At 43.5% G+C, this 72,089-nt stretch overlaps 1 protein-coding gene and 1 pseudogene across 2 annotated transcripts; both read left to right on the top strand.

Annotated features, from left to right (window-relative positions):
* The first annotated feature begins 31,185 nt into the window (after positions 1 to 31,185).
* Positions 31,186 to 31,417, top strand: LOC144500039 (dolichyl-diphosphooligosaccharide--protein glycosyltransferase subunit TMEM258 pseudogene; annotated as a pseudogene).
* An 8,185-nt stretch (positions 31,418 to 39,602) lies between these two features.
* On the top strand, positions 39,603 to 64,278 carry LOC144499648 (serine protease 23-like). Of its 2 annotated transcripts, XM_078221878.1 has the most exons (3): positions 39,603 to 39,704; positions 39,804 to 39,902; positions 62,316 to 64,278. In XM_078221878.1, the coding sequence occupies exon 3, from the start codon at positions 62,332 to 62,334 to the stop codon at positions 63,448 to 63,450; it is 1,119 nt and encodes a 372-aa protein (XP_078078004.1). In that variant the 5' UTR covers positions 39,603 to 39,704; positions 39,804 to 39,902; positions 62,316 to 62,331; the 3' UTR covers positions 63,451 to 64,278. The 2 variants fall into 2 exon arrangements, with proteins under 2 accessions (XP_078078004.1, XP_078078003.1); XM_078221877.1 differs by lacking the exons at positions 39,603 to 39,704; positions 39,804 to 39,902 and adding an exon at positions 45,248 to 45,351 and having other exon boundaries at positions 62,316 to 64,271.
* The last annotated feature ends 7,811 nt before the right edge of the window (positions 64,279 to 72,089 follow it).

Below are 72,089 nucleotides of genomic sequence, written 5' to 3'. Positions count from 1 at the left end.
TTTCAGTCGGTCGCCTCATGTACGATCGGCAGTATTGTGATATCTCCAGTTTTTTTACAGTTTCTCCTGAGGGGTACCCACCCTGGGTTTAGGTCTTGGAGATACGATGCATCTCTACTTAAGGACCATAAGTTCCTTGCATATTTTAAAGCCGAATTTGAAGCCTTCTATTCAGTCAACTCTTTGTCCGAGGTTAGCCCTCCATCCTTTGGGAAAACTGTAAGGCTTACGCCAGAGGCCTTGTTATCTCATTTTTGTCTATTAAAAGGCACAAGCTATTGGAGCAGAAGTGTCAGTTGGAAAGTCGCTTAGCTGACCGCACAAAGTTGAAAGAGATGGGAGTAGTTAGGATGGCACTGGACTCTTTGTCAATGTGCAGAGAAAACTTTAAGGTCCACTAGGCAAAGATTTATCTGGAATTAAGAATCTACTGATGACCATGAAACCATTGTCGATTATTGGAAAAATCCATCCGATGCACTCATGTCCTTTTGGGGAGGAAATCTGCTGTCCTTACCCCAGTTTGGCCAACATGTGACTCCAGGGCCGCAGCAATGTGGTTGACTCTCAAATGCCCTTGGGCAACTAAGGATGAGCAGTAAATGCTAGCCAGACAGCAACGCCCATATCCCATGAATGAATTTTAAAAATATGAATTCGGGAACAAGCCAAGTAAACACCTCACCTCCCTCACTAAAATGAGGTCAGATCAGAGAGTGATCCCTTTGGTATTAGACTCTGTTAGTGTCACAAGCAGACTTACATTAACACTGCAATGAAGTTAATGTGAAAATCTCCTAGTCGCCACACTCCGGCACCTGTTCGCGTACAGTGAGGGAAAATTTAGCATAGCCGATGACCTAACCAGCATGTCTTTCAGACTGTGGGAGGAAACCAGAGTACCCGAAGGAAACCCACACAGACACAGGGAGAGTGTACATATGCCGCACAGTGACCCAAGCCAGGAATCGAACCTGCATTCTTGGCGCTGTGCGGTAGCAGTGCTGACCACTGTGCCACCATGCCACCAAAGGTCAGGGCTGAAGGATTAACAGCATGTTAAGAATTTTTACATCACTCTGTATACATCAGACCAAGCTGAGGATGCTCCAGCGCTAATGAAGCTTTGATCCCCAAATCTGACTCAGCAATCAACACTTCTTTCAGGTCAGGCCCCATGCTGAAAGTGGAGCCTCATAAAATTTACCCTGTGGTGCAGGTTTGAATAAGTTACTTAAGCATGCATTAATAATCTCAATAAGCCTAATGCATGTCTGAAGCTCTGTAACACCCACAAGCTATTTCCTCAGCAATGTGATCAATCTAAATGAGAACTGTGCCGGTATCTCACACATCCTGTTACTATTCTGCAAACCCTTTAAGGGCAATTGTATTCAATTGTTAAGTCTTTAGTAGGGCAATATTTCTTGATGCAGGCAAATGTCAAGGTTTGATATTCCTGGGATTGATCATACCTTATTGTTAATGCTTCAGTTACAAGGTTTGCTTACTGGAAGTGGAGCTTGTTACCATGTTAACTACTCCTGCTGCTGGTTAGATGATAATCATTTTAATATTTCTATCTTAGGGAAAATGACTAGAAGAGATTGCTTTGTAGAATTGGCATTAGTGAAGGATTAATCATTTCTGAATTACTGCTTATAATTAATGATTATGAACCACTGTGTTGAAAATTAATTTAACATGGTGGCACAGCACTTAGCACCAGGGTTTAATTCCAACCTCGGGTGACTGTGTGGATGTTTGCACATTCTCCCCGTGTCTGCATCGATTTTCTCCGGATGCTATGGTTTCATCCCATGCTCAAAGATGTGTAGATTAGGTGGATTGGCAATGCTAAATTGCCCCTTAGTGTCAGGGGGATTAGGAAGGTAAATATGTGGGGTTATGGCAATAGGACAAGGGTAGGATTGTTGTCAGTGCAGGCCGAATGGGCTGAATGACCTGTTTCTGCGTTGTAGTGACTCTATGATTCTCTATTAATTTAAGAATTGCTGGCATGCTTGTTCTCTTTACAATCCTTGCCATAAATGGCATTCCTTCTTTCTCTCACTCCCTGCAGGAACACTTCCAGTGGTTTGTGATTAAACTAGTTTTAATCTGTTTGACAGCATGCATAGCACAATGCTATTGTACCATTAATATCTGACCACTCTCTGCACAATTGCAGAAATTGAAATGACTACTTTAATACGATGGACAAGTGCTGACCCTCATTATTGACCTTGTCACTCAATTGGTTGCATTATAGCAGATGGTTTACCACAGCTTCATCTAGCAGCAACGTCAGAAGCTAAAAAATGTGCTTTATAATGTTCCTTAAGAGCAGTCCTGAAAAGCTCCCTCTAAATGTCAGATCCTTCCTTATGAAATATAAACTCAATTGTAAACTCGAGACTCTGAAGTTGTTGACTGATGATTAAGAGCAGCCATTAAATCAAATGTGTTTCACAATGTTTGATTGTTACCGGTTGCTTTTAAATGCGGGATTATACACCAAATGCTTTGGACTCCTTTGATGTTTCTGGGATATTTTACATTTAAACTGGTTGGAAAATCTCCAAGTATATTCCTAATGTCCACAAAAATATTTGTTATTCAATGCATAAATACCACAATGATTACCTAACGGTGCGATGTACAGACCATGTTTAGCTGAATTTGAACAGTCATGAAAGTATAAATGTTTTCCATTTGACTGGAGTACCATGTAGTGTTGTATTTCTGGGTCAAGTACAGGTCACACATACCAGTTACAGCAGAAAGTAAATTGAGAGCCAATTGATGTCACTAAGTTTGGTTTTGGATTCCAGTATGGCCTGTCACTGGATTCACATGAAGCTTCAATGACATGATATGTGATGCTACCTTAGAAATTAGACCAGGAATGCAGCATGTGGAAGATAAAGTAGATTGGAGAAATATGCTCGAGAGTGCGGCCTTTAAATTGGCAAACCTGGGCATTGCAGCAGCAGGCAGATGGAACAGCACATCCTCAGGAATGCATATGGCCCATTGAATTGCCTGTCAGGTAGCTACGCTAGATCAGTCATGTGTGATTTTGTCCCAGTTTGCATTAATGTCTTCTACTGGAGAAACAGGCAGAAATGGCCAAAAGGAACTAAGGCATTGCCGAAACACAAAAGAAGAATTTAAATTAGATGTACCTTCCAAACTTCCTTGAGGGAAATCAGCTAAAGAGAATGAGAGAGAGAAACCACTGGGCCTCCATGAGAGGAATTTGAAAAATAAATGTGCCACGTGCCAACTAAGTCGCTATTAAAGTTGCAGATCCAGGCTGCAAGGAATAGCTCTGATGGCATCATGGGACAGATTTGTGACCAATTAAAAACTTTAAAGGCTGGGCTGTATATAGCAGTCTCTCGAGGCATTCAGAATCTCATAGTTGCCATTAGACCAGTTGTCCCGCTGATCAGTGGGGACAGTAAGACATGCGAAATGGAATTAGACTGCTATCTGTAAAGGAAAAATGTGCAAATTACAGGGAGAAGGTGGAGGAATGGCACTAAGTGAATTATTCATTCAGAGAGTCAGTGCACTCAAATGGCCTGAACGACTCCCTTTTCCGTGGTAACAATTCTGTGATTTTGTGAGGGACCCAATGGGGGGGGGGGGGGGGGGGGGCGCAGCACAGTGGTTAACACTGCTGCCTCACAGGGCCAGCGACCTAGACTCAATTCCCAGCTTGGGTCACTGTCTATGCAGAGTCTGCAAGTTCTCCCCATGTCTGCATGGGTTTCCTCCAGGTGCTTTGGTTTCCTCCCACAGTCCAAAAGACATGCTGCTAAATTCTCCCTCAGTGTATCTGAACAGAGGCCGGAGTGTGGCGACTCGGGGATTTTCACAGTAATTTCCTTGCAGTGTTAATGTAAACCTACTTGTGACACTAATAAAATAAATACATAAATGGCAGTGACTATAATAAATTTGCCTGAAATTGCCAACTCTCAGGACAACAATGCATGCTAAACCTTTGGCCTTTTCCATCGGAGCACCAACCCAATGTAGGGAATGCCTCCAGGCTGTTTGGGTATAAGTTCCAGAAAAGTAGTTTCCATTCAGGAAGAAGCTGCGTTGTGAGGAGAGCCATTTCGATCCCATGTGCTTTTTGTAGCACAGAAGCAGCCAATCATCTTTTGCAACACTGGCCCTCAGGTTACAGTTAGAAAAAGCATGTAATTGGAAGAAAAGCACAGTAAAAGTAGCCAGGAGAAGTTTCGATTTGATTTGATTTAATATTGTCACATGTATGGGATACAGTGAAAAGCATTGTTTCTTGTGTGCTCTACAGACAAAGCATACCGTTCACAGAGTACATAGAGGAGAAAGAAAGGGGAGGGTGCAGAATGTAGTGTTACAGTCTTAGCTAGGGTGCAGAGAAAGATCAACTTAATATATGGTAGCTCCATTCAAAAGTCTGATAGCAGCAGGGAAGAAACTGTTCTTGAGTCATTTGGTATGTATTCTCAGGCTTGTGTATCTTTTTCCTGATGAAAGAAGGTGAAAGAGAGAATGTCTGGGGTGCATGGGGTCCTTGATTATGCTGGCTGCTTTTCTGAGGCAGTGGGAGATGTAGACGGAGTCAATGGATGGGAGGCTGGTTTGCGTGATGAATTGGGCTACGTTCGCGCCCCTTTGTAGTTTCTTGCGGTCTTGGGCAGAGCATGAGCCATACCAAGCTGTGATGCATCCGGAAAGGATGCTTTCTATGGTGCATCTGTAAAAATTGGTGAGGATTGTAGTGGACATGCCAAATTTCCTTAGACCCTCCTGAGAAAGTAGAGGCTTTGGTGGTCTTTCTTAACGATAGCATCAGTGTGGAGGGATCAGGACAGGTTGTTGGTGATCTGGACACCTAGAAACCTGAAGCTCTCAATCATTTCAACTTCATCACCATTGATATAGACAGGGGCATGTCCTCTATTATGTTTCCTGAAGTCGATGACTATCTCCTTCATTTTACTGACATTGAGGGAGAGATTATTGTCGTTGCACCATTTCACCAGATTCTCTACCTCTTTCCTGTACTGTATGTATTGTGTAAGGAAAGTATGTATGGAGCAAGGAAAGAGGAGATTTGTTTTTGTTCATTTTTGAAATTTCTTTACATTGAAGAGGACAGTTGAGAATAATTTAAGCAGTTTTGTGAAAATTAAAAGAGGGGTCAGGCAGGGGTGTGTTTTCTTTCCAGATTTATTCTGATTGTATAGTGAAAATAGTCTTCAGGAGATTGAAGACCTTCCTGGATCATTAGTTGGAGTTACTACCTTAATAATATAAGATAAACTGATAACCTCTGCAGAGAAATGGCAAGAGATATTGGATAGAGTAGTGAGTGAAAGTGAGAGAAAAGGGCTAAGTATGAATTGTAAGAGAATAAAATGTCTAGTCGTATCCAAAAGGAAAATCACACCAGATTGTGAGATCACAGTGAAAAATGAAAAGGTCACACTGGTAGACAAAGTTTGTTACTTAGGAAATATGTTAATAATGGACGGAAAGTGCGACCAAGAAACACGGCAAAAGATTGGAATGGCCAACGATGCATGTCAAAAAATAAAAAAGATTATGACCAACTCAAAATTAGAAGATGAAAACAAAGCTGAGAATCCTGGTGAGAATCTTTCACACCAATTTTGACATATGTTTGTGAGTGTTGGATGATCAGTGAGAAATGCAGAAAAGAATTGAGGCTGCAGAGCTGTGGTTTCTGAGGTGACTAATGAAGATATCTTAGACAATTCACACGACCAATCAAGAGTTGCTCATAAAATCTGAGGAGAGAAGAACTCTGCTGCCCAAGATCAGAAAGAGATAGCTGGAATTTCTTGGACATTTAAAAGAAATCATGACATAGAAAGTCTGTTACTGATGGCAGAGATTGATGTTAAAAAAGATTGAGGTAGACAAAGAACCATATTTTTAAAGTGCCTTGTAAACTGATGAATGTACCACCAATGAAGATGACCCATGCCTCTAGAGCAAGATTAAGATGGAAATCCATTGTTGCCAACACCTTCTAAGGACATGGTACCTGAAAAAAAAAGACACTTAAGTCATATTTTGTTATTTATGGAGATTAATCATAAGACAAGGAAAGATTGCACTTATATTCATAGAATCATAGAATCCCTACAGTGCAGAAGGAGGCCATTCGGCCCATTGATTCTATAGCGACCACAATCCCACCCAGGCCCTATTCCCGTAACCCCACATATTTATCCTGCTAATCCCCTGACACTAGGGTCAATTTAGCATGGCCAATCAACCTAACCCGTACATCTGTGGGAAGAAACCGGAGCACCCAGAGGAAACCCACACAGACATGGGGAGAATCTGCAAACTCCACACAGACAGTGACCCAAGGCCGGAATTGAACTTGGGTCCCTGGTGCTGTGAGGCAGCAATGCCAACCACTGTGCCTCCATGCCACCCCGAGGCTGACCTGTTCAACCAAATGATTACTATTGCTATGCATGGTTAGGCAGGAGACCTGATGTGATGTTCCAGGATAGGTAAGGAATTGAAGGATTTTTCGCTTATTTCAAGATGGGGGAGAAGTGCTGTGGCATATGTGGCCAAGTTATATGGTTAAACAAATGAGAATGGCACTTAATGAATCGCTCATTTAGAGAGCCAGTGCAAACATCATCAGCCCCTCTGCCCACCAACGAACATTGGACTCTACCCCATCCCCCACTGATCATCGACCCCATCCAGCTTCCCCCCACCAAGCCCCCACAGCACCACACTGCCCCCACCTGCCCCCCACAAATGGCCATCGCCAGCATTCCCTTCTCCCCAGTCTGCTCTGGCCCACCACATATAAATGAATCCCACCCTCCCCCATAAGGTTCCCACTGGGGTCCACACCTTGGCACAGGTTGGCACTGCCAGGTTGGAAAATCTCATTCACCTATCACCTCTATTCTCTCTGACCTACGGTGATTCCCAGTCTGGCACACCTCAAATTTTAAAGTATTCATCCTTGATTTCAAATGCCCCCATGGCCTTGCCCCTCTCTATCTCTGTAACTCCCTACAAGTTTTTAAAATCTCTGCATCCCTTCAATTCTGGCCCTTTGCACATTCCAGATTTAATTGCTCCATCATTGGCAGCAATGCTTTCAGCTCCCTTGGTCTTAACACTGGAATTTCCTCCTTAGATCTCTTTCCTTCTCTATCCCTTGTCCTTTAAGATGTTCCTTGAATCCTACTTCTCTGCCCAAGAGTTTGGCCATCCTTCCTGATGTCTACTCTGTGGCTTGGCATCAAATCTGTGACATGCCTTTGGGACTTGAGCCAATGTTAAAAGTGGAATATAAATGCAGCTTGTTATTTGAATTTTGGTCATTACACAATAATCAAAGATTCGTTGAGGAAAAAGAAAATAATTATTTTCTGCACACAAACTCTCTAAACATCAAAGAACTGAACATCTGCAGTATTATGACATACACCCATGTTAATTAGATGGGAGTGCACTGCACTGGCTGGAAATTAGGCCAGCATCAGATGTACTGGTTTCTAGCCCAATGTGGGTGTCCCTACATTAGGGCTGCCCAGTTCTTGGGAAGACCTGGCACAACGTTGCTGGAGTGAAATTCAATGAAACTAAAGTATGATCATTTCCATCAAAATGCTTTCCAGTTGATACCCCCGTCACTTGCCCAGTTTCATTCCCTAAAGCTAAATCCAGAGCCCCCCCACTCTGGCTGGGCTTGCAATTTACTGGCTTAAACAGTTCTCCTCAATGCATTTGAAGAAGTCTGTTCCTTCGGTGCCTTTCACACTAATTCTGTCCAAGTTGCTATGAGGGCAGTTGAAATGCCCCACTATCAATGCCCATTGTTTTTACACTTATTAGAAATTTGCCTACATATTTGCTCTTCTATCTCCCTCTGATTGCTTGGGGGCCCATAGTGCAGACCTACATTTGTGATTGCCCATTTGGTCTTCAGTTCAACCCATATGATCTTATTTGATGATCTACCATATCAGCCCTTTTCGCAGATATAGGGTGGAATTCTCCAGCCTCGTTAGACAGCCCATGGTCATCCTGAATTTGGGATTTTGGTCAGCCAAAATTTGGGATTTCTGACGGGCGTCAATGCAATTGGGACTCACCCGACCTGCCCTGCCAGCCCTGACTGGGTTTCCGCCCCATTGTATGCAGCAACCCAATTATTATGCAAACCCGCTAATTGTAATCCAATTTGCGGGCTTGATGGCCCATTCACCAGCCCCCTGCCATTCATCTGCCTCTCCAACGAGAAATGCACCGGGTGCGCTTTAATGCTGGAAATGACCAATATAGACCTGGAGTGCTGTACCCCCGTCAACCCCTCAGCAAAGAGCGGCATCCTCACCCCATCACTCAAATAACAGGTCACTCCCCCACTCACAACATCATACAGTCATGAGGGTGACCCGACCTGACCCCTCACAGTCTACCTCTCCCCTCAGACCCCCACTCAGGCACCCCTTCAGGCCACGTGCCTTGGCAATGCCAAAGGTTCACTGCCCCTGGGAACCCTGGTACTGGCACACTGGCCTGGTGCCTTGGGCACCAAGGGGAGTCATGGAAGTAGGCCTTGTGCCCATTTGGACCTCTACCACTGCCAGGCTGCAGAGGGAGGGTTTCCTAAGAGTCCTGGGGTTGGGTAGGCTCGGGTTGGGGACAAGGGTTGACCTTTCCAATCTCCCCTGGGACGGGCTGCCCTTTCTAGCCCTGGCAGACCTAAAGATGACCCCTGGCATGCTGATTTTAGGCATCACTGTGATCAACACCTTTGTTCCTGCCTGGCAGCTGTGAAAATTCTGAAGTGCCCAGGTCACTTTAACCTCCATGCCCCCGGTCACCTGGCAGGGTATTCAATCATTGCAGCACCCCATTCTGCAGCAGAGATTTCCCTTTCTCCCTGTCAGAAGCCACAGGTGAGAGCAAACCCCTTTGAGGTCCTCTGACAGAGAAGAGGTGTCAATTTCACTCAGCCCTAATAGGTTCACACAGTTTTTATTTGAGGTCTCTGAGCCTTCCTAGAAAGCTGAAACCTTTGAAACACTTTGATTGTTTTCAATTTCACAGTGCAAAACTTTGAAATAAACTTTCATTACCAATTTAACAGATTTCTACTCAGCCTCCAGTCAGCTGTATTTATTTACCTTTCCTTTAACACCTGAATGCATCTCAAGTACTCATTTCTAACTGCAATGTTTATAAAGTCTCATGGCTTGATTGGTAGCTGTGGTTTTTCAAGGGAATAGGTTGTCTGCAAAAGAGGAAGCCATCTCTCAGTAATAGCTATAGTGTATTCCCACATGTTAATCTATGCTTTTAATTCATCTGCCTCATTATATTAAGATCTACCATACTGCCATTGTGCAGAAATATGCTCTGCGTTGTGGACTTAAATGCAGGATCCTTGCAAACTGGGATGTGAAGGGCAGCTCAAACCTCTTTCTTGGCAAAACCCGAACAAACCTCCATAGAATGTATTCTGAAATTTAAAGCCTGTGGGGAAAATGGATGGTCTAAATATAACCTGTGTGACATAGCACTAAAGATTACCCCTGGCATGTTGAGGGTAAGCCACTAGCTTTCAGAGCGCTCGCTGCTCCTTCATCAGGTGAATGGGAGTTCTGTTCACAAACAAGGCATATAAAGACACAAACTCAATTTACAAAATAATGGTTGGAATGCGAGTCTTTACAGGTACTCAAGTCTTAAAGGTACAATGTGAGTGGAGAGAGGGTTAAGCACAGGTTAAAGAGATGTGTATTGTCTCCAGACAGGACAGTTAGTGAGATTTTGCAAGCCCAGGCACGTCGTGGGGGTTACAGATAGTGTGACATGAACCCAAGATCCCGGTTGAGGCCATCCTCAAGTGTGCGGAACTTGGCTATCAGTCTCTGCTCAGCGACTCTGCGTTGTCGTGTGTCATGAAGGCCGCCTTGGAGAACGCTTACCCGAAGATCAGAGGCCAAATGCCCGTGACCGCTGAAGTATTCCCCAACAGGAAGAGAACACTCTTGCCTGGTGATTGTCGAGCGGTGTTCATTCATCCGTTGTTGTAGCGTCTGCATGGTCTCCCCAATGCACCATGCCTCGGGACATCCTTTCCTGCAGCGTATCAGGTAGACAATGTTGGCCAAGTTGCAAGAGTATGTACCGTGTACCTGGTGGAAGGTGTCTATACCTTTGAGACTTGATTACCTGTAAAGACTCGCATTCCAACCATTATTTTGTAAATTGAGTTTGTGTCTTGATATGCCCTGTTTGTGAACAGAACTCCCATTCACCTGACGAAGGAGCAGCAAGCGCTCCGAAAGCTAGTGGCTTTTGCTACCAAATAAACCTGTTGGACTTTAACCTGGTGTTGTGAGACTTCTTACTGTGTTTACCCCAGTCTAACGCCGGCATCTCCACATGTTGAGGGTGCCAGGTGGCAGTGAACAATTAGCAGTGCCAAGGCACGTGGCCTGAATGACAGCCTGAGTGGGGATCTGAGGGGAGAGGGGAACTCAGGGGGGTCAAGTTGGGGCACCCTCGTGTCTGCCTGATGTTGTGAGGGTGGGAATAGGGGGTGGGGGGGGGGGGTTGACCTATTATTTGAGTGATGATTAACATCAATTGTCAGGAAAATAGTAATGACATGAAAATATGGAAATTCCATAAATTGGGAAAGTTTTCTCCAGGAGATATATATTTTACAAACTATTGGAAAACATAATCTGCATTAGGCAGGAACTGCTTGGCTATGCTAATGGAGTAAGAAGTCTAACAACACCAGGTTAAAGACCAACAGGTTTATTTGGTAGCAACATAGATAGGATGCAAAGCTGGGTTGAAAAATGGCAAATGGAGTTTAACCCTGATAAATGTGAGGTGATTCATTTTGGTAGGACTAATTTAAATGTGGATTACCGGGTCAAAGGTAGGGTTCTGAAGACTGTGGAGGAACAGAGAGATCTTGGGGTCCATATCCACAGATCTCTAAAGGTTGCCACTCAAGTGGATAGAGCTGTGAAGAAGGCCTATAGTGTGTTAGCTTTTATTAACAGGGGGTTGGAGTTTAAGAGCCGTGGGGTTATGCTGCAACTGTACAGGAACTTGGTGAGACCACATTTGGAATATTGTGTGCAGTTCTGGTCACCTCACTATAAGAAGGATGTGGAAGCGCTGGAAAGAGTGCAGAGGAGATTTACCAGGATGCTGCCTGGTTTGGAGGGTAGGTCTTATGAGGAAAGGTTGAGGGAGCTAGGGCTGTTCTCTCTGGAGCGGAGGAGGCTGAGGGGAGACTTAATGAAGGTTTATAAAATGATGAAGGGGATAGATAGAGTGAACGTTCAAAGACTATTTCCTCGGGTGGATGGAGCTATTACAAGGGGGTATAACTATAGGGTTTGTGGTGGGAGATATAGGAAGGATATCAGAGGTAGGTTCTTTACGCAGAGAGTGGTTGGGGTGTGGAATGGACTGCCTGCAGTGATAGTGGAGTCAGACACTTTAGGAACATTTAAGCGGTTATTGGATAGGCACATGGAGCACACCAGGATGATAGGGAGTGGGATAGCTTGATCTTGGTTTCAGATAAAGCTCGGCACAACATCGTGGGCCGAAGGGCCTGTTCTGTGCTGTACTGTTCTATGTTCTATGTTCTAAAAGCCAAGGTGTGGCTTTTGCTACCAAATAAACCTGTTGGACTTTAACCTGGTGTTGTTGGACTTCTTATTGTGTTTACCCCAGTCCAACGCCGGCATCTCCACATTATGCTAATGGAACCAGTATTTTTGATATGTTGATGAGCCTAGCAACATTGTAAACAGATGTTTACCTAAGGCAAGCTGGTAACAATGGAGAACAGAACATAAAGAGTTTGAATGAGGGGTTAGGGTTGAAAGGAGGTGACAAGGTGTGAACTTTTCATTTTCATTCAAAAGGTAAAATCACAAATTCAAGGTAATTAAATTTGACTTCTGAAGAGGTTAGTTCAAATCAACAAAGATCAAAAGAGAAAAACAGTATATCAGGAGATGATTAAACATATGCAGGAGTAGCTGCTTCAGATCTCAGCCTACAGCAAGAATAGTTGCTTAACTCCCAGCAAGCAGTGCCTCTGAAAAAAGCCTGTGAAGCAGTTGTTTGTTTTACCTCAGGAGCAAACCTCAAAGAGATGTAACTGCCTGGTGTGGTAACTGTAACTAGATTTTTTATAATTTAAAAGTTCTATAAGAATTAGCTCCAAAGAAAGTGAAATAAAAATGTTTGGAACTGGGTAAAGTTAATGATACAATGTATTGCCATTGACTTGTTTAAGGGTGCTGCAAGTTTATTGTATTGTTGTTTATTTTATTGCTCAATAAACGTTTATTTCATTTAAAATAATCACAAATGCCTGGGACATCATTCTCTGGATTGTCAACATTTCCTCACATTATACCAAATTGCACAGCAGCTGTTTCAAGTTTACCTTCTGGGATTTGGAATAATCCGACGTTTACCATCAGACGCGTTCTTAATACAAAGAACAAAGAACAGTACAGCACAGGAAACAGGCCCTTCGGCCCTCCAAGCCTGTGCCGCTCCTTGGTCCAACTAGACCAATCGTTTGTATCCCTCCATTCCCAGGCTGCTCATGTGGACAATGGATTGTCCCTCATCTTATGAGCCCCAAGACTTTTGGTCTCCACTAAATAACTCCATATCTGCTCTTAATCAAGCAAGCCTGGGCAAAGGTTATGGATAAGGTCAGCACTCTGGGGTTATTCAGAGAACCTGGGTAGAATGCTATAAGCACCTGAATGACCTTCTCTGTTTTGCCAAGGTGATATATCATACCACAGCCCCTTAAGCGTTTACAAATTGATGCAATTGTTGGGGGAGAGACTAAAGGTGGTGCCAATGAGGTGAGGCTGCAGAAGCTTCTGTGAAAGGAATAGATACAGGTCCATCAGGCATAGCTCTGTCATTGGTGGCCCTTGCAATGTTCCTTCAGAGCAGCCCAATGTCAGACACATTCTGTGCTCCCAAAATATGAAGGTAGGGTACCATTTATTATTGCCAGGGAATTAACATCCCTCTTCCTGTTATCGTGCAGCACCTAACAATCCTCTTCCTTGTTCCAACAGGAAAAGAGTTGCCAGAATGTGAAAGGAAGGACCCAGATAGATGGTGGATCCTGCATACCATCATCTTGTTCAGGAGCTCAAGGAGCCAGTGGCAAGATTAGAAGTGGGGGAAAAGCACCTGAAGTCTCCACCAACTCCTCATCCATCTCACGTTAGCAGGAAGGTACAAATGAGCCTTACGAGCAAGGAGGAGTGGCAGTGTTCTGCTTCAGGGGGCTCCTCTCAGAATGTTCCGAGTGTGGACAGAAGTTTCTTATCCCCTCTGTCAGTGACACCAGAGCCTCAGGTCGACGTAAGGGCAGAGGAGGTTCCTGCACTTGGGTAGAGTTATCTCAGCATGCTGAGCCCTCCAGGCCTCAGGCAGCCAGAGGACAGATATCAAGGTCAACTCAAGCTCTGCGGCTCACAGTGTGGTTAACGTACACATGCTAGAAGCTACATATATTCAAACATAGTCCTCTCCTTTGCAGACAGAGGATCATGTCCACACATTACATCTTTTTCAACTAAACAAGAGCCTCGGGAACAGCCATTCCCTAGTTCATTCTCCATGGCAATGCTTGGCAATGCCTGGTTTGAATTTGAACAAAAGCTTGGCAGTTAACTGTTTCCTGGTGCATTCTCCATAACAATGCTTATACCAATCAGAGTCCACTTGCCACCCAAGCAACACTCTCTTCTCATGCAGTACAAATTGTTCTTCCCTTTACAATTAGTATTCTTGTGAACTGTTCTGATGGGTGTAAGATGAAAATCTTCAACAACATGTCTTTTTTTCCCGAAATACTCAAGTTCTGTGATGCCAAATGAATAAAGGCAACTTGATGAACTTGAATCTTAAGTTAAACAATATGAAAACTCTGTACCTGAGCTGACCTCTTATTTCATTTCTAGAAGAGATGTTAACCTAGCAACACAGAATTTCACTTCTTACTTGACCTGGAAATGTGCCAGTACCAACAATGAGCCAATTTTCTCCTGTCCATTGGAGTAAGAAAGCACCAAACACTGATTTATCTTGTTGCATATCTTGTGTGTCTTGGCTCCATCCTCCTTGCCAGTCAGACAAGCTTTTTTCCCTGCCTTGCCTAGTCTCACACAATTGATACTCTGTGTAGAATTTAGGTCAATTTCCCATATTTACATTATTTAGGCATTTCATGCACTTGCAAGGAATCGGGATAAAGGGAACAATTTTTCTTGTGCCCCTCTGCTGTCATAAGTTCTGATGAGTGGGGCTTCTGTTTGTCTTTGCTCTGGCTGAATTCTTGTTTTTGTGGTAACTTGAATGTATCATCCCCAAAAAGTATTCCTATGTGTCACCAACCTCACTTGGGAGAGAGAGGAAATTTGGTGTTGCAGGCTTTGGGAATAACCTATGGAACAATTTGCTGGTAGCTGATTCAAAAAATCATCTACTTGTACATCACATGTGGATAAACAGAGGAGTCATTCTGACAGAGCAAGAACCCGCAAACAATAAATGAGATAAATGACCAATCAATTTCTTTTTATGGTAATATTGGCTGAAGGTAATGATGGCTCAGACTCCTCTTTGCTTTTCTTTGAATATTGCAAAGGGATCCTTTACATCAACATGAACTATCAGAATAAGCAGCCAAAGCCTCAGTTTAACATTCCATCTGAAATACAGCATACTGCTCCAGAAACAGACAGAGTTGGATAAAACAAAACATTGGAAAATGGGCAAAGATCAGTCCCGAATGATTTCCATCCATTCTCTAGAGCACTGAATGTAGAATGAACATTGGGGGAAGTGTCAGAAACTGGCTGGAGCTCCATTAAGACATTGAGAATATCCTGCACACAATTTCCCGACATTCGGATGTGCAGGACCAAGCTAAATAACATCTGGGAAAGTAAGTATGCCTGGTTACTAAGATCCGAAAAGCCTAGGTGGAGTTATTTCAGAGCATGGATACAAAACGTTGAGTGGTTAAGCTTCTCTAGATAATTTTTGATCTTTGTTCTTTTGTATGACTGCCACTTAGGTTCCTGTGAAGATGTGACAATTATTCTCAGACCCCGAAATCACCAGCCCAACTTTGGAATAAAATTGCCCTTTTATAAACCACACTGTGTACTTGTTAAACTATTTAAAATACTGTTTTGAATGCCAATTTTTCTCTATGGGTGGGAATCACCAGCCAGGCTTGCCCCAGAACTGGAGAATCCTGCTCGAGGTCAACAACCTTTACATGGTCCACTCCCCGCCCGCCATGGGAATCGTGGAATAAGTGGGTGTAAAAGAGCATTGCATTATAGCCAAATGTTTCTTGTTTAATGTTTTTTTTTGAAGGCTAATTCTGTGTTCTTCCACATAAACCGTAAAAATTATGGTCTTTTGAGCCAGGGTTCCATTCTGGGATCTTCCTGTCCAGTAGTAACATCAACTAGGATTGTAACAATGGACACTAATACTGTGAAGCTGCAGTCCACCCACCTCCCTGCTCCCTCTGTCACCCATGAACTTCTTTCCATCTCCCTTGGCCTTGCCACATCACCCAGCTCCTTTCCCCACTCCTCCCAGAGCATCCAGCCATGACCCTTGATCCAGAGCCAATGACCCTCCGTGTTCCATTTCTAACCCTTGATCTCCCACCTCCGCCCTCAACTTCCTGCCATCATCTTGGAGCCTCTATCATCCTTCACCTGCCTTCTCTTTACCTCAGGGACCATTGAGCTGCCCATGCCCCCCTGCAACTAGAGCTGCCCTGCTTTGAACCCAAGATCTGTTCCTGGATTGCTGGCCTACCAAATGTGGTGCAGCTGCCTCCTTTGGACATATGGGATGAGACCACTGCAATGATGGACCTAACGCTTTAGGCTGGAGCATGGCTTCCTTTGGCCTACTCCCCTCCCTGCATGATGGGAAAATGAAGGAATGTTGGAACCCCCACAAAACCAGAATGAGAGAAATGCTGAGTTCCAGGGGAGTGGGGAGGTGTGATTGTAGGGCTGCAGGTGGTTATAGAAATGGGGAGGGACATGACCATTAGGATGCTGAACACAAGGGTGAGAATTTTAATTGACGTATTAGGGAACCATAACCCAATGGAATAACCATAACCATAACCCAATGCAATTCAGTGAGGATAATGACAAGGCTAATTGTTGGGCATAGAAACTGAAATTGCTGAAAATACTCGGTGGGTCCAGCAACATCTGTAGAAAGAGAAATTGATGAGCAGACCTGGTATTGGATAGGATATGGACAGTGAAACTTTGAATTAATTAAAGTTTACAGATGATGGAGAACATTGGAATTGTCAAATCTGAAGGCGACAAAGGTAAGAATGAGGGTTTCAACATTTGGAATGGAAATGTGCAACTGAGATGCACTGCAACAACAAGCCAAGGTTCCTTCAACAGCACCTTTCAAACCTGCAATCTCTGCCATCTAGAAGGACAAGGGGTGTAGGCACATGGGAACACCTCCACCTGCAAAGTTTCCCTCCAAGGCGCACACCATCCTAACTTGGAACTATTTGTCATTCCTTCACTGTTACTGGATCAAAATCCTGGAACATCCATCTGAGCAGTACCATGGCCATATCTACACTACATGGACTAACGGTTCAAGTGGCTCACCACCACCTTCAAAAGGGCAACTAGGGATGGGCAACAAATGCTGGTCTATCCAGCGATGCTCTAAGAACATGTAAAAGAAAATTGACCATTCGTGTGCAAGAATCCCAGAGAACTCCACAGAACCCCACAGGGTCATTATCTCCTTTGTATTTTCAGCAGTTTTGTCTTAACAGAGACAAAAATGTGAGTTCAGTTCATGTGGTACTTCCTGTGACGACAGAGATCTTTCACTGCTTAGATCTGGAAACAAATGTACATCTGTGAACAACATCACAAAAACATATTGTTTTATAGTGCATCTTGACTGTTGACAACATTAAGGCATAAATATTAGGCTGAAACAGGAGATCAGATCAAACCATAGATCAAAGTATTGACCTGAATTGCAATGCTCTTACCTCAATGTGGGTCCTGGTATTTTACATACAGAACTCGAACTTGTGGAATAGCACATTGCAGTTTAGGACTATTTATGATCTTTAAGTCCAGCAATGCTGCACTGAAAATAGAGTCTCACTCACGACTAATCAGAAAGGGTGCTGCAATTTCCTCTTCCAGAATGGCAGTGGCTTATATTCTATTCCAAACAACCCAACACAAATTTACCTTACGCAGTTTGGAATAGTGTAAACAAGGCTAAGGATTACTCATTACATTTGAGTGTTTTTTTTCACACTTAACTCCTTCCTTAACTAGCTCAATCATGTTTGTTAAATATGACAATGGGATCAAGACTGTCCCTGCCCCATCCTCATTCGTAAGATGGTTAGTATCCCTGCCTATCAAATAGGGGACCAGGGTTCAATTCCCCTATGGGACATTGAGAAATTGTTCAGAGTTGTGCTGACTGGCAAGGTCTGCTGTTTTAGGGGAGTGCACTGATATTAATTCATAAGACCATAAGACATAGGACCAGAATTAGGCCACTCGGCCCATCAAGTCTGCTCCGCCATTCAACCATGGCTGATATTTTTCTCATCTCCATTCTCCTGCCTTTTCCCCATAACCCCTGATCCCCTTATTAATCAAGAACCCATCTATCTCTGTCTTAAAGACACTCGATGACCTGGCCTCCACAGCCTTCTGCGGCAAAGAGTTCCACAGATTCAACACTCCCGGGCTGAAGAAATTCCTCCTCACCTCTGTTTTAAAGGATCATCCCTTTAGCCTGAGGTTGTGCCCTCTGGTTCTAGTTTTTCCTACTAGTGGAAACATCCTCTCCACGTCCACTCTATCCAGACCTCACACTATCCTGTAAGTTTCAATAAGATCCCCCCTCATCCTTCTAAATTCCAACGAGTACAGACCCAGAGTCCTCAACCGTTCCTCATACAGCAAGCTCTTCATTTCAGGGATCATTCTTGTGAATCTCCTCTGGACGCTTTCCAAGGCCAGCACATCCTTCCTTAGAAACAAGGCCAAAAACTGCTCATAATACTCAAAATGGGTTCTGACCAGAGCCTTTTACAGCCTCAGAAGTACACCCCTGCTCTAGTATTCTAGTCCACTCAACATGAATGCTAACATTGCATTTGCCTTCCTAACTGCCGACTGAACCTGCACATTAACCTTAAGAGAATCTTGAACAAGGACTCCCAATCACTTTGTGTTTTTGATTTCCTAAGCATTTTCCCATTTAGAAAATAGTCTATGCCTCCATTCCTCCTTCCAAAGTGCATAACCTCACACTTTTCCACATTGTATTCCATCTGCCACTTCTTTGCCCACTCTCCTAACCTGTCCAAGTCCTTCTGCAGCCCCCCTCCTTCCTCAATACTACCTGTCCCTCTATATATCTTTGTATCAGCTGCAAACTTAGCAACAGTGCCTTCAGTTCCTTCTTCCAAATCGTTAATGTATATTGTGAAAAGTTGTGGTCCCAGCACCGACACCTGAGGCACACCACTAGTCACCGGCTGCCATCCTGAAAAAGACCCCTTTATCCCCACTCTCTACCTTCTGCCAGTCAGCCAATCCTCTATCCATGCCAGGATCTTACCCTTAATACCATGGGCTCTTAACTTATTTAATAGTCTCCTATGCGGCACCTTGTCAAAGGCCTTTTGGAAATCTAAATAAATCAGATCCACTGGTTCTCCTTTATCTAACTTCCTTGTTACCTTCTCAAAGAATTCTAACAGATTTGTCAGACATGACTTTCCCTTTACGAAGCCGTGCTGACTCAGTCATATTTTATCATGCATTTCCAAGTACTCCGCGATCTCATCTTTAATAATGGACTCTAAAATCTTGTCAATGACCGAAGTCAGGCTAACCATCTACTGCCTCCCTTGCTTCTTAAACAGCGGTGTTACATTTGCTACTTTCCAGTCCTCTAAGATCCTCCCTGCCTCCAGTGATTCCTGAAAGATCACCACCAATGCCTCCTCAATTTCCATAGCTATCTCTTTTAGAACCCTGGGGTGTAGTCCATCCGGTCCAGGTGATTTATCCACCTTCAGACCTTTCAGTTTCCCCAGAACCTTCTCCTTAGTGATGGCCACTGCACTCACCTGTGCCCCCTGATTCTCCTGGAGATCTGGCATCCCACTGGTGTCTTCCACCGTGAAGACTGATGCAAAGTAACTATTCAGTTCCTCTGCCATTTCTTTGTTTCCTATCATTACTTCTCCAGCCTCATTTTCCGGTGGTCCAATGGCTATTTTTGCCTCTCTGTTACCTTTTATATATTGAAAACACTCTTCCTATCTTCTTTTATATTACTAGCTAGCTTACACTCATATTTCATCTTCTCCCCCCTTATTGCTTTTTTAGTTGCCCTCTGCTCGCTTTTAAAGACTTCCCAATCCTCTGGTTTCCCAATAATCCTCGCCACTTGTATGCTTTTTCTTTTGCTTTTAAGTTGTCCTTGACTTCCCTCATCAGCCATGGATGCCTCGTCTTCCCCTTAGCATGTTTCCTCCTCCTTGGGATGAATTTCTGTTGTGCCTCCCGAATAACTCTCAAAAATTCCTGCCATTGTTGTTCCACTGTCTTCTCTGCTAGGCTCCCTTTCCAATCAACTCTGGCCAGCTCCTCCCTCATGTCTTTGTAGTTATTTAATTGTAATACCATTACATCTGATTCCAGCTTCTCCCTCTCAAACTGCAGGGTAAATTCTATCATATTGTGGTCACTGCTCCCTAAGGGTTCCTTCACCTTCAATTCCCTAATCAAGTCTGCCTCATTACACATCACCAAATCCAGAATTGCCTGTTCCTTAGTAGGCTCTGTCACAAGCTACTCCAAAAAACCATCTCTTAGACATTCCACAAATTCCTTTTCTTGGGATCCACTACCTACCTGATTTTCCCAGTCCACCTGCATCTTGAAGTCCCTCATGATTATTGTAATATTGCCTTTGCTATCTCCTGATTTATTTTCTGCTTCACATCGTGACTACTGCTAGGAGGTCTGTACATAACTCCCATCAGGGTCTTTTTACCTTTGCGATTCCTCAACTCTACCCACAGAGATTCTATGCCTTCTGATCCTATATCTCTTCTTGCTATCGATATAACTTCATACCTTACTAACAATGCAACTCCGCCTCCTTTGCCCATCTGCCTGTCCTTTCGATATTTAGATCCCAGCCCTGATCCTCTTGTAGTCATGTCTCTGTGATGCCCACAACATCGCACTGGCCAATTTCAATGTGCGCAACAAGCTCATTTACCTTGTTCCGTATACTGGGTGCATTTAGGTACAACACCCTCAGTCCTGCATTGACCACCTCCCTTCTCATACTTGTCACCTTTTTTGCTCTGCCTGAGGTTAGATTCCTGACACCTTCTATACTCTCTGTTCTATTATGTGGTCTTGAAACTTTACTAACCTCTCCTGAGCCCTCAGCCCCTTTAACTAGTTGAAAGTCCTCATCATTGACCTGCACTTCTACCCTCTCCTTTAACTTTGATTTTCTAATTCGCCATACTATTGAACCCTCCCCTCCACTATTTAGCTTAAAGCCCTATCTACAGCCCTAGTTATATGATTTGCCAGGACTCTGGTCCCAGCACGATTCAGATGAAGACCATCCCATCGGAACAGGTCCCCTCTTCCCCAATCCTGGTCCCAATGTTCCATGAATTCAAACCCATTCCTTCCACACCAATCTTTGAGCCACGTATTTATCTCCTTAATCTTATTGATCCTGTGTCAATTAGCTTGTGGCTCAGGTAGCAATCCAGAGATTATTACCTTTAGGTTCTGCTTTTTAATTCAGGGCTTGCATACTGGTGTAAGTGAGTACCTGTTGAACAGTGTGCAGTATTTATTCTCTAATTCAAGTTTTTGTTAACAATGACCCACCGTTATTTGTTACGAATAAAACCAGCAGCAAGAACAAAGTGTGAGGAAGATAGCACTTCTGCAATATAGAGTGGTGGGGTGGGAGGAGGTCTACCTTAACAATTCCAGACAAACTGGAAAACTATTTAAATCTAATCAACAGCTTCAAAAACTTAACAAAACCCCCAAAATGCTGAGAACCCTGGTTTATAACAAGTGATGAGATGGGATTTCAAACTGAAAAGCTATAGGTATACACAAGACTTGTGGGGGAAGGTGAAAGACTCCAAAATCAGGCCTAAGGACTTAAACAGAAAGGCAGACATTCACACACAAGAAAAGGGCTCAAGATTGTAAAGTGGCTCCTGGTATGGCATGGATTTCTCTGGCTCCAAAATAACATGTTATTGCCCCATGCATAACATTCGACATATTTTGGAACTTAATCACTTTACTCAAGAAAGACCTTTTGTCCAAGACTTGCCAGGAAAAGCCAAATGATGTAAAGGTCCTGAGAAAAGTTGAATTGTAAGAAAGCTGATATGCACAACAGAAAGGGATGTAGCAAAGTCCTTTATGTGCCTGGGACATACTTGCAGAGCAATTTCATGTTCCAATTCTGAAATGAGAAGTGAACAAAAGCATTTCAGCAACCATATTTCACAAAACCTTTAATTTTTTTAAGGGATTACATTGAGAACCGTGTCCATTGTGTCGGATGTGTTACTTGGCACATTCTCAGTACTTTCAAAGATCCAAAACAAATTATTCTTTTGATGTTGTCAGCCCAACGCCCAGCAATATAACTGGAATGATGGAACCACTCCAATTGTTTAAAATTAAGCCAGATAAGTACTGACAGCTAATATGCATTTTTGATGTTTTTTTCTGAATTTTGCCACAAAGTTCCCACTTTTTAAAAAAACTATTTTGTTGAGAATTGATTTTGCTTAACTTGCTTCTCTCCCAGTGAATGACTCATGGATACTGACTCAATGAATGCATCAGAAGCCACAAGAGTTTAGTTTGTCATTGATGCCCTTACTGTGTGAAAGTACTACACTATTCATATTGCAGAACTTATTCACTAATGCAGTTAAAAAAAGAGACAAAGATGAAAATCACAGACATCAAAGTAATGATGCAAAGCAGTGACAAAATGAGGAAAGACAAAGCTAACCAAAGTCATATGCTTCAAGTGGCACTTTGGATTGAGACCTATAGATTTAAACATAATTACTGCTAGGTTCTGGTGTGATATTAATGCATACTTTAGAAATAGTACACATTGGCAACACCGGAAAGTGGAGGAAAATGGAAGCAATATGATCCCAACATTACTGTACAAATCAGAGCTGTCTATTAAAACAGTAAGATGGACAAGGGGTAATTTTCAGCAGCACATTCAACAACTAAAGATCCTGCAAAGTAGCCAACATGGGGTTTTGAGCTGAATTGTGAATTGAACCTGCATTTAGCAAAAGAAGTCACCTTGGCAAAGGAGTTGAAGCCTGCTTCAGGAAAAGTCGCCCAGAGGCTACTCAAGGGGCCGATTACCACTTAAAATGTCCATTCATTTAAGAGGTTTGCACAGTGTTTTGGTTACTTGCATTTGTTCCAATGTCCTCTCCTAACAGCAATCAGTTGTTTGTGAATAAATATGTTGTTGGTATTAATTTCAAGCTCCATTTGCAGGGATACCTAACTATTTCATGTTCTCTCTGAAACTCGCCAGGAGACTTTCTGGGACGCTTAGTAAATACTTCACCAACCTCTAATAATATTTATTTCTAAAATTCTCTTAAGATTTCACCGAAAGAGAAGTATACTATTATACCTTAGGGGACACCTTTGGAATGACCAGAAGAAAGTGGGTTGGTCATAGACATCTTGCTGGGGTTCCTCTTGGTCTGCACGAGCAATGGGAGGAGGAGGACATGAGATCAGGCAGAGCAGTACCAGCTGCCACAGGAGAGAGGGACAGGAAGGAGGTTGCGGTTTTGTCCTTCCCCCACTGCAGGCACAGGATATCCCTCCACCTCTAGACCTCCTTCTCTAGACATCCTGAGTTGCATCTGAGAACCTGTATTTCTCTCTCTCAGTCCCCTCTGCCATTCTTCCACTGTGTCCCAACCAGACACACCACACCTTCACAGGAAGTGCCTGAGAGATGATCACATATGAAAATTGTCAAATCAACACTTCAGTGCTTAACTTACAGTTGTCTAGAAACATAGAACCATAGAAAATTACAGTTCAGAAACAGGCCTTTTGGCCCTTCTTGTCTGTGCCGAACCATTTTTTGCCTAGTCCCACTGACCTGCACTTGGACCATATCCCTCCACACCCCTCTCATCCATGAACCCGTCCAAGTTTTTCTTAAATGTTAAAAGTAACCCCGCATTTACCACTTTATCCGGCAGCTCATTCCACACTCCCACCACTCTCTGCGTGAAGAAGCCCCCCCTAATATTCCCTTTAAACTTTTCTCCTTTCACCCTTAACCCATGCCATGGCATTTTTTTGAATGAAGCAAGTTTCCAGAAAGAGCAATGAGATAAATGACTCGATGATTAGTTTTAGGAATGTTTGTTGAAGGATAAATATTGGCCTGAACAATGGGAAGAACTCCCATGAATTTTGATGAAGAGTCATTTTAGACTTTAAATGTTAATTCTCTTTCTCTCTCCAGCGATGCTGCCAAACTCCTTGCGTATATCCACCAATTCATTTCAGATTTCCAGCATTCTCGATATTTTGTTTTTATATAGGGGAGAGCTCCCTGTTTTTCTTGAAATAGAGCCATGGGATCTTATGTCCATCTGGGAAAACAGGCAGGGCATCAGTTGAATATAATTCGACTGATACCTGGGATGGGGGTGATTATCTTACAAAGAGAGGTTGGACAAATTGATACTGCATCCATTGGAGTTTAGAATACTGAAGTGATCTTATTGAAAAAACAAGATCTTGAGGGGACTTGACAGCGTGGATGCTGGAAGGATGTTTCCCCTTGTGGGAGACGCTAGGACAAGGGGACATGTGGTTTAAAAATAAGGGGTCTCCCATTTAAGATGGACATCAGAAGAATTTCTTTCTTTCAGAGGATCGTGAATCTTTGGAATTCTCTTCCCCAGAGAGCAATGGAGGCAGAGTAGCCCTGAATCTTTTCTGGGGTCAGTAGAATGTGGAGTTGAGGCCAAAATCAGATCTGCCATGAGCTTATTAAATGGCAGAGCAGGCTTGAAGGGCCAAATGGCTTACTTCTGCTCCTAATTTGTATGTTTGTATATGTTCACTGAAACTCTGCAGCAGTACTGCACCAAAGTATCAACCAAGTCTTTCTGCTCAAATCTCTAAAGTGGGGCTGAACTCACAACCTTCTGCCTTAAGAGGTAGGTGTGTTTCTACCAAAATATTGTTAACATGCCATTTTTAAAAATTAGAGCCAACACCAAGCTGGCAAAAGAGAAAAGAAAAGGAAGCGAATCTTGCAGTCCCAGATGGCACTGCCGTGTTGAATCTTGGCCCATGTGCCCAGAGATCTGGGAGTCAAGAATCAGCCTGGTCAATCACATGAAGACCTATGGCAGAAACCTACGACCCTGAGTAGACATCATCCTCGAATCAAGGGACAGTTGGCACTGCCACCACTAATGATTTAAGATGTCCTCTCCCCCCAGTACCACACATCTTGTGGTCAGGCAAAGTTTATTTGAGGTAGTGTAAACAGTGAGACTATAAATCCGACAGAGTCATAGAATGGTTGCAGCACAGAATGAGGTCATTTGGCTGGTTGAGTTGAGGCCAGCTCTCTGCAAGAGCACATCAGTTAATCTCACTCCCACACACTTTCCCCATAACTCTGCAATTTTTAATTCTTTGGGTGTTTTATCCAATCTCCTTTAGAATGCTACAACTGAATCTGCACCCACCACTCTCCCAGACAATGCATTCCAGATCCTAACCACTCGCTACATGAAAAATGTTTTTTGTGTCATCTTTGATTATTTTGCTAATCACCTTAAATCCATGTCCTCTGGTTTTTGACCCCTTTGTCAAAGGGAACAGTTTCTCTCTATCTGCTGTCTACATTGAACAAGCGCTAAATCACTTCATCATAGCTCCATGAAACAAAATGTGACACTGAGCCACATAAGGAGATATTAGGTTAAATGACCCAGTATTCAAACATTAAAAGTGGTGGGAAACACAATTGAGGGCGGCACGGCGGCACAGTGGTTAGCACTGCTGCAACACAGCTCCAGGGACCTGGGTTCGATTTCTGGCTTTGGTCAGTGTCTGTGTGGAGCTTGCACGTTCTCCCTGTATCTGCATGGATTTCCTCCGGGTGCTCCGGTTTCCTCCCACAGTCCAAAGATGTGTGGGTTAGGTTAATTGGCCATGCTAAATTGCCCATAGTGTCCCGGGATGTGTAGATTAGAGGGATTAGCGGGGTAAATGTGTGGGGTTGTGGGGAAGGGCCTGGGGTGGGATTGTGGTCAGTGTGGGCTTGATGGGCTGAATGGCCTCCTTCTGCACTGTAGGGTTTCTATGATTCTATGAGGCAATGTTTGCCTGATTTACATACAGGTTCACATACCTTTGATATGAGTAGAGCCTGGAAAACAGAGGAGGCAGAAGAGACATATAGGATAGAATGGAAAATATCCCTGAGCGTATTTGCACATAGACTGTAATGGATATTATTAACAATTGCATTCAATGATAATTGGTGGTAATTAGTATCTTGCAGTGTCCCTTCCTGTGCTTATTTTTCTGCTAGTACCCCGAGTGTATTTTATTCTGCTGCTCTTTTACTGAATGCTCATGGACTGAAAATGTACAATATAAGGGGTGGAATTTTGGGATCGCTTGTCCGAAAACCACAAAATCCCACCCAAGGTCAACGGACTTTTCCATGGTCCGCCCCTCGCCCGCTCTGATTCCTGTGGCGGGTGGGATGGTAAAATTCCGACCAGGATATCCTGTTTGATCTTGGGCAATGGTACTTTACCAAATATCGTGTGTATAAGATCATACTTCAGTTCATGTTGATCCTTGGTGCTGAGTATAAGAACACTATCAGCCACAGTGCTGGTCAAAGCCAAAGATAGGTGTCTAATCAGAGCATCAGTAATCTCCCTTATACAGCTGTGTACAGATTCCAGATAGATAACTAACATCTGCTTGGTGGAAACCCATGTGCATTGAAGCTGATGTAACTGGTTATTTTAACTACTATAGGTACTTCCGTGCTATCAACTGACTGCATCTGCCCATCTGCTTCAAAGAGCAAAACACACCAGTGACTGCCTCCTTCCTCAGGAACCATTGTTGAGGCACTACAGCTGGGGTACAGTCAGCCTCATAATGACATCCTCTTGTGCATTCAGATCTCCCAGCTTATCCTCTCCTGCTCTTCCTGTTCCTCTTTCTCCAATCATTCTAGAAAGGGATAAAAATGAGAACTCAATGCAAAAACAAAGATTAAAATGAAGGGTCCTTCAAAGCTTCACTAAATCTCTGCTCCCTTGTGGAATTCTGCTGGCCAATATTTAAATATGGATGGGCAGTACACGCCATGAGAACATAGCAATTGTACAGGAGATTTAAACAGCACTATTTCAATTGCTTTCAAATCTGCAATTGCTCCAAGTAAGAGGGAGAAATTTTGAGGCATGCGCAATAGGCGGGCAACTTGGCGTTGTCTACTCAAATCAGAATGTCCTCCATCTCAGCGCTCACTTCTGTTTACCGGTTAAAATCCTTCCATCGGGATTCAGATTCACCATCTGATTCAGCACCGAACACTTTGAGTTTATCAAACCCTTGCCATCTGAAATGTCTGCCCTGATTTTGCAGGCAGCGGTAAAACTGTTCATTATGCTGACATCTGTCCACAAATGTCTTGTCGGCTTTTACAAGGCATAGAAATTATTTTCAGTGTGGCACTCTCCACAGGAAATCTGTGGTCTGCGTGAGCAAGGCAAGCAAGAATCTATCTTTTCAAATAGATTGAAGAGTCCTCACTGCCTCCCAGGGCTGATTGTTTCTGGTTCACTGAACAAAATTGTCATTCTATCTTCTAACATTGTAATTAATATTTTCACTTGTACTTTCAGCTCATCTTATCTACATTGCTTTCTATATAAACACACAAGTTGTAACACATTAACAAGTATGTAAACAATCAAATTGTTTGCAATCTCAGTGTTTTGATAAAGCATACATGAATTACACAATTATATAATTGCAGTCAGGGGAGATGGTGGCCTAGTGGTATTATTGCTAGGCTATTAATCCAGAAACTCAGCTAATATCCCGAGGACTCGGGTTCGAATCCCACCATGGCAGATAGTGAAATTTGAATTCAATTAAAAAATATCTAGAATTAAGAATCTACTGATGACCATGAAGCCATTGTCAATTGTTGGAAAAAACCGTCTGGTTCACTAATGTCCTTTAGGGAAGGAAACCTGCCATCCTTACCTGGTCTGGCCTACATGTGACTCCAAAGCCACAATAATGTGGTTAACTGTTAACTGCCCTCAGGCAACTGAGGATGGGCAATAAACCTGGCCAGCCACGAATGAATAAAAGAAATCTTACTCTGGAATAGGATATAATCTACTCTGTTCTCTCACTTGTGTCTGTCCTTATTTTTACTAGTTCTCTTTCATGGCTATTCTCCTTTCTTCCTCTGCTTCAATTTAATTCCACTTCACTTTTCTTTTCTCTCACCCATTTCCCCAAATTCTCTCTGTCAGATGTGGAAGACAATAGGCAATCTGTGCAAAGCAACCATCAAAACCAAAAAACTATCAATTCTCTTTGAGAATCTGAACAGCTCTTTTAGTATTTTACTTGTGATAGGGAACATTGACAGAAGGATTTTCCTGTTTGCGGGTTTGGAATACAGTCTGTGTGAAATCTGCTTATCAATCTTTAGGTATAATGGACATGGGATTCGATAAGGTCTGTAAATGGATGCAGGGATCACAAAAGTAACCTGCGTAGGTAGCAAGCAAATTTCATACTGCCGACTCATAGCGATGATTTTAGAAAGAAGCCAGCACTGAGTGCCCTACAGAGTGGCAGCACGCGAGGCTAGCATTAGTTTGTACTACTTAAAACCAGTCTGCACCTCATAAAATGGAGGTGGATTCTGGTGGCAGCAAGTGCTGGGGAAGAGTGCCTGAGAAGGAAGAAGATGGAGAAATGGTTCAACAGGGCTAACAGCATGGTCCAGAGTTCTCTGAATCTGGACCAATTGAACACTTCAATGCAGGAGATGGGAAGGGGGAGAGAGATATCCTATCCACATGGGACCATGGGGCCCTTCAATGCAAAGACAGAGGGAGCAGATAGTTGTCACTGTCACTGCAAGCATGTAGCCACCAGACTTGGATGCAATACTGTAAGGGTTTCAATGGCCCCATGTAATAGTCAAAGTTAGTGAATGCGTCTTCAAATGCTATTGTTTTACAAATGGATCACCCACCTCACACATTGCTCAATGAAACACAGGCCTCCCTTCATACACCTATCAATGGTACACAAGCCCTGCTGCAGAGAACTTAGATGAGGACTTTGAGGGGGCTGATACGTGTGCATTCTGAAATGCTTGGCGCATTGGCAAGCTTCATAGAAAGCCAACAATCACTGTCAATGAGAATGAAGGAGTGCAACACTAACCTCGCACACAGCTTTGTAAAGAGCTTAGATTTTATCCTTTCCAGCATTACCACAGTTGTGGCCCCCCTCTCTGGTTCAGCATCTGTTGGCCAATATCTCAGCTTCTATTACAGCACGCACAGAAGCCAATGTCTGTGAAGTTTGCAGTTTGCTGTCATGCAAGATCAGCTTGCTGCTATATATGCTCAGACTGTTGGCTGCAGGTAACAGTGTTCAAAGGAGCTTCCATTGTGATCCCTGCGTCCATTTACAGACCTTCCATTGCAATCCAATAACATGTCCTCCAACATATTGCTAGAACTCAGGGGGTTTGGGAGGGGGTCACCCTTTGGGAGTGGCAGTGACTCCACAGAGCACAAAGCTGCTGTCCTCTCTCAGTATTCATCCTCCCCCCACTGCCAGTGGGCCAGTGCTTGTACTGTCAGCCTGTCAGCCAACCAGTCCAGACTGCTGCCATACATGTTGAGGTAGTGTAGCCAGAATCCAGGTCTTTTAAGGCAACAACATCTCAACCTTATCTTGCAAGGTCATAGCAGTCTTCTTCATTTGACGTCACCAGCCATGAAGTCACCACTGGGGTAGCACTGCACTGGAGTACTGGGACAGGCAGAGACACACACAAGACAGGCACCCAAGAGAATGCATAAAAGTGATTGGTTGATTTTTGTACTGATGGCTTGATTGATAAAGTTGGCTTGTAATATTCGTTTTATTATAGCTTTTATATACTGCGCTCAAAAGCTGTGATGATCAGTAACAGAGTAGGTAAGATATAGGATTGATGGTGAGTGGGGCATTCACCGATGCCATATCGGATGAGCCGATCACAGACAACCCAGCTGAAAGGGAAATATGTTGGTTGCCTTCCGTTTTGTTCTTTGTCATCCTCTTCCTACTCCTCCTCCTTTTTAGCTACTCGCCACATACCTAGTGGCAAGGACTGTGTCCTCACGATGGCGAGATTGTGCAAGACGCAGCGCACCACAAGGAATTGTGAGACACATTCTGGCGAGTACTGCAAGCTTCCTCCAGAGCAGTCCAGACATCAGGAGTGTTTTTTTTAAGTTTTACTCCATCTTTAAAGTTACAAAGCCAATGCTCAGAATGGACAAGGCAAACCAGAATCCATTCCTTGCTTGCTCCAAAAACCAAATTCAAATTCCAATTGTATTCAATTGAGCGCCCAACAATCTGCTTGATAACATTTTGTATGACAGCTCTTTTGAGTTCTTTTATATATATATCTACTGTTCATGTGTGTGGGGGTTGGGTACTGGAGTCATGAGCCATGTGGCCAGCATATCAGCCTTGTCAACCAATAGCCACCCTCTAGTGTCTAATGAATGTATAGCAGACTGACACAGAATAAAGGAATCACGATTCCTGCCAGGATATTAGCATTTATTTACATGATGTCTCGATTACAGAAAGTGTTTTGCAGAACTCAGCAGTAATCTGTAGACATCAGAATAGAAACTGAGACTGAAGAAAACTAATTAGCAGTCAGTTTTCTTTTAGCATTGTTTTGGAACTTTTGTTAATATTTTTCATAACAGTAATATATCGCTCCAAACCTAGCTTCTTCCAGTTGTTCACACTTATAAAACATTTGGCTGTCAGTCTTTTTTCCATCTTTCAAATTCCATTAAAAAAACTTTTCAGTATCAGTTCAATTGCTGAAGATAGTTTATATGGTCCGAATCTTCTCTGAAAAGATTCTTGGACGTCCCAACCACATTGGATCTGACTCTGATGGGGGTATCCATATTTGACCCTACTGTGAAGCGAGCCCGGAGGCAGCCAGTTAACAGTCAGTCTCCTAATGGGGTCCCATCCAATGAGGGACAGTGATCCAGCTCTCCAGAGGAAAAGTCAATTGGAGAGCCTGAGGCTGTGGACAGAAAGCTGGGCTCTGCCAATGTCAGCTCAAGATGGAGGCATCCTGGGAATATTTATTTTGCTGTTAAAAGTAAGTGCGGCCACAGCTGTCAGGTCAGGAGTGGAAAGGGGAACCCATGGATCTGGATGATGGGGAATTAAAGGAGGTACTGGTCAAACGTTGCCTTCAGCAGGGTGATGGGGGGGGGGGGGTGGTGGTGCTGTTCACTGCAGGGAAGATCCCAGGGGAACTTAAGTGAGCTTAATTAGCTACCAGTTGCTGTTCGGTGGGTAGGGGATGTGGATAGACCCCACCTCGAACAAAATCACTCAGAGGCAAGAACATCATTATATTGTTGTAGCAATTGGAGAAAACATTTCCTTATCACACACGTGAAAATGTCACCACATTCCAATCAATTATTGATTTCCCTCTCAGTTCACATATAACTGCAGGACCCCCATGATTATGACAATTGATCTTATATTCATTAGTAACTTCCACCGTGGAGATGTAACTTAAATAAAGAGAAAAATGGAGATGGAAGCTATGACCGGATATACAAGCCCTGTCAATCTGGCCGTCTTCCCACACTTGACTTTGGTTCTTCTTGCAATCAACATGTTCTTCTCTGCATAGTTCTTTGTATATGTGGTAACATCTACCAAATACACATGGGGTATCAATAAAGATTTCCTGAGTGGCTTCTCTTTTTATAGGATTTGGAGCAGTTTTCCTCCTCCTATGTTTTGGGATCTACATATGAGGGAAGCTGGGAGTGTGCAGGGAAGAAACATGAGGCAACATTCCATCAAGAGGTGTTGTTTCCACAACCACTGCAATCTCAATGTCACCAGCTCTAAGAGAAGATGCAGCTCTTCATGAGACACTGAGTAGCACCCGGACATTTCACAGAATATGTTCTTATAAAAACAAAAGATAAAAACTTTTTAAAAAATAAGCCAAGCACTCCGTCCACCATCAAAGCAAAGTAGCAGCAGTGTGCAGCACCTACAAGATGCACTGCAGAAACTCACCAAGACTCCTCAGACAGCATCTTCCAAACCCTCGATCGCTACCATCTCGAAGGACAAGGGCAGCAGATCCATGGGAAAACCACCAACTGGAAGTTCCCCTCCAAGTCACTCACCATTCTGATTTGAAAATATATTGCTGTTCCTTCACTGTTGCTGGGTCAAAATCCTGCCTCCCTAACAGCACCATGGATGTACCTATACTACATGGACTGCAGCAACTCAAGAAGGCAGCTTACCACCACCTTCTGAAGTGCAACTAGGGATGGGTAACGAATGTTGTCTTAGCCAGTGACACCCACATCCCATGAACAAATATTTTTTAAAAAGCATCGGTGGAATGGATTGCAAGATCTTTAACCTCACTTGGATTTCTTTGATGCAAGTTAGCTGCAGTGTGGGAGCATTTAACCATTTATTTAGCTACCTGATGCTAAGTCACTGGCTTGCCTTGCAAATAATTACCATACTTGTCCTAGTAAGCATTCAGTAGCAGTGATAATTTATTGAGGTCCATTGCTCAATCTTCAAACACTGATATCCTCAGAAGAAGAGTTCTATGGACTTGAAACGTTAACTCTGTTTCTCTCTCCACAGATGCTGCCAGACCTGCTGAGCTTTTCTAGCATTTTTTATTTTATTGCAGGTTTCCAACAACTGCAAAATTTTGCTTTGATTATATTACTGATATCCTCAGCCCTGGGAAATCTAAGGAACAATACTGAGATTTGTGAGTTTTGATAGCAGGATCTAAAATCTATCAATCAGATCCCACACCTCTCTTACAGAACAGCTACCGAGTTTGTCCAAAGGTTAGAAAATTTATTTATTTATTTAGTTAGTTTGTTTTTTGCCTTTAATTTTCGAGTGTTTTTTTCTTTTCTTAATTTTAAACTGAAAACCAGAAGTGGGCCGCTAAGGAGTCTGGGAAGGGATTTTTTTAAGCGCGTGAAGTATAAAAGGTAGGCTGCAGTATACAGCGAGCAGCGTCGGGGACGGGCAATGGAGTGAGCAGGAAGCAGAGTGAGAGCAATAAGGGCTTTGGCTCACAGGGCTTCGGGGGGACAGGGCGAGAAGGGGTGAGTTTTTAATTCTTATTTACTGTTCTCTGCGTACCTTGGTAAAAAGGGTCAAATATGAGTGTGAAGCCAGTGTGTTGTTCCCAGTGTAGGATGTGGGAGGTCCTGGAGGCACCTGGCCTCCTGGACATCCACATCTGTGAGGGGCATGTCGAGCTGCGGTTCCTGAGGGGCCGTGTTAAGGAGCTGGAACTGCAGCTCGAGGATCTTAGGCTGTTAAGGGAGAATGAGGAGGTGATAGACAAGAGCTATCATCAGGTGGTCACACCAGGGCCATGGGTGGAGGCCAAGTGGGTGACGGCCAGGAAGGATAAAGCTCGGGTGATTGAGAGCACCCCGGTGGATGTGCCACAACAAATACGCCTGCCTGAGTACTGCTGGGAGGGACAGCCTGCCTGGGGGAAGCAGCAGTGACCGTGTCTCCGGAGTGGAGTCCGGCCCTGTAACTCAGAGGGCTAAGGAAAAGAGGAGGAAGGCAGTGTTAATCGGGGACTCAACAGTAAGGGGGTCGGACAGGCATTTTTGCGGAGACAGGCGAGAGTCTCGCATGGTGGTCTGCCTCCCTGGGGCCGGGATCCAGGATGTCGCTGGTCGAGTCCCAGAAATCCTGAGGGGGGAGGGAGAGGAGTCGGAGGTAGCGGTACATATTGGTACCGCTGATGTGGGAAGGAAGGGGAAAGGGGTCATGAAAAGAGAGTATAGGGAATTAGGGAGACAGCTGAGAAGGAGGAAAGCAAGGTAGTAATCTCAGGATTGCTGCCTGTGCCACGGGAAGGTGAGGGCAGGAATGGAGTGAGGTGAAGAATGAATGTGTGGCTGAGGGACTGGTGCAGGGGGCAGGGATTCAGGTTCCTGGAACATTGGGACCTCTTTAGGGGCAGGTGTGACCTGTACACAAAAAAACAGGTGGCACTTGAATCCCAGGGGGACCAATATTCTGGCGGGAAGGTTGGCTAAGGCTACTGGAGAGAGTTTAAACTAGATAGGTTGGGGGGAGGGGATTGAGACGAGGTGACTGGGAGCGATGAAGTTAGCTTGCAAACAGAGAAGGGTTATAGACAGTGCAAGAGGGAGGATGGACGGGGCAAAGAGAAGGGGAGAGCTCAGACCAAAGGATTGAGATGTGTTTACTTTAATGCCAGGAGTACAGTGAATAAAGGGGATGAGCTCAGAGCGTGGATCGATGCCTGGAAGTGTGATGTGGTGGCCATTATGGAGACTTGGATGTCTCAGGGACAGGACTGGATACTCCAGGTGCCGGGATTCAGATGTTTCAGGAAGGACAGGGAGGGAGGCAAGAGAGGGGGTGGAGTGGCACTGCTGATCAGGGATAGTGTCACAGCTGTAGAGAAGGTGTATGCTGTGGAGGGATTGTCTACAGAGTCTCTGTGGGTGGAAGTTCAGAGTGGGAAGGGGTCGATCACTTTGCTGGGAGTTTTCTATAGGCCGCCCAATAGTAACAGGGAGGTGGAGGAGCAGATAGGGAAGCAGATCCTGGAGAGTTGCAATAATAGCAGAGTTGTTGTGATGGGAGACTTTAATTTCCCAAACATAGATTGGAATCTCCCTAGGGTAAGGGGATTGGATGGGGGGGAGTTCGTTAGGTGTGTTCAGGAGGGTTTCCTGACACAGCATGTGGACAAGCCTACAAGAGGAGAGGCTACACTTGATCTGATACTGACCAATTAACCTGGATAGGTGTCAGATCTCTCAGTGGGAGAGCATCTTGGGGATAGCGATCATAACTCTATCTCCTTTATGCTTGCATTGGAAAAAGAGAGGATCAGGCAAGCTAGGAAAGCGTTTATATGGAGTAAGGGGAAATATGAAGACATAAGGCAGCAAATTAGAGGAGTAAATTGGAAGGAGGTATTCTCAGGGAAATGTACTGAAGAGAGGTGGCAGTTTTTCAAGGAATGTCTGTCTAGAGTTCTACAGGACAACGTTCCGAGCAGACAGGGAGGAGTTGGTAGGTTAAAGGAACCGTGGTGCATGAAAGCTGTGCGGGACCTAGTCGAGAAGAAAAGAAAAGCATACAAAAGGCTCAGAGAGCTTGGCGAAGATAGGGATCTAGATGACTATATGGCTTGTAGGAAGGGACTAAAGAAGGAAATTAGGAGAGCCAGAAGGAGTCACGAGAAGGCCTTGGCAGGTAGGATTAAGGAAAACCCTAAGGCGTTCTATAAATATGTGAAGAGTAAAAGGATGAGACGTGAAGGAATAGGGCCTATTAAAGGTGAAGGCGGGAAAATCTGTACGGAACCAGTAGAAATGGCAGAGGTGCTTAATGAGTATTTTGCCTCAGTTTTCAGAGAGGAGAAGGACCTGAGTGGATGTACTGCGGGCTTGCGGTGGACTGAAAGGATTGAGTATGTGGACTTTAACAAAGAGGTTGTGCTGGAATCTTTGAATGACATCAAGATAGATAACTCCCCGAGTCTGGATGGGATGTACCCCAGGTTACTGTGGGAGGCGAGGGAAGAGATTGCAGAGCCTCTGGCAATGATCTTTGCGTCGTTGATGGAGACGGGAGAGGTGTCAGAGGATTGGAGGATTGCGGATGTGGTTCCTATTTTCAAGAAGGGGAATAGGGATAGCCCAGGAAATTACCGACCGGTGAGTCTAACCTCAGTGGTTGGTAAGCTGATGGAGAAGATCCTGAGGGTCAAGATTTATGAGCATTTAGAGAGGTTTAGTATGCTCAAGAATACTCAGCATGGCTTTGTCAAAGGCAGACCGTGCCTTACGAGCCTGGTGGAGGTTTTCGAATATGTGACTAAACACATTGACGAAGGGAAAGCGGTAGATGTGGTTTATATGGATTTTAGCAAGGCGTTCGAAAAGGTCCCCAATGCAAGGCTTCTAAAAAAAGTGAGAGGGCATGGGATCCAAGGGGCTGTTGCCCTGTGGATCCAGAACTGGCTTGCCCAAAGGAGGCAGAGAGTGGGTATAGATGGGTCTTTTTCTAAATGGAGGTCGATCACCAGTGGTGTGCCCCAGGGATCTGTTCTGGAACCCTTGCTGTTTGTCATTTTCATAAATGACCTGGATGAAGAAGTGGAGGGATGGGTTGGTAAGTTTGCCGACGACACAAAGGTTGGTGGGGTTGTGGATAGTCTGGAGGGATGTCAGAAGTTACAGAGGGACATAGATAGGATGAAGACTGGGCGGAGAAGTGGCAGATGGACTTCAACCCAGATAAATGTGTAGAGGCCAATTTTGGCAGATCAAATGGGTTGAAGGAGTACAACATAAAGGGAAAGACTCTTAGTACTGTAGAGGATCAGAAGGACCTTGGGGTCCGGGTCCATAGGACTCTAAAATCGGCCCCGCAGGTGGAGGAGGTGGTTAAGAAGGCATATGGTGTGCTGGCCTTTATCAATTGAGGGATTGAGTTTAGGAGTCCGGGGATAATGATGCAGCTATATAAGACCCTCGTCAGACCCCACTTGGAGTACTGTGCTCAGTTCTGGTCGCCTCATTACAGGAAGGATGTGGGAAAGATTGAAAGGATGCAGAGGAGATTTACAAGGATGTTGCCTGGATTGAGTGGCATGCCTTATGAGGATAGGCTGAGGGAGCTCGGTCTTTTCTCCTTGGAGAGACGTAGGATGAGAGGAGACCTAATAAAGGTATATAAGATCTTGAGAGGCATAGATCGGGTGGACTCTCAGAGGCTTTTTCCCAGGGTGGAAATGGCTGCTACGAGAGGACACAGGTTTAAGGTGCTGGTGGGTAGGTACAGGGGAAATGTTTGGGGGAAGTTTTTCACACGGAAGGTGGTGGGCGAGTGGAATCGGCTGCCATCAGTGGGGGTGGAGGCAAACTCAGTAGGGTCTTTTAAGAGACTCCTGGATGAGTACATGGGACTTAATAGGATGGAGAGTTATAGGTAGGCCTAAAAGGCAGGGATATGTTCGGCACAACTTGTGGGGCCGAAGGGCCTGTTTTGTGCTGTAGTTTTTCTATGTTTCTATAAAAGCTCTGACATGAGGAACAAAATTGTACATTTGTGTAGTCTATTTCAGTCTCTGGTGTTTTCCAACGCACATCATAATCAACTAATTAAGTGTGGTGACTGTTGCAAGGTAGCAAATTGTGGCAATCAGTTTGTGTGTCACAACGTCCCACAAACAGCAATCCAGATAATTAGCTTAATAATGCTGATTGATGAGTAAATGTTAACTAGAACACATTCACTGCTCTTTCTTCATTCAAACTCACTTCATTCAAATGATCTGACAAGTCAATATTTAGCACACGTTATGGTGCTTCACACAAATTATTGCTTTTTTTTGTGCAAAACTGATTTTGAATTATTAGAAGTGGACTGCAATACCATAAGCTTGGCTTGATTTGTCAAAGGGACTCACACATGGCTGGACAGAGTCAACCGTTAGACACAGAATACGGCTGAAACCTATTGAATGAGCCAAATGATCTTCCTTCCACTGTAGTCAGTTTATGGGTTGGACCACCAGCTGGAATAAAGACCATGGATTCAAAAGAAAACTAGAGCAATTTATGATCCATTTAATAAAATATTTGTGAAATGGAGCTTGGGAAAAGATGAAAAATTGTCAAATGTGGTTCGAAACAGGACCTACATGATAGACTTTCTGAACGCTCCTACATTCTTATGTGCTGAATAATTTTCATTCTCACAGGCACATTTGTTTTAAATTACGAGTATAGCGCCAATTAATAACTAGATAGATAACAATGTCTCATAATCCAACCCATATTATTTGAAGACGTTTAGTCGTGTTTAGTTGGCTTCACAGCCAGACCACAAATATTGAGAATAAGCAGCTATCAGATCAGTGGTGGCACAGTGGTTAGCACTGCTGCCTCACAGCACCGGGGATCCGGGTTTGATTCCTGGCTTGGGTCACTGTCTGTGTGGAGTTTGCATATTCTCCCCGTGTCTGCATGGGTTTCCTCCAGGTGTTCTGGTTTCCTCCCACAGTCCAAAGATGTGCAGGTTAGATGAATTGGCCATGTTAAATTGCCCCTCAGTGTACCCGAACAGGTGCCGGAGTGTGGCAGCTCGGGGATTTTCACAGTAACTTCATTGCAGTGTTAATGTAAGCCTACTTGTGACACTAATAAAAAAAATTTAACTTTAAAACTGATTGGTCCTTTTATTGAATTAGTTCTCCAGCACATCTGGATTTTGCGGATTTTGCTTTGCACCAATAGAACAGAAGCAAACTTCGCTTTAACTCCACACTTTGGGCATTTTCCCATGACATAAAGTCACCTGGTGTGGGTGGTTGTGCTTGGTTTTGTCTCTCCATTTGTTACTGATCCTGTACTTTAAACATTTCAGATTGTCTCAATCATTTCCATGTCAGAGGTTCTCAGTTGGAAACCAGTGGGCAGAGCATATATTTGAACAGCTTTAGGTGCTCCTGTCAAACTAGCAGGGTTAAGTGTATGGAGTCAGGATTTTACAGCACAAATAGAGCCCCTTCATCCGATCGTGTCTGTGATGGCCATCAAGCACCTATCTATTCTAATCCTCTTTTCCAACACTTGGTCCGTAGCCTCGTATGTTATAGTGTTTGAAGTGCTCATCTAAATGTTTCTTAAATGTTGTGAGGGTTCCCGCCTCTACCATGCTTTCAGGCAGTGAGTTCCAGATTCCCACCACCTTCTGCTGAAACAGGTTTTCCTCAAATCCCCCCTAAATCTCCTGTCCCTTACCTTAAGCCTATGCTGCTAGTATTATCCCTCTACTAAGCGTCCTATTTACCTATCCATGTCCCTTATAATTTTGCACACCTCGATCAGGTACCCCCTCAGCCATCTCTGCTCTAAGGAGAACAATCCCAGCCTAACCAGTCTCTTTTCATTGCTGAAATGTTCCAGCCCTGATAACATCTTGGTTATTCTCCTCTGCACCTTTTCAAATGCAATCACATCCTTCTTATAGTGTGGTGACCAGAACTGCACACAGTATTCTGGCTGTGGTCTGATGAACATTTTTTACAGCTCCATCATGACCACCTTGCTCTTACAGTCTATGCCTCAGCTAATAAAGGCAAGTATCCCATATGCCTTCTTAATTACCTTACCTACCCATCTTGCTGCCTTTGGGGATCTATGGACATTCACTCCAAGGTCCCTCTGGTCCTCAGTACCTCCTAGCGTTCATCGTGTATTCCCTTGCCTTGTTAGTCCTCCCATCGTGCATCACCTCACATTTGTCAGGGTTAAATTCCATTTGCCATTGTTTAGTTTAGTTTTAGTTTATTTATTAGTGTCACAAATAGGCTTACATTAACACTGCAATGAAGTTACTGTGAAAATCCCCCAGTCGCCACACGCGGTGCCTGTTCGGGTACACCGAGGGAGAATTTAGCATGGCCAATGCACCTAACCAACATATGTTTCATACTGTGGGAGGAAACCAGAGCATCCAGAGGAAACCCACAGAGACACAAGGAGAACGTGCAGACTCCACACAGAGACCTAAGCCTGGAATCGAAGCCAGGTCCCTGTCGCTGTGACCAAGCAGTGCTAACCACTGTTCTGCCCATCTGACCAGCTTGCTTTATTAAGTATTATTAAAACACATTGCATTTTTAACTGGATCTGCAAACAACTCGGGATGATCCAAGTGCTGGAAATCGATTTATCCATGAAACATTTGGAGAGCCTGTATGATACACACTGCCACATCAGAGTTATTTTACTCTATTTGAAAGACTATAATAATGCCCACATCGGTGTTCGGTGAGCTGGGCTCTGGTGTGGGCGTTGCCAGAAGCCACGTGATAACCAAACACAGCACGGCAAGAGAGAGAGAGAGCAAGTTCAGAAAAAGAAAAGACACTTTCCCAGGAACTTGTGCCGAGGGGTTGGTGAGCAGAGGCACTGACAGCTGTGCAGAGCAGTTCTCACAGCGACACGAAAACAAACATCCCTCCAAGGGGTAATTAAAACAGGCCAATTCATATTGTTGGGATATAAAAAGCCCGGATTCCCCGAGCTGCATAAAAAGAGCTAAACATCCCGGTTTGTAATATTACAGGGGCAGAGAGGAGAGGATGAAGGTCTGTGCACCTGCCGACCTCTGACTGAACAATAGCAGCAGTTGTACCAGAGTGTGAACAGACCCCTGGAACAGGAGGTGAGCTTTCTGATATCAGCTTCTGGATTTAGTCCCTTTAGTTTTTTGTGTTAATTCATTACAAATCCGAGTGTGTTAAAGAGGGGCGTGTGGGAAAGCGCTGCAGTAAAGTTGCAGTAACAGCAACTTCTTAAACCATTTTTGATTTTACTTACACAGTCGCAAAAGAAAGTTAGCATTGATAAATAAACTGGGGAAAATTCCATAATTTGTGATCAGACAGAATGACCTGACGCCCCTTTTCTGGCAGTTTGAAGGTGCAGCGTTGGATAGTCGAATTTAAATATGTTTAGTTACAATTCTGAAGCGATTAAATCTGCAATGTGCCCCTTTTCTGTGAGGCAGGTCTCACATTCCCGGGGTTTAGGGTGAGGTAAAGACTGAGTGTTTCTATTCTATAATTGTGCTGTTCATGTTCGGTAAATCTCACTGAGAATTAACCATTTCCATTCTATTACACTGGGTTATGCTGAATGTAGAGAGAAAGCACATGGTGCAGTTTGCCAAGAGTTAGAGTGAGTTGCTCGTTTTATACACAGGGAGTCTTTGAAGGGTGAGGTTGTGATTTTTTTTTGAATGCAACTAAGATGAAGGTACCAGCTCGTAATGGAGCTGCCCAAGACTGCAGGAGACCTTCCTCTGATAGAAGATGATAAATAGATGTTCTTAAATGAGATGGAAGTCCATTTCCCCCACTCCTTCCGCCAGCTCTGGGCTGTGGGTGAAATTTGTTTGGCGACCTGTCAGTGAGGGCTCTCGGTTCATTCTTTTCCCACCTGGGGAAGTGCAGAACTGCCGCGAAATGCTGCAAGCCAGGGACTAGTGGGACTCTCCCCTGAAAGGGAATCCGTTTCCACAGATGTGTTCCATTCCATAGGATGTGACCACTGGAGCTCCCCCATCACAATTTGTTGTGGTTACCCAGTTTTCCTGGCCCATCCCACCACCTAGATCTGGGTTCAGCTCCGAACAGACCAATTTGTGTCATCTGTCATAAATTGCCGTCACTATCTCCGTGGCCTCAGCTGAGCGGCAAGATGAATTGTTCTCTTTTTGAAGGATGTTTTGGAGATTTTATTAAAAATTGTTCAAAGTGATGAAGAATTTTGATAGCTTAGATAGTGAGAAACTGTTTCCACTGGCAGTAGGTCGGTAGCCTAAGAACACAGCTTTAAAAATTTTGAAAAAAGGCCAGGGGGCGATGTGGTGAATTATTTGTACACATTAAGTTGTTATAATCTGGGATCTGGGCGGCACGGTAGCACAGTGGTTAGCACTGCTGCTTCACAGCTCCAGGGTCCCGAGTTCAATTCCCGGCTTGGGTCACTGTCTGTGTGGAGTTTGCACATTCTCCTCGTGTTTGCGTGGGTTTCCTCCGGGTGCTCCGGTTTCCTCCCACAGTCCAAAGATGTGCGGGTTAGGTTGATTGCCCAGGTTAAAATTGCCCCTGAGATGCGTAGGTTAGAGGGATTAGCGGGTAAATATGTGGGGGTAGGGCCTGGGTGGGATTGTGGTCGGTGCAGACTCGATGGGCCGAGTGGCCTCCTTCTGCACTGTAGGGTTTCTATGATTTCTATGAATCTGGGATGTTTTGCCTGATTGGATGGTGAAGGTGATTCAGCAGTAACTTTCAAAAGGCAAGTGGATTTAGACTTGTATTTGCTGCAGAGGATGGAACAAATTGGATAATTCTGAGCCCAGGCATGATGGTTTCATATTCCCCATCTGTGCTTTATCGTTCTATGAGAAGAATTGGAGTAAAGTACAAGTGTTGTGGTGGTTGGGAAAACCAAGATGTTGAACAAACACCTGCCATCCCAGAATATTAGGAAAATCCGACCAGCCACTTCAAACTGGCTGAGGCAGCCTCAAAAAAGCTGATAACACAAGAACAATATTGACAGTGAAATCATGACTACACCGGCTTGCGACTGAAGTAAAATGTTTACGAAATGCTGCTCCACATATTGAAGTTTAAAGTTTATTTAATAGTGTTGCAAATAGGCTTACATTAACACTGCAATGAAGTGACTGTGAAAATCCCCTACTTGCCACACACTGGCACCTGTTCGGGTACACTGAGGGAGAATTTAGCATGGCCAATGCACCCAACCAGTACGTCTTTCAGACTGTGGGAGGAAATCAGAGCACCCGAAGGAAACCCACGCAGACACGAGGAGAATGTGCAGACTCAGCACAGACAGTGACCCAAGCTGGGAATCAAACCCACGTCCCTGGTGCTGTGAGGCAGCAGTGCTAACTACAGTACCACCATTCCGCCCATAAAGAGAAAGAAAAAATAAAGTTGATAGTGAAATCCAAATAATGGAGGCAGGGAATTGGTTGACAGTAGGGTTTTTGGTGATAGTAATGCTATTGAATGTCAAGGGGACATGGTTAGGTTCCATCTTGTTGAAAATGGTCATTGCCTGACAGTTGTGTGGCACAAATGTTACTTGCCACTTGTACTTGCTACTTGCCAATGTTTTGGGGAACATTCATTGATAGTTTTGCATTAAAATAATACGTTCTATAAGTATCTTTTGCATTTCACAGTTGAATAGATTTTTAACTGCAAAAGAGAAATACATTTGTAATTTTGCTAGTCCGACCACACTGTTGCTGACTCAAAACTTTAGCTGCCCCTCTCCTGCACCCTATTTCCCCTATCCATGCTCCATTCACAAAGGTACTCTATCACATCACTACAATCCTCACAGAGACACCACAAGCCATTCAGTCTCTCTCAGCCCCTTGGTTTGTACCACCACCCACCTCCCTCCTTATCAATTCAAGCTGGCATTCTCTAGTTCACTTGAACTGATACTCACATTCCACTTTATCTATTCAAACTCATATCCCCTGCTCAGCCCTGAGTTCATTCTAGTACTTAGCCGACTCTATTCCTCCTTTGTTAATATTGCCACTCTCCTCTAACCCAATTATAAAGCACCATTTTGAACTTCTCCCTCCATTTCTCAAAAAACAGCTTCTGCCCTTTTCCTTAGTATCAGCACACCCTTGTCTCACTGTCACTCAGTCTCCTCTTTCGTTGTCACCCAGTCCCGTGCTGTGCTTTCACTGCCATCTCTTAGCCCCCTTTCTATGCTGTCCATTTGTCCACTTTAATCTGAGTTATGTGCTAATGCAGTAGTCAAATCCTGCTATCCTCCCTGCATGCTCACAGTGCTAATGGTTGAAATTTCGGTCTCTGTGTATCATGGATAAGAGAACTTGTGTTTTCAGAAGTGTTTCTGTCAACAAAATAGAGAGGTCGCATTCTTGGCCATTGCTGCTCGAGTGCATTGAGAAGGGAGCTGGGCCTGTCTGCTGCTTTAGTCACTGGACTTGGAAAGAGTGGAACTAGAAGTCATGAAGACCAGCTGCACATTAATCAACATCCCCCAGTCCACTGACCAGGCCACAGTGTCACTGGGAAATGCAATTGGATGAGATTAAGTTGACATCCCACTTGTGATGGTAACAGGATGTGAAACTTGTATTTAACAAAAACAAATGAGGCTGCTGTGGGATTGATGTTAACCTTTCAGCATAACCCTGAAAGATTGAGGTTTCTGGTAAACAAATGAACTCTCAGCTCTGAAGATGTTTAAGGAGAGCGGAGTTAGAAGCTTGGTGTTTATAGATTGACATTCTATAATGATGAATTCCAAATTTGCTGCAAATGCCCCATTTGTTTTGTAGAAGAAATCTAACACTGATAAGAAAAAGATAAAAGTTCAGCTTAATCGCTGATATATTTTTAATGGGCACTTTTACATTCTGGTTATTAGAGTTCTTCATTTTAATGATTTCTGAATAAAGTTATTTGTAAATGCTTTTGGGGATTGTTTTAAAATTAATGCACAGAAAACAAAAGATATTTGTTCAGAAATGTGGGATACTCCTGGAGAATTAAAAATAAAGTTTTTGCAATTATTAGTGGTGTCAGTTGGGGAACATTCAGGAAATCAAGAAAGTCTTCATACAGTCATGGGATCTTTAACATCCACTTGAATGGGCAAACATTTGAAGGTTAGCAATTCCGACAGTATAACTGTTGTTACATTTGGGAGGGGGGGGGGGGGGGGGGGGTACAGAGTCAAGCACATTGCTGTGAATCAGGAGTCATGTATAGGCCAGACCAGGTAAGGAAAGGACTGGAGATTTTCTCCCTAAAGGACATTAGTGAACCAAGTAGAATATTGGAGAGGATTAAATCGGTGAGTAGGAGTGGTGGCAGAATACTGTTCTTTAATTAATGGTTAGACGCCTTAAGCATATATATAAGCAGACAGCTTTCCATTTCGTTAGGAAGTTTATTAATCTAATACTTAAAAGATACCTTTGATTTTTCAGTCAGCAATGGCCCGTACAAAATCACACTTCTGAAGTTGAAGTATTATAATTAACAAAATATTAAGACTTGTTTCACAATGAACAAAAATGTAAAGCCACAATAGAATTTTGAGTAGTTTCACAAGTTCTGTTATCCATTCTGATAGCAGTTTCAATACTGTGATCCAAGTGATGAGCCATTTGTGCCTGAAGTCTGTGGTGATTTTAATTAAAATATTTACTTGAAATATAGAGAGGAAACCATGAATCACTACTTGTAATGTCAATTGCACACGCAATGTTTGATAACTGGGGTTATTGAGGAAGTTAATTGTAATATATACCAGCATACTTGGCATGACCAAATACGATTTTTTTAAGCTGTGAAAAGAATGCATTTTCCAGTACTTCAAATGATTTTACTTCTAAATAATTAGGATCAATTATCAGGAGTATGTTTGAGGAATGTTTTTATTAATTCATTTATTGGGTGTAGGCATTGCGAGTAGGCCAGCATTTATTGTCCTCCCGAATTGCCCTTGAAAAGGGGATGGTGAGCTGCAAGCCATGTGGAGTAGGTACACCCACAGTGCTGTTGGGGAGGGAGTTCCAGGACTTTGACCCAGTGACAGTGGAAAAAACAGTGGCATATTTCCAAGTTAGGATGGTGAGTGGCTTGAAGTGAACTTTCAGGTGGTGGTGTTTCCATGTGTTTGCTGCCCTTGCCCTTGTAGACCAGATAGGTTTGGAAGATGCTGTCTCAGGAGCCTGGATGAGTATAATAATCATTTGGTACCACCAGAGGGGAGTTTTCCCTGGCAAGAGGAGGCAGGTTCAATGTGTGCAGGCAGTTAAAACCCATAAATGTAATGTCTGGTTAGAATCCCTGAACTATTCTACGTACTTTTGGGTTTCATCTCAGCAAGTTTGAAGATGTGCAGCTGTTGGGTGAGGCATTTAATTGTTATAATAGATAATTAAGTACTGTTTTAACCCTTAATGGCCAGGCTATCTGTTTCCTGACGTGGAAGCAATTCACCAGAGTCACCAAAGTGAGTGCACATTGGTTAGAGCTTCTTCACTGAAACCGAAGAGCTCCAGTCATGGCCAGGTGAGAGGCTGCCTTTCAACGAAATTCTGAGAGAATGTTTTTAATGCTTGAAAGATGATTATTAACTTTTTGGAAAGTACTTCATCTGTTTAGAACTTCACTCACCTCCAACTACACTTCCTTGCTGCCAAACATCACACAAGAAACAAGGCCAGCAGTAGCGATGCTAGCTGTGTTCTCTGTTACATGGTCATGTGAACAGAGGGGATGGACACAGAAGGAGGCAAATTTCCTAAATGAGGATCTCAAGGCAGAGGATTACCTCTCTTGATATGTCTGAATGTCAATGACTCAGGTTCTCATGGAAGTCATTGCTGAGACCTGTAACCTCTCAAGATCTCCTCTCCAGTGGGCCAGGTGGACATGTATTGCCTGTAACCAGTAAGATGCCTGTCACTGGAATGATATCCACTCCCCGCCCCCCAAAAAATTAGGTGCTGTCTTTCTACAAGGAGCAGAAGCAAATAGGTGAGTGTTTATAAAGGTTTTTGTGGAGAGGAGAAAAAGGCAATGGCCGGGATTCTCCCCCAAAAAAACTAAGTACCCAACAGGTGGGAAAATGGGAGATTATGCCACCCGTTTTTTTTGGGAGTACTTAGTTTCATGAATCTCCAGCGCTCTGTGAAGCACAGTGTCTCGGGGGATTCACTCCTATAAATGGAGGGCAGGGCCTAATCCTGATGGAGAGGCTGGAATCAACACACTGAGCAGGCCACTGCCACTGCACATGTGTTAATTTGTCAGTGGAGAGATCAGTGCATGCGCACTGCCCTCCCACCAGTCGCCGGCTTCCCGACTCCGCCAAACCCCCCTCCCCACCCGACCCCCATGGCCAGCTCTGATCTCGTTTCCCCCCCCCCCCCCCCGCACCACCATGTGCGGCCCCAATTGCCTTCTCCCCCCCCCCCCCCTCTCCTACCGAACACATTGTGAGTGTGCAGTGGGTTGCCCCCACCCCCCCCCACCACCATTGGTCCTGTCCCCTTGCCCAGTGGGCACTGTCAGGCTGGCACTGCTCAAGGGGCGACCCCCACTGACCCTGACCTCCCAGGGGCGGGGAGGGCCTCAATGGCCTCTGTCCCCAACAGCAGGGTGATCACGCCTGGTCCCTGTTGATGGTGATCAGTTGTAATCCCTGCTGACGGGAACCTCTCCTGGCAGGGGGCGACACTAGCGAACCCGAAGAATACCATCCCAGGCTCGCTAATTGTATTGAAATGGCCTTTTCAATATGGTAATCACCCCACGCCAATTTCCGGCGCGTGGCTGATTTTGTCAGAAAATATTGCCTGGGCGACTAGCGATCGGTCGGTCGCAAGTCCCACTACAGGCCCCCCACCGATATCTCCCGGCCCACTGCACTACTTGAGCAACGCGGAGAGCCGGAAGAATCGCTCCCAACATTTGTGACTTATGACTGAGACAAGGGCAATAAGTTGAGGGGTTTGGAATGAAGAGGGAGGAATGGGTGGAGTGGCAAGATCCATTTTGTGGAGTAGGAGAATGTTGGGCAACTCAGTGCAGGGCTTGGCATCTGAACCTGTTCTGTTACCTGCCCTTCCTGTTCTCCTGCATGATCTTGGTGCACTGTCTCCATGCTGAAGGGTGCACAGTTCTACTGCTGACTCTCTTGGCCACTTCCATGGTCACCCGTTTGGTTGAGAAGGCTGTCCTCTTCCTCCTGTCTGGGAGTGGGGGGAGGAAGCGCAGTCCAAAGTAGGACCTCTGGTAATAGTGAGACTGGAAGAGTGGTTTTCCCAAGTTTCCTCCCTCTTAACGTGGTTTCTGCAGCATCAAAAACCTACATCCAGTTGAGCTATTGTAATCCTTGCTGAAGTACTTTCATTTATAAATTCATCCTTTTGACAAATCCAGCATGTTATCCCAGCCCCCAGGGCAAAGCCTGCTCCTTCATCTTTTTGGTTCCCAACCAGCCACAGGTTTTAACGTCTGGCCAGGGAATAAGTTGGAAAAATTCCATAGCATATTTGCCTTCAGGAGAAAGATTTTTGCCTGACCAACTGACATTTTGAAGGAAGCACATTCCAAAGGGCTGGGGAAAACCAAGTCACATATATTGATTTTCAGAAAGGGTTCAATAAGGTTGCTTATGAAATGTTATTAAAATGGAAAACATGGGAATTCATAGTAAAATCTAGATATACCTGAAATGATAGAGAAGAATAAACATGAAAACAGACGGTTTGTTCCGGGTCCATATCAGTGCTTATCCTCCACTGGAACAGTAGTCTAATTCCATACATACAGAAATAAAACTGGGCAGCACGGTGGCACAGTGGTTAGCACCGTTGGTTCACAGCACCAGGGACCCGGGCTCAATTCCGTGCTTTGACTGACTGCGTGGAGTTTGCACATTCCCTGTGTCTGCGTGGGTTTTCTTCAGGCACTCCAGTTTCCCCCCACAGTCCGAAAGATATGTAGTTAGGTAGATTAGCCATGGGAAATGCATGAGGTGACGGATGGGATGGGGGAATGGGCCTAGGTAGAATATTCTTTTGGAGGGTCAGTGCAAACTCGATCGGTCAAATGGCCTCCTTCTGCTCTGTAGATTTTCCGATTGGGGGGGGAAAAGTTGTGTACTTGTTAAGAGAATGATTGATTGTTGTGAATGGGGCTAAATTAAGTGACCTCAGGTGTACCTGGGTATGTGGTATATGGACTTGGTGTGCATGTTTCACTTTTTCATTTAGAACCAATCTCCTCCAGAGAGCTGAAATGCTGCTTTGAGTCTGAATTCCTGCAAGGAGTTTGAAGAAACTAGAATTCATACCCACATTGCACTTTGGTACTGTGGGGGTGGAGTTCTATGCATGGAAGAGTGTGCAAACAGGAGGTAGTTGAAAGATCCTGGCATGAAGGTTTTGGAAAGATGCCATCATGAATTCAGGAGGGAGGATCTGGCAATTTGTCAATGGTTTGTAGGAGGAGGGAGATGGAATGTTTGCATGAAGTTTAACAAATGGACCAGGGTTACGACATTGCTTGTATGAACTGAGTGCCCCAGCAGGTGCTGAGTCGGGAGGCAGTGGTGTCAACTGGGGAGAGGAAGGAAATATCAATGTGAACTGAGTTATGGAGTCAAATGTCAGAATAAACTCTAACAAAAGGGAAGAATGTCATCTTGAATGGAGGGAGGAGAAAAAACAAGAATGACTCCACGAGACGTAAATTGAGCATTAGGATGTATTGCTACATCAGTCCAAATACAAAACCAAATGCATTCCTTGTATAATATCTCGGTTAGGTCACATCTAGAATACTTGGGTTTTGCTCCTCTTAATGGTGTATTCGTGGCAATATGGAGGCCGAGGAAAAGGTTCAGGGGAAAGCTACTAAACTGATACCTACAGCAATTTGAATTTATGGTGCATTTAATGCCACTGGCTTAGAGATATAGGTATGAGGGGAGAACTGGCTAAGGCAAATTGAATAAATAGAGCCAAAAGGTTTGGCTGTAAATGAACAGTGAGAGATATTTAAATAAACAATTCAAAATGTTTAACAAAAATACATTCCATGGAAAAACAGAAACACAGCAAGAAAATCCAATCTGTAGCTCACTCCGGAAAGTAGAGACAGCACTGGATTAAAATAGGATTACAACATTGCACAAAAAAAGCAACAAGTTTGAGGATTAGCAGTGTTTTTGAAAAGGGTGACCAAAACCTTGATTAAAAAGGAAAAACAAAATAGAGTTAACTGAGTCTTTTTACTTTTAAAAAAGCACATATCTCGTGGAGAAATTTGATTTGAGGTCTTCAAAACAATGAGAGGACTAGATTCTATTGATAGAATTTTTTCAGTTGATAGATTATAGTGGGAGGATGGCAATATGTACATAGATTACCTAAACGCACAACGAGGTCAAGTTTTCATAACTGTTCATCAAGCTTCGAAGCTGCCAGACCTGTCTGAGTTTACCTAGCACTTCTGCTTTCATTTCAGATCTCCAGCACCCGCGGTATTTTATTCACGTAGGTGTAATACTGGGTCATCTCCTGACAGTCCCCTGTTCCTTTCCACCTTTGGGATGAGATGGCTGCTGTTATGAGATGTGGGAGGGGGATTTGATTGGGTAATAACGTGCAGTTGATTCCCTGGAAGACAAAAAAAATCTGTCTTTCTGAGCCTTAAGTGTATTTAATAATGGAGCGTCCACAACTCTTTAGGGCAGAGAATTCCAAAGATTCATAATCCTTTTGAGTAAAGTAGTTTGCCCTCACCTCAGTCCTAAATGATCAACTCCTTTATCCTGAGACTGTGTCTCCATGTTTTAGCTTCCCTGGCCAGTAGAAATAACCTCTCAGCATCTACCAATTCCGCTTAATCTCTCATGATAGTTACATCCTCAAGAGCTTACAATAAATATGTTAAACAGGATTTCCTTTAGTAAAACCACATTGACCTGTTCAAGTGCCTTAATAATAGATTCCAGCATTTTCCAATCAGATGAGACCACTCCTGAACCCAATGAATTCTGTAAAATCACAATCTGTGCATCTACTATATTCGCAGCTATCTCCTTTTGAGACACTAGGGTGAAGGGCATCAGGTCCTGGAGATTTATTGCATTTTAGTCTTTTAACTTTCTTCAATACTTTTTTTCTAATATTAATTTCCTCACTCATTTTAGCCTCTACTTTACTGTCTATTTCTGGAATGAAACTTGTGTCTTACGGTGAAAACAGACTTGTTCAGTACTGCCACCATTTCCACATTCTCCGTTATAATTTTTTCTGATTCTCATGCACCAATGATATTTTTAGCTGCTTTCTTCCTTTTTATACATTTAACTCCTACAATCTGTTTTTGCATTACTGGCTAGTTTACTCTCATTCTATTTTGTTTTTCTTTTTTATCAACCTTTTGGTTGCCTTTTTCTAAAACACTGCTAACCCTTAAACTTGTTGCTTTTTTTTTTTGCAGTGTTGTAATCCTCTTTTAATCTCGTGTTGTCTCTAATTTCCTGAGTGAGGTACAGATTGGATTTTCTTGCTGAGTTTGTTTTTCCATGCAATGTATTTTTGTTAAACATTTTGAATTGTTTATTTAAATGTCACTCACTGTTCATTTACAGTCAAAGCTTTTGTGTCTATTTACCTTAGCCAGTTCTCCCCTCCTACCTATATTTGGCTTTGTTTAATTTTAAGATTCTTGTTTTATGATTGGAGGATGTCACTTTCAACTTTAACCTGGAATTCAATGTGTTATGATCACTATTTCCCAAGGCATCTCTAATTCACCCTACTTCATTATGCATCACTAGATCTAAGATAAGATCATTCTAAAAGGTATTGATCCAAGAAACTCTCTTGAAAGCAAACCACAAACTCTGCTTGACAGCTTTTTGGTCTACGCCTGCTCCTATTTCTTATGTTCACTGCTGTCGGTTTTTGCCATGCATTCCCAATAGTTTTGTTTCCTGCAGGACCTTGCTTTGTGCTGAATTATTTGTTTTGTATTCATTTGGAAATTTCTACCTTCTGTACAAGAGTCCTACCCCAGATTAAAATGGAACTGGTCAACAGGCTTCGTAGCCAGGGGACCAATAGTAATAAGTGTAGCAAAGAAATAGGGCAGAATTTAAGTGCCGAACGAACGAGGGAATGGGAGATCTCCTGTCTCCCCTCCCCCCACACTACCGAACATCAGTCCCCTCCATCGCACCCGCCTATTACTCCCTGTGCCAATCTCCTCCTGTCTCTTCCCCCCCTCCAACCCCGATCACTCCCTTTGCAGAGTTTTTACCTGGTGAGCACTGCAAGGTGGGCACTACCCCTTGGGAACTGCTGGGCCTGCCCCCGAGCGAGCCAGTAAGATTGCACCAGTAATGTTGCTGTGAATAGGAGAAGAGTGATGAGGTGAATTTCAGTAGTATGAAGCTCTGTTTAATATGGATAAATCTAAATGTTTTTGAAATAGCGCATTCCTGTTTCATTTTAATGTAAATATTTAACATTGTGAGTCAGCATTGCCTTTGTATATTGGTCAGAGGCAGGATTTGTCAACATTTGTAAACAAATAAATCAAATGTATTGCCTACACATTTCCTGAAGCTCCTGCCTTTCTTTGTTCTCACTAACAATTTGGATGTAGAATATCAATGCAAATTGACCCACTGCATTCCCAGATATTAATTAGTGGTGGGTGGCAGTTGAGTCAATGGAAGTGTCCAGAGGTTCCAAAGAGTTGGGTGGAATCTGTAAATGTGCAAATAATAGCGGATGAAATTCAATACAAACGACTATGGTAGACAGTCAGGATAGTTGCTTAATATAGAGTGAAGTCAGTAGGTGCCAATAAGTAAAGATCTGTTGCTGAAGAGTGAGTATCCTACCAATGTTAGATGTGTCAGAAGGCAGTGAGCAAGACAGCACACCTCACTGGCCTGTTTAAAGAGGTGGTATCCTTTATTTACTGGGGTGTGGCTGCTGTTACTTGGAGACACAGGCGAGAGCTGGATGAAGATAAAGACTAATACAGGATGAGTTACTCCAAGGAGAGTAGAGACTTGCCTGTGAAGGGTGCTACTCCTCCTTTACACCCTAAGGATATACAGTACTTTGCAATTTCCTATTTGCTGATGACTGTGCACTAGCTGCTGGTTCAGAGCTGGATGTGCAAGGACTTGTTCTCCAATGCATGCAACCACTTTGGCCAGTTTTCTTTGTGCTGATTTGAATGTACCAGCCCACTCTAGGGAAGTTCTATCTTGAGCCTAACATTTCAATCCATGACAGAATCTGTCAGCAGTGTATAAGTCCACTATATTCAGCAGCACACTCTCCCAAGCTGTGTATATATTGTCTATTTTTATGTATCAGCCCAAGACCTGAACCTATCAGCAGGGAAAAGCTTCACCTATCTTGGTTTCCCACTCTCTTAAGCTGTCTACACGACACATACAAGAATTGTCAAAGCAAGTGTAGCCTTCGGCAGACATCAGTCTGGAAGTGAAGAGGAGTAAGCCTGCCTACCAAACTGAAAATCAATAGAGCAACCAGCCCAGTCTGCTCTACAAATGCAAAACTTGGACTGTGCATCAGCATTATGCCAAGAAGCTCAGCCACTTTCACTTGAGCTGTCTTTGGAAACTTCTGAAGATCGGTAGGCAGAACAAAATACCAGACACTGAGGTACTCGCCCAAGCTGACATGCCAAGCACTCGCATCATATTGAGCCAGGAGTTTGGGTTGGTCCTGTAGTCAGAATGCCTGATACCCACTTACTAAAGCAAATCATTTTTGGTGCGCTTGAGTCTGGGGTGTGCTCTCATGGTAGTCTAAGGACATCCTGAAAGCTTCTTTTAGGCATTTTGATATCCACTTTGAGGTGTGGGAAAAGCTCAGCAAGGATCACTGCACCTGGAGCAACTAAATTTCAAAGAATGGTACAACCTCCTTCTCCACATTCCTATCAGAGGCAGCACAGAGATCCAGCAGCAGATTGTCCAAACTCTGATCATCCCCTGTATCCTGTCCTATTTGCAGCAAAACCCTGCGCACAGATTGGCTTTGTCAGTCACCCACATGCCCAGCAGATCACTACCAAACCCCCCCGCCCCCCAAAGATGATGAACATGGACATCTTTGCTTCGAAAAGTGAAGCAAAAAGATCCTTTATCTGCTACTGCCATCTATGGGAAGAGGAAAGTATTGTTCAGATGGAAGAAGACTGGTTTTCAGATAGCATGATAAGCATTATTAGACCTCAAGTTCCTGGTGTGTAGGTAGATCTTTTTTTGAAAATTGGAAGCCCCGAGTATATAGTTAATTTTTGCTCTGCAGCTAAGCTGGAGTTTGTTAATTATTCTTAGCATCAATAAAGTTAAGCAAAAAGCAATGTCAACTTTTTACATTTGGGTTGTTTCACTGGTTCAATCTAAAGTGTAATTTAATTACAATAAATGAAGTCTAAAACTGCTTTTTGTAGATTTTAATAACTGATTCATGTTAATACCAGTTTTCTTTCCCAATGTTTAAGTGGTTAGCTGCACACAGCTTTGTGTTTTTTTTTAAAAATTAGAATTTGTCACATTCCCATTTTCCTTTTAGTTCTGATGGTGAAAATACTTATGAAGGTTAGTTAAAGAATTATTCTTAGTGTGTTAGACTCTCAAATTTGACTAACCTGCCAATTTTACCCATTTTTATTTTTAAAAAGCTCTTTTGTGTGGTTAAAATTCAATCATATCAGCGCTGCATATCCCATGTCTGAGCATTTTCAGGTGGCAACAACTACATAATCCAACCCTCCACCAGATCCATCCAGACCTACTTGACCTTTGATATCTTTACTTGCAGCAGTAAAGATGCCATTTTGTACCAGTTCTTTGATCAACACCACCCTCCAATTCATAGGACATGTGGCCAAACCTGATGGCAGTTATTTATTGTATAACAAATCGGTTTGCAGAACATATATCTTTTACAGTGTAAATTTAGTTGAAGCTCTGAAGCAGTGGAATGTTTGATATGTAATGCATCACCGATGGTAAATCCCACACATTCATCTATTTCTACAAGTCACTCCTGCCTATAGCACTTTTAATTTGTGCTTGCCTCCTGGTGTGCATGGGAGATAGGCATTGGTTGACAGCCTACCAAATGCCCACTGACTTCCACAGACCTGATTATACTTCATCCCACCACACTTCCTGTATGACCTCCATTCCATTATCCCAGTATCACATCACTGCTTCCGATATGTCCTCTTGCCTCAGCTGAAGATTTCCTCCACTGTGGTTGACAGAGCCCTTGGCTGTGTCTGTCTCATTTCCACACTTCTCACAGCTTTGCCCTCCCTCCCTTCCAGTACCCTGGTAGGCTTCCCCTTGTCCTTGCCTTCCAGCCATAAAACTCTGCCATTTCCTCCAACTTTAGCATGGACTAGTACTAATTACAACTTGCCATCCTGTCCCTTTCAGCATCCCAAAGGGACCATTCCCAGTGTTGCAGACTGGTCCAGTTCTCCGTCACCACAGCCCTAGCAGCATCTCTTTCTTCCCATCTAGTGCAGGAAATGCAACAGCTTTTCATTTTCTTTCCCTCAGGATGTGGGCATCGCTGGATAGGAGCATTTGTTGTCCTTCCCTAATTGCTCTCGAAGGAGATGGTGAGCTGCTGTCACCCATTTGGTGTTGGTACACCCACAGTGATGCTAGGGAGGAAGTTCTATGATTTTTAACCCAGCAACAATGAAGGTTCCTAGGTGGAACTTGCATTTGGTGGTGTTCCCTTGCATCTGCTGCCCTTGTCCTTCTATTTTGTAGCGATAAAGGTATTGTCAAAAGAGCCTTGGTGAGTTGTTGCAGTGCATCTTTTATGTGGTACGCGCTTCTGCCACTGTGTCAGTGGTAGAAGGGATGGCAGTTAAGCCGGCTGCTTTTTGCCCTGGGTGTTATGATTCTTTTGTTGTTGGAGTTGCAGTCATCCAGGCAAGTGGAAAGTATTCCATCAATCTGATCATACATGTCTTGTAGATAGTGGAGAAACTTTGGAGAATCAGGTGAGTTATTTGCTGCTGATTTCTCATCTCTGGCCTGTTCTTGTAGCTGCAATATTATATAAATATTGGCTGTTCCAGTTCAAATTCTGGTCAATGATAACCCCCAGGATGTTAATAGTGGGTAATTTATGATAGTAACGTCAAGCGGAGGTGGTTAGATTCTCCCTTGTTAGAGATGGTCATTGCCTAGCATTGTGCAACACTTATCAGTCCAAGCCTGAATGTTGTCCAGTGGACTCTGTATCTCGCAAATGGTGCTAAACATTGTGCAATTGTCTAGGAACATCTCACTTCCTACCTTATGGAAGGATGGGCATTGACAAATTAGCTGAAGATGGTTGGGTCTAGGACATTCCTTTGAGGAACTCCTGCAGTGATGTCCTGGGACTGAGATGATTGACCTCAAAAAAACAACCATCTTCCTTTGCCTTGGGTATGACTAACCAGTGGAGAATTTTCCCCTTGATTCCCATAGACTCCAGTTTGCCAGGCTCCTTAATGTCAAGGTCAGTTCGTCTCGCCTCCCCTCTTGAGCACAACTTTGTCCATGCTTGCACTAAGGCTGTAATGAGATCAGGAGCTCAGTGGCACTGGTGGAACCTTAATTGAGCATTGAGCAGGTTATTGCTGTGTAAATGCAGCTCAATAGCACTGTTGATGACAGCTTTCCATCACCATGCTGATGACTGGGATTAGACTTGCCGGTAATTGTCTGGGTTGGATTTGTCCGGCTTTGTGGACAGGACATACCTGGACAATTTTCCATCTGTCCTTTTGACCTCCCCTTTTTGAGAGTCCCAAATACTTGGATTGACATAGTGATTTACCTGTACACTTTGAACAGTATTTACCACTTACAATGCAACCTCCTATACATTGGAGAGACCAAATGCAGATTAGGTGACTGCTTTACTGAACCCCTGTGTTCGGCCTGCAAGTGTGACTATCACTTACCATTTTAATTCTCCATCTTAATCACACTCAGACTTTTCTCTCCTTTGCCTCTAACATTGGAGACAATGGCTTAGTGGTATCATCGCTAAACTATTAATCCAGAAACTCAGCTAATGTTCTGGGAGCTCGAGTTCAAATCTTGCCATGGCAGATGGTGGAATTTGAATTCAATAAAAAAATCTGGAATTAAGAATCTACTGATGATAATCGATTGTTGGAAAAATCCACCTGGTTCACTAATGTCCTTTTTTAGGGAAAGAAATCTGCCGTCCTTACCTGGTCTGGCCTGCACGTGACTCCAGAGCCACAGCAATGTGGTTGACTCTGAACTGCCCTCCGAAATGGCCTAGCTAAGGGCAACTAGGGATGGACAATAAATGTTGGCCAGTCAGAGATGCCCATGTCCCCTGAATGTTCTAAGAAGGAGCATTGTTTCAATAAAGCTGAAGGAACAGCTGCTCACCTCCTGAAAAGCACTTTTTAACCTTCCTAACTCCACATTTTGAGTTTAGCAATTTCAGATTGTAACCACTGCTCCAGTTTCTTATTTTCACTTGACAGCTGCTGGTAATGATTCTGTTATTCATTTAATCCCTCCTGCCTTCCACTGTAATACAGACCTCTCCTTTTGTTCTCTCCTCTCCACCCACACTTCTTGCCCTTGTAACAAGCAAGTACATGATTTTCCAGTTAAAACAAAAATCTTAAATGTTAACTCTTTCTCTCCAGGCAGTAGCTGCCAATGCTGCAGAATATTTCCATCAATTTGTGTGCATTTACATCACAAAAATAATCAAATTTGTACCTCCTTTTGAGGTATGCAAACCACAAAAAGCAGCATAAATATCACTTAATAGATATTACATCATTTGGGGCTCTCAAAAAGGGGAGGTCAAAAGGGCAGATGGAAAATTGCCCAGGTTTTTTTAACAAAATATCTGTTATTTAAATTGCTTAGTGCAGTATTTACTCTTAGTTAGACTAAACTAATTTGATTAACATTGCTAATGTCTGATCAGGAGTTATTGGTGCTGACACCCAGGGTTGGCTTGGAAGGGACCTTGCATTAGAAAATCAGAGTGGAGTGCAGCTGTAGAATAGAACCTTGGGGCTTTCTGGGAGCTAACGATCACACGAGAACAAGTTTTTACGTGCTTTAAGGTTTTCTGCATTATGCTGTTGGGCCTCCTCCAATATGAGTGAATGTAGGCCAGATTGCTGGCTCCTAGACCGCAACAAGGAATTGAGAGGGACTGCCATGATTGCCTACCGTAATTCATTAATTTCTGTATATTGGGCATGTAGCTGTTTTTGCTGAACCTTACCGGCACTTCCCCGTTTACCACCGCGTTCGCCCATCCAGAATCGGCACGAAACAGACATGCTCCACAAAAGTCTGATTCGGGCGCTCCAGTTAGTGAGGAGGTTGGTGCCTAGCATCCAGCGGCTCTCTGCTTGAGATTGGTGGTGGGGGGGGGGGGGAGGGGGGTCTGTTGCCACTCTGCCTGAGATCAGTGGGGGGGAACGGGGGAGGTCCCGCGATCGGTCTGGGTGGCGGGGGTGTGGGAGGAGAAGGGGGTCAGTAATGTTGTGGAGGTGGGACAATGTCTGTGAGGGGCCAGAGGGAGGCATTATCCAGCCTGGGAGGGATGTGGCAGGGGAACAGCTTTCTATCTTTTTTTTTTGCGCATGCACAGTTGGAGGCACCGATTGGAGCTGCAGGATTTCGGGTCGTTAAGCCCCGCCCACAGACTTGTGCAGCGATTCAAAATCATGGATATTTTTGCAGATAGAGTGCGTATGGGGGCACTGTAGAACGGGTCTAAAAATCGGATCTGAAACACTCCCAGTTTCAAGTCCGCCCAGCACTTAGAATCAAAATGGTAAAATAGGGCCCAGTGAGTTGGAATTATTCCTCATTTGTCATCAGACCATTGCTTTCTTCATGAGTCCTGTCAGGTTGAATACTCCCTGGATTGCCAAACAGATAATTTTAGACATTTTCCATGTGATGTGTGTTAGGTACAAATAGAGCAACTAAGATAGGGAACTTTTAATTTATGTTTTCCATTTATATAATTAGCTTTAAATTTGAGGTGGTGCAAAGGTGCCATAACCTTTGGTTTTGACAATAGTTTACCAAAATCCATCTTAAATAGAGTTTGAATTGGTCAGGCCAAGATTCAATGAATGGATATTTTGCAAATGTTTGCAACATTATTTTCTGGGCAACATCTGCCAATTTTCATGTCTGAGGAATGTTGGTCCTTATCACTGAGGTACACCATTGGGTTGGCTGATGATATCCATGGAGTCCAAAGAGATAGGAGAGGTGCTAAATCAATATTTTTCGTCAGTATTCACACAGGAAAAAGACAATCTTGTCGGGGAATACTGAGATACAGGCTATTGGACTAGATGGGATTGAGGTCCATGAGGAGGAGGTGTTAGCAATTCTGGAAAATGTGAAAATAGATAAGTCCCCTGGGCCAGATGGGATTTATCCTAGGATTCTCTGGGAGGCTAGGCAGGAGATTGCAGAGCCTTTGGATCTGATCTTTATGTCGTCATTGTCTACAGGAATAGTGCCAGAAGACTGGAGGATAGCAAATGTCCCCTTGTTCAAGAAGGGGAGTAGAGACAACCCTGGTAATTATAGACCAGTGAGCCTTACTTCTGTTGTGGGCAAAGTTTTGGAAAGGATTATAAGAGATAGGATTTATAATCATCTAGAAAGGAATAATTTGATTAGGGATAGTCAACACGGTTTTGTGAAGGGTAGGTCATGCCTCGCAAACCTTATTGAATTCTTTGAGAAGGTGACCAAAGTGGTGGATAAGGGTAAAGCAGTTGATGTGGTGTATATGGATTTCAGTAAAGCGTTTGATAAGGTTCCCCACGGTAAGCTATTGCAGAAGATACAGAGGCATGGGATTGAGGGTGATTGAGCGGTTTGGATCAGAAATTGGCTAGTTGTAAGAAGACAAAGGGTGGTGGTTGATGGGATATGTTCATCACCAGTGGTGTACCGCAAGGATCTGTTTTGGGGCCACTGCTGTTGGTCATTTTTATAAATGACCTGGATGAGGGCGTAGAAGGATGGGTTAGTAAATTTGCAGATGACACTAAAGTCGGTGGAGTTGTGGACAGTGCGGAAGGATGTTGCAGGTTACAGAGAGACATAGATAAGCTGCAGAGCTGGGCTGAAAAGTGGCAAATGGAGTTTAATGCGGAAAAGTGTGAGGTGATTCACTTTGGAAGGAGTAACAAGAATACTGAGTACTGGGCTAATGGTAAGATACTTGGTAGTGTGGATGAGCAGAGAGATCTCGATGTCCATGTGCATAGATCCCTGAAAGTTGGCACCCAGGTTGATAGGGTTGTTAAGAAGGCATACAGTGTGTTAGCTTTTATTGGTAGAGGGATTGAGTTTTGGAGCCAGGAGGTCATGCTGCAACTGTACAAAACTCTGGTGCGGTCGCACTTGGAGTATTGCGTACAGTTCTGGTCGCTGCCTTATAGGAAGGATGTGGAAGCATTGGAAAGGGTGCAGAGGAGATTTACCAGGATGTTGCCTGGTATGGTGGGAAGGTCTTATGAGGAAAGGCTGAGGGATTTGAGGCTGTTTTCGTTAGAGAGAAGAAGGTTAAGAGGTGACTTAATAGAGGCATACTAGATGATCAGAGGATTAGATAGGGTGGACAGTGAGAGTCTTTTTCCTCAGATGGTGATGAGCACGAGGGGACATAGCTTTAAATTGAGGGATGATAGATATAGAACAGATGTCAGGCAGGTTCTTTACTCAGAGTAGTAAGGGTGTGGAATGCCCTGCCTGCAACAGTAGTGGACTCGCCAACATTAAGGGCATTCAAATGGTCATTGGATAAACATATGGATGATATTGGAATAGTGTAGGTTAGATGGGTTTTAGATTGGTTTCACAGGTCGGCGCAACATCGAGGGCCGAAGGGCTTGTTCTGCGCTGTAATGTTCTATGTTCTATATCTCAGCTGGAGTGTCAAAGAATCCCTGCAGTGCAGAAGGAGGCCATTTGGCCCATCGAGTCTGCACTGACCACAATCCCACCCCGGTCGTATCCCCATAACCCCAAGCATGTACCCTAGCTTGCCCCCTAAGGGGTCACAAAGGGGCAATTTAGCATGGCCAGTCCACCTAGCCCGCACATCTTTGGGATGAGGGAGGAAACCCGAGCACCTGGAGGAAACCCACACAGGCAAGGGGAGAATGTGCAAACTCCACACAGACAGTGACCCAAGCCGGGAATCGGATCTGGGTCCTTGGCGCTGTGAGGCGGCAGTGCTAACCACTGTGCCACTTGAGTAAAGTCAACCTGAACCAGAAATCTAGCTGCAGCATATAAAGTATTTATTTTCATACTTTCAGCGGGATTGCTGTTGGGAAATATCTATCCTCGCAAGAGTAATGGGAAGGTGGGGAGAGAAATACTGGGAACAGGAGGATAATCCAGATAATTGGCTCAATTGAAGATTTTCTTTTAGCTTGCTGAAAGTAAAATCAACTGTTAATGCCACCAGTATTAAAAACTGCATGTCCTGCTCGTGGTTGAATGGGTAGAACTCTTGCCATGTATTTAAAAATACACCTTAACATTTATGAAGATTTCTATGGAGACCGCTGTAATAGCCACCTTAATAGTTAAATGCTGAAGAAATGTTTCAACTGACTTTCTTCTGGATAACAGTAAAGATATTGTGACGATCAAAAAATGTTCTTTACTTTTCTGATGTTTTCAGCCGCTTTCCATAAGTTGAATGGATTGCAGACAATGCCTTGTTAGCTCTTTTTGTCTTTCACAATGTGTATTGACACCGTTTATAATACTGTATAGCTATTGTTTTTTACAATTCGAAGAGACAGTATGCCTTTTGTTTGCCTTTATTGAAATACCAAATGTTTGAGACACCCACCCGGATATTGCCTAATGCTAAAGCTAAGAATGCGTCATCTTACAAAACTGGAACACACATTGAATTCAGATGATTCTGGTTGAGATGCAACTCTCGTCAGCAGATTTAGTTTTCTCTGAAAAGTAAAAAAAATACATGCCACTTTCAATTTTTTTCCCCCACACAAAAGGAAGTATTTTATCTTAAGATGTCTGCAACCTTAGCAAAGTATCTGGCAGCAAACTTGGAGATGGAATTTTTGCATTTCTTCTACCTTGCAGAAACTGGAAATCGGCACATCTGTTTCTGATCCAATATTGCATCAGAATGCTTTTGATATGTTGGTTTCCTCAACCAAGGATTACTCTTCTTCCCATCCAGACACACTGTAGTTGGACAGAGCCCTCGCTCTCAACCATGTCTGCCACATGGAAGCTAATTGCAGAAAACATATACCTGCTGTTTGTCACGCTGTCTGCACCTCCCTCCCCTTCCGCTCCCTCCTGGAACCACTGTAGGATTCCCCTTGTCCTCACCTCATACCCCATCAGTATCCAACGGATCATTTTCCGCCACCAAACCCATCCCTTCCCCTTTCAGCTTTCCAAAAGGTCCGTTAGTTGTGTGTTGCCTGGTTTATTCTTCAGTCACCCCTTCTCCCTCCTGCAATACTATTTTCCACACACTAACAGGAGCTGGCCTTTTGCCTTCTCTCTCCTCACCTCCCTAACTGTCCACAGCTTCATGTACTCCTTCCAGGTGAAGCGGTGATTTGTGTGTAACTCCTTTCCGTCTAATCTACTGCATTCGCTGTTTACAATGCGCTCTCCTCTACTCATGGTGGAGACCCAATGTAGATGGGTGACTGCTTTGTGGATCATTCAGTCTGTAAGCATGGCCCTGAGCTTGAGGTGGCCTGTCATTTTAATTCTGCACCTTGCTCACACACTGACATTTGTGTCAGCCTACTCCAGTGAAGCTCGAGGAACAGCACTTTGTCTTTCAGTTAGGCACTATACAGCCTGGGGTTAACTCGGTGCCAGTTTTGTTTCCTTCCTTTGCGTGTTTTGCTTTTCCTTTTTTATTTTTGTTTGCAGTCAGCAGCACACCTGCTCTCGGCAAATCTTTTGTTTCTTTGTTCCTCTTTCTTACCCCAATTTCCATTCCCTTTGGCTCTCCCCTCTCTTGTCTTTCACCCTATTACAAATCCTTTTGTCCTTGTACGCTCACCCCTTGCCCAAAACCTATTACTTTTCCCAGTTCTGATGGAAGGTCACAGACTGGAAATGCTAACTCTATTCCTCTCTCCACAGATGCTGCTGTAACCTGCTTAAATTTTTGTAGCATTTTAAATTTCCAGCGTCCACATGCTTTGTATGTAGTTTCCCAATGCAAAAAGAGAACTTGCATTAACAATCAGTCAGCAGAGTGTGGTGCTATCCAGCTGTCATATTAATATTTCATGAATGTTATCACTTTAGGAGTTAATTTTTGAAGCAAGCGCGAGCAAATGAAGTTATTAACAGCACTAACCAAAGTCTGTTCTTTCAACAGCAAATCGCCACTCACCATGGTAACAGTGCCAGCACTAGTCATTTTTCTTTGTTCCATTAAGCATGTGATAATGCTTAAGGCAGAATGGCAGAAAACATACATACCTGCTGTTTTGCCTCAGGAGACCGTGGCACTGGAGACAGCACATTTTGAAGGCAAAGCAAAGCTAGAAGTAGCATCTCCATGTGAATTAGAGTGCCACAAAAGAGCATCCCTACCAACATACGAAGACCTAAAAGAATATTTGTCTTATGAAACTCTGTACTTAAACGGAAGTAGGACTCTCACAAATGTGGACATCTATGGTTTCAGTGCTGCCGATTTGATAAACCAACAGAACCACAGGAGTGGTCGAAGAGCAAAAAGGCAGATCTTTGGCCTGGACGGCCGATTCAGCATCTTGACAAAAAACTTTCTATTCAACTATCCTTTCTCGACATCCGTGAAAATCTCCACAGGTTGCACTGGAACTTTAGTATCCGAGAAGCATGTCCTAACTGCTGCCCACTGTATTCATGATGGTAAGAACTATGTGAAGGGTGCACAAAAGATGAAAGTTGGATTTTTTAAACCAAAACAAAAGGAGACTGGGAAAGCCACGAATAAATCCAGCTTCCTTTCTCCAGAAAAACCTAGGTTCCATTGGATACGAGTAAAGCGGACTCATGTTCCAAAAGGATGGATTAAAGGTTCAGCGAATGATATTGGCATGGATTATGACTACGCACTTCTGGAACTAAAAAGGCCTCACAAGAAACCCTTCATGAAAATAGGAGTTACTCCTCCTCAGGGAAGGCTGCCTGGTGGCAGGATTCACTTTTCTGGATTTGACAATGATCGTCCAGGAGATCTTGTCTATCGTTTCTGCTTGGTTAAAGATGAAACCTACGACCTCCTGTATCAACACTGTGACGCTCAGCCAGGAGCCAGTGGCTCAGGCGTTTACATCCGAATGTGGAAAAGGCACAGTCGGAAATGGGAGCGAAAAGTGATTGGAATATTTTCAGGGCACCAATGGGTGGATAAGAATGGTATGCAGCAAGATTACAACGTGGCTGTTCGGATCACCCCTCTGAAATATGCACAGATTTGTTTCTGGATCAAAGGAAATTATGTTGATTGTAGAGATGGGTGAAGATTTCTTTTTTGCTCTTGTTAAAATTGTATTGAGCAAGCTGGTAAACTCCTGTGTCACATAGAAAAATATTCGATTCTGAAACTTCCTTTACTGGGAGTGCAACACGAGAGAACGAAGTATTGCAACAGCGCTAAATTAAAAATAGAGTTAAAAGGTTTTAAAACACTTGTAACTTCACTGTGGTGGCATCTTGGATTAGTCTCCCATTAATGGCTTCTTTTTGCTGCATTTTGGAACTCACTTAAGAAATGTATAATGTCACAGTTTGAAATATTTTAAGCAACTTTTAGTCTAATGAAATGCTGTTCAATGCCTTTGGATGTCTTGATTACAAAGATTACTAAATATATATATTGCAGCACTTGGAGAGTTTTTAAATGAGCCAAGATATTTTAAAAGGCCATTTCATCCAAACTGAATCACTGCATTAAATATGGAAAGCAAATCCTACAAGACAAAGTGTGACAATACTTCTCTCCACGCTCGCCCCTTCATGAGGCCACCCATTTTGAGTTAATTAGTATGGAAACAGTTGTTATAATTAATGCAGTTTTGTAAATGTCAAACCACTTCCTGACATTATGTTGTGTGTGTTTATTTGCTTTAGCATGGACTAGAATTCAAAAGCAAACTATTGATGACAATTATGTGGGATTGTGTAAAGCAACATTTTAAGATCTTAACAGAACCTGTCCTTAACTCCATTATCTTCACCAAGTTAAGCATTTTAAACTTTTATTTTTGTTGGATGAGTGAAAGCTTGCTTAATATTAACAGGAAATCAACAAAAAATAGGAAAGTTAATATTAAACAGTCACATTTTTCAAAGTGGTCTTTACTTTTCTGATCCGTTGCTGGGATGTGAGTATCCTGAGTAAAGTCAGTGTTTATTGCCCTGAGGAGGTGATGGTTATTTTTTTGGATAGCTACCATCCACATGGTGCAAGTATTCCAACAATGCTGCCAGATGGGGAGTGGCAAGATTTTGACCCAGTGATAATGAGGGAATGACAATACATGTTATGACAGGACGATATTTGACTTGGAGGAAAGTTTGGAGCTGATGGTGTTCCTGTGCACTTACAACCCTTGCTCTTCGAAAAAACTGTTTTGAGAGATGCTGCTGAAGACGTCTCGTCAAGTTTCTGCATCTTGTTGATCATATGGTGGATGCTGTAGTGAGCACATGAGATGTCACGCAATTGAACTGGATGGTTCGGGTATTAGTGTTCTTGCACCTGTATCCGCCCAATGAAATCTCAGTGTGTACTTACCGATACAAGATTAGTTTTTTCGGCCTTTTTCTTGCATATCGCTCTGCCAAAAGGTGATGTTTTATGGGCGGCCAATCAAATTTCCATTTGGGTTATCCTCAAGGGACATGTCTTGGTATCAGCAGGTTCTTCCAGCCTTTCAAATGACATTCTAATAATTTTGGAAAAGCAGTATCATTTTATCTCCATAACTCTCGTTGTTGGCTATCTCATTTAGACACCCAATACGGCTTCTTTTTTTCAGTAACAGGATAAGGCATGTTTACTGATGCAAATTAGAAATAAAGGGCAACTCACATCCTAGCACTTTCCGTGATTATTGATAACTTTTTGTTTGCATAATTATGCAGCTAATATTCCAGGTCCTCGTGGGATGCTGATGATAAACTCCAACAGTAAGTGCTCCAATTTTGATGAGTGAACATTTCTTGACACCATTCTGGTATTTGTTGATTTAATGACGGAATTATTAACTTGCATTAATTGGTATTCATGTACTACATTTTCTTAATACTCCAAATTTGTACAGTGTTGTAATTCTGTGTATTGCAACAAACTACATAACTTGTATAGCACCTTCACTAATGAAACTTCCCAAGGCACTTCATTGGAACATCCTCAAATAAAGTATGATGCTGCACTGCATCAGCAAATATTGGGTCACATGACCAAAGAGGTAGATTTTAAGGTGTGCCGTAATGAAGAGCAAAGTAGAGGTGGAAATGCGTAAGGGGAGGCATTCCAGACCTTGGGGCCGAGGCAAATAAAGGCATGGTGGATGATGATGCATAATAGGCCAGAATTGGAAGAGCACAGATCTGAGAGTTGTGGGGCTGGAGGAGATTACAGAGATGGAAAGGAGTGAAGAGATGTGAAAATTGTAAAACCAAGACCTTGACCAGGAGTCGATGGAGGTCAGCAAGTACCAAGGTGATAGGTGAACAGGACCTGCTATGCTATGTGCAGCAGAGTTTTTGAGGATCTCAAGTTTATTAAAGGTAGATTGTGGGAGACCATCCAACAGTAAATTCGAATAGTCGAGTCTAGAAGTGATGAAGACAGAAATAAGAGTTTCAGCAGCAAATGAGCTGAGATGGGTGAAGTCAGGCAATGTTGCGGAGGTGGAAATGGGCAGTCTTAGTGATGAAACAAATATGAAGTTGGAAGCTTATCTCGGCATCGTTGTGAACAGACTGTTTTGATCTCAGACTGTTGCCAAGAAAAGGGATGGAGTTGGTAATTAGGGAACAGAGATTGGAGTGAGCTCAAAAAACAGTGGTTTGTCTTCATATTGTTGAATTGGAGGAAATCTCTGCTCATCCAGTACTGGGTGTCAGATCGTTTAACAACAATTGCTAATCAATGCAATTCGCATCATGAAACACTCTCCATAATTGCATTGAATTCACTAAGAGCAATAAATTATGCAGTACACTGATTTATAAAGCAAATGTGAAAGTTGTCCTTTTGAGGCAATGTTTGGTGCAATGATTGGTGTGATTCAAGATGTGGAAACACACTGCAGCACACTGGACCGAAGCAGTTATCTTTTTGGATCATAAGATTTTTAATCTAGGGTTGCAAGATGCACACAACGGGTTGGATTTAATGGATACAGCAGTGGACCTACCCAGCAGCTGGTGGCTACCCCACTGTGGACCTTACCAGGCGCCTGGGCACAATTTTTAAAAAGAACAGTCCCGTCACCTACCTGATTTATATTGGGCTGCTAGCCAATTGCAGACTGGTAACTCTTCAATATGAGTACTGCCACCAGAAGCAGTGGCTACTGCAGCAGTCCTTAGTAGGAGGAGCAGCCATGGATCCCTGAAACACAAGGCAGTGAGAGGAGGCAATCGGGTGGGATGATGCTGCAGGCAAGCCTACCAGGATATGTATGGCACAGCCCACTCCCAACTGCTGGGAGATATACCTGCGGCAGTGAACTTCAGGGTCTTCTTTGGACAGTTAAGTCAACTGAGATCTGGGTAGGAAGGCTGACCTCATTCCTTGCCCCAGACTTAATTGGGGGAGTTGCAAAGGCAATGGTATCCCCTGCCTGCTAGCCCACTCTTGGCCTGGCATTAATTAAACAATTAATAGGGGTGGCACAGTGGTTAGCACTGCTGCCTCAGACAGGGACCTGGGTTCAATTCCTGGCTTGGGTCACTGTCTGTGCAGAGTTTGCACATTCCCACCGTGTCTGTGTGGGTTTCCTCCCACAGTCTGAAAGACGTGATGGTTAGGTGCATTGGTCATGCTAAATTCTCCCTCGGTGTACCCGAACAGGTGCCAACGTGTGGCAATGAGGGAATTTTCACTAACTTCATTGCAGAATTAATGTAAGCCTATTTGTGACACTAATAAATAAACAAAACTAATTTCTGACCAATATCTGCAAGAAGACATGATTGTCTTTAAAATGTACCCTTCGCAAAGTTGAACTTGCACCTTCATATTGTTCAGTCATGTGGTCATAGAAAATGTTACACCTAGGTATCTACTTGCTGTGTGAAAGTTTATGGTTTAGAGTACATGATGTTTCGAGTTTAAGCTTGCCTGAAATTAATACTGAAGTTTATCCATGAACATCACAGACTATTGGAGCCAACAAACTGAAAGATTGAGCAACTGGTTTCAAATAAATAGTCATTAAGCAGTGATTAGTTTTCTTGGAAACTCGCCCTTTAGGGACAAAACACATCTATGAAATTTTGCATCTCTTGTATTTTATATCTTTTCAATCTAAAACTAGCTATCCATCCCATATTGGCATTAAATCCTGTGACCTCAGTCATCATTTGAATGTTTGGGTCACAATGCTAATAGACCACTTATCAAAAAGTTTGGATTCACTTGCATTCCTTTATCCTCCTTTCTGTTAAAAAGGGGGCTGACTAGAACACAAACTTCATTGGTGGTGTAATAGTCTTAACAATTTCAAAACTGTAGCCCAAATCCAGGGGGGGAGCAGATTGAGAACAGGAGATCCCTTGTTTCTTCAATTTTATGTAAGGAGTGACTTCAGCTCAATATCTAACCAGGTTTAAAATTTCTTTGCATATAATATTTTTTTTCAAAATACCTGGAATTAGTCTTCTGCATTTTTTTTTGAAGAATGGGTCCTGCTGTTGAGACTAGTTAACATTTTAACTGCTGATAGAGGGACTCTGTTCATGCATGGTTAAATAATGATCTGTTGCAGGGGCAGGGAAGATGAAGTTGTATGGAAAATTAAAAAATCAAAATTAAAGGACATGGTAGGCATGCAGGTTAGTGATGAGACTGATTGTTACCAGAAAATAAAAGGAATGGAAAGAGCATGTAAATGCTATATTGCAACAAGGAATTACACAAGAGTAGAGAAATATGATAGGGCAAAATCTGTATGCACTGAGTATTCAGAATAAAATTAATTGAGTTAACTGTGCCAATAGAGACAAATGGGTATGATTTGGGGGTGATTCCTGAAAGGTGGATACCAGGAAACTAGTTTGGGAATTGAATATCCAAGGGTACTCAGTTTCGGAAGAATAGACAGAAAGGAAAAGGTGGTGGTGTAGCTTTGTTAGTAAAGGAAGAGGTCTGTGCTGTAGTGAGAAATAATATTGTGGCTGGAGATCAAGATGTCAAATCAGTCTGGGTAGAAATAAGAAATAGCAAGTCCCTGGTGGGAGTAATCTATAGGTCCCCAAACAGTAGTTCCACAGTAAGGCACAATTTAAACCAGAAATTACTGGGGGGCTTGTAAGAAAGGTTCATTAATTACAGTGGATGATTTTATTTTGCCCATAGACTGGATTGAATCAAATTGGTATGGGTAGCCTTGAAGGGGAAGTTCATTGAATGTATTAGAGATTGTTCCTTGGAGCAACTTGTGAAACCAACCCAGGAGCAAGTTATTCTGGATTTGGTATTGTGTGCTGAGAAATTAATTAACGATTTTCTGAGGAAGAGTTATCACGCTAGAATTTCAAATTCAGTTTGAGGGTGAGAAACGAGTCCTACACTAGTGCCCTGGAGTTGAACGAAGGTAATTACGCAGGCATGAGGACAGATTTTGCCCTCGTGGATTGGGTGGAAAGACTAAAAGTTAGGCCAGTTGATGAGCTGTGGCAGATGTTTAAGGAGATATTCAAATCCTCCCAACTAAAATATATTCCTGAGAGGAAGGAAGATTGTAAGATGAGGAAAAGCAAGGAAGTTAAAGATAACAAAAACTGATGCATACTGTATTGCAAAGGTCTATGGCAGACTGGAGGATTGGGAAACTTTTTAAAAGATCAACAAAGGGCTACTAAAAGGGTAAAGGTAAATTACGGAATAAAACTAGCACAAAATATAATGAAGGATCACAAAGTTTCTATCAGTTTATAGAAGATAAGGGAGTGGCTAAAATGAATGTTGGCCCCTGTAGGATGAGACTGGAGTTAATAGTGGGGAACATAAAAATGGCAGAGACATTAAATCAGTACTTTGCCTCAGTTTTCACAATGGAGGACACTAATACCGCCCCAATAGTAATGGAGATAATGCAGTGGTTGTACGTACTGAGCAAACTATTGGGATTGAAAGCCGACAAGTGCCCTGGGCCTGATGGCCTACATCGTAGGGTCTTAAAGGAAGTGACAACGGAGCTAGTGCATCCATTTGTAATATTCCAAAGTTCCTTGGGTGCAGGAAAGGTTCCAACGGATTGGAAAAATGCTATGCAATATCCTTATTCAAAAAGGAAAGGAGGCAGAAAGTAGGAAACTATAGACCAGTAAGTTTAACATCTGTCATTGAGAAATTGTTAGAATTCATTATTAAGGAAGTAATAGGAAGAGGGGAGTGTGCAACGGGACCCGAGTGCCCTTGTGCACCAGTCACTGAAGGTAAAGAAGGCAAATGGCTTTTTGGCTTTCATTGTGAGAGGTTTCGAGTTTTACAGAAGCAGGGATGTGTTGTTGCAATTATACAGGGCATTGGTGAAGTGACAACTAGAGTATTGTGTGCAATTTTGGTCTCCTTTTCTGAGGAAGGATGTTCTTGCTCTCAAGTGCAGCAAAGGTTTACCAGGCTGATTCCGGGGATGGCGGGACTGATGTATGAGGAGAGATTGACTAGGTCAGGATTGTTTTTGCTGAAGTTCAGATGAATGAGGGGGGATCTCATAGAGACTTATAAAATTCTAACAGGTCTAGACAGGGTAGATGCAGGGAGGATATTCCTGATGGTGGGGGGAGTTCAGAACCAGGGGTCACTGAATGAGGATTCAGGGTAGACCATTTAGGACGGAGGTGAGGAGACATTTCTTCACCCAGAGTGGTGAACCTGTGGAATTCATTACCAGAGGTAGATGTAGGTGTCTAGACTTCCAGAAGGCATTTGATCAGGTGCCACACAAAAGGTTAATACACAAGGTAAGATCACGTGGGCTTAGAGGTAATTTATTAGCTTGGATAGAGGACCCTCTAATGAACAGAAAATCAAGATAAATGGGTCTTTTTCTGATGAATAACTAGTGGGGTGCCACAGGGTTCGGTCCTTGGGCCCCAATTATTTACAATCTATATTAATGACTTGGACACAAAGATAGAATGTACTGTAGCCAACTTTGCAGGGGGCACAAAAATAGGTGAGATAGTAAGTTGCAATGAGGAAATAAGAAATTTACAAATGGTTATGGCTAGATTAGGTGAGTGGGGCCAAAATGTGGCAGATGGAGTTTAACATGGATAAGTGTGAAGTTACCCATCTTAGTCAGAAAAATAGAAAAGCAACTAATTATCTAAATGGACAGAAAAAGAGTGCTTCAATGCAGAGGGATCTGGGTGTCAGCCTGCATGAATTGTAGAAAGCTAGTATGTAGATACAGCAGGTAATAAGGTAGGCACATGGAATTTTGGCATTCGTTGCGAAAGGAACAGAATATAAAATTAGGGAACTGTAGCTGCAACTGTACAAGGCATTAGTGAAACTGCACCTTAGTATTGTGTACAATTTTGGTCCCCTTACATGAGGAGGGATGTACTGGCATTGGAGGCAGTTCAGAGGAAGTTCACTAGATTGATTCCAGAGGTGAGAGGTTTGTCTTGCGAAGAGAGATTGAGCAGTTTAGGCCTCTACTCATTGGAATTTAAAACAATGAAGAGATCTAATTGAGGTATAGAAGATGATAAAAGATATTGACCAAGTAGAAGTACAGAAGATGTTTTCTCTTGTGGGCCAATCTAGTATGAGAGGTCCTGGTCTTGGGATAAGGGATATCAGATTTAAAACCAAGATGGGGTGCAGAGCCTATGCTCGCCAGTAAAGCCAGCTGCAGACTGCTTGAGGCATCATTGCGCAGGTGCCCTGATTTCCCAGTGAAACCCCCCCATCATTGGCAGCAATGTCACTCCCCCATGGCAACACAGGTTTCCGGCAACTAGACCCTCACAATGAGTACCCTGTTTGCCGATGGCCCCACCCATTTGTCATTGCCCTGGCACAGTTATGGTTCCTAGGGTGTTGCTAGGCTGGCACTGCCCTACCATGTCCCCAACCACCCGGGGCTTCAATGGCCTCCGATCCCTCCTGACATGGCCATGGCACCTGGTCTCCACTGGTGATGACCAGCTGTGATTCTCGCCAGTGTGAGGCCCAACTGGTGAGGAGGTAAGTGTAAACGGCCATGCCGAGTGCGTTAATGTCATGTAATATGTTGATCGGCTTTGTGCCCTTGGGTGTGAAGCTGATCCTGCTGGCAGAACCGTGCCGATTACATTGTGTGCAGAACGAAAATGGGCGCAAACCCAATTTTGTTCCCCATGCAATCTTACCACCTCACCACACGGGGCAGGGGCGAGGTCGTAAGATTTTGCCCCAAGAGTCATCTCCAGCAAGAAAACCAGTGTGATCCCTGTCAGAATCAGATTGCAATTTTCCCACACTTAGTCATATTTTGTGAGAATGGTGAGTTATGCACCGGTTCTGAGACGGATGGAGTCTAAACCCGCCAGTAAGCCTGGCTTCGCAGAGAAAGGGTACTCTGAAATCAGGTGGAAATTGAGGACCTCCCCCTCCCACATACACAGTCCCACCCTCCACTATTGAAAAGATATTTGCCTAATTCCCCCCCCCCCCACCCCCAAAAACAAAGATTGGGGCCCTTCCAATTGCTCTTCCTCCTTGAGCTACCCAGCCCCCCTCGGGCCCTGGCACCCAGGGTGCCACTTGACAGTGCCATGTTGGCACTGTGAGTGTCAGTTGGTACAGCTAGGCTGGGCACTACCAGATGAGTAATGCCCAGCCATGTCCCCGAACACTGAGGGCTTCAATGTCCTCCGAGGGCCCCCCCCCACCTCCCCATCCCTGGCATGGCCATCACACCTGGTC

This window comes from Mustelus asterias, chromosome 10 (genome assembly GCF_964213995.1).
Source record: "Mustelus asterias chromosome 10, sMusAst1.hap1.1, whole genome shotgun sequence".
Taxonomy (NCBI): Eukaryota; Metazoa; Chordata; class Chondrichthyes; order Carcharhiniformes; family Triakidae; genus Mustelus; species Mustelus asterias.
This window is presented reverse-complemented; position numbering and strand designations above follow the sequence as displayed.